The 72,089-nt window shown below is 47.5% G+C and overlaps 1 protein-coding gene and 1 long non-coding RNA gene across 3 annotated transcripts; one reads left to right on the forward strand and one right to left on the reverse strand.

Moving 5' to 3' along the window:
• Positions 1 to 41,657: 41,657 nt before the first annotated feature.
• On the forward strand, positions 41,658 to 51,573 carry LOC120707029 (RAB11-binding protein RELCH homolog). 2 transcript variants are annotated; one of them, XM_039991793.1, is made up of 20 exons: positions 41,658 to 42,025; positions 43,161 to 43,313; positions 43,816 to 43,994; positions 44,555 to 44,662; positions 45,380 to 45,550; positions 45,635 to 46,171; positions 46,262 to 46,336; positions 46,415 to 46,543; positions 46,623 to 46,697; positions 46,775 to 46,984; positions 47,168 to 47,320; positions 47,396 to 47,619; positions 47,743 to 47,860; positions 47,951 to 48,089; positions 48,168 to 48,369; positions 48,437 to 48,548; positions 48,623 to 48,763; positions 48,845 to 48,968; positions 49,089 to 49,205; positions 50,935 to 51,573. In XM_039991793.1, exons 1-20 carry the CDS (start codon positions 41,800 to 41,802, stop codon positions 51,297 to 51,299), a joined length of 3,558 nt encoding a protein of 1,185 aa, XP_039847727.1. In that variant the 5' UTR covers positions 41,658 to 41,799; the 3' UTR covers positions 51,300 to 51,573. The 2 variants fall into 2 exon arrangements, with proteins under 2 accessions (XP_039847727.1, XP_039847728.1); XM_039991794.1 differs by having other exon boundaries at positions 41,659 to 42,025; positions 48,443 to 48,548.
• Positions 51,574 to 54,469: 2,896 nt separating this feature from the next.
• Positions 54,470 to 55,645, reverse strand: LOC120707030. Its single transcript, XR_005688705.1, has 2 exons — positions 55,305 to 55,645; positions 54,470 to 54,850 (listed from the first exon to the last, which is right to left on the reverse strand). It is a non-coding gene; the product is annotated as an uncharacterized LOC120707030 (long non-coding RNA).
• Positions 55,646 to 72,089: the final 16,444 nt, after the last annotated feature.

The raw sequence follows: 72,089 nt of genomic DNA on the forward strand, positions 1-72,089 counted from the left end.
CACACCTTCTAGGGAACCTCAAAGGAGGTTGAACAATGCGATGAGGGAAATCGTTAAGAAGGAGGTCCTGAAACTCCTACACGCCTAAGTTATCTATCCCGTGTCGTATAATGAGTGGGTCAGTCCTGTTCAAGTAGTGCCTAAGAAGGGAGGGTTGACAATTGTCCCTAATGAGAAGAATGAGTTGATCGCTCAACGTCTCCCTACTGGATGGAGGATGTGCATAGATTATAGGAAACTCAACAAGGCTACAAAGAAGGATCATTTCCCGTTGCCCTTCATTGATGAAATGCTGGAGCGGCTTGCAAATCATTCCTTCTTCTGTTTCCTTGATGGTTATTCCGGTTATCATCAAATCCCCATCCATCCCGATGACCAAAGTAAGACCACATTCACATGCCCTTATGGAACGTACGCCTATCATAGGATGTCGTTCGGATTGTGTAATGCACCCGCTTCGTTCCAAAGGTGCATGATGTCTATTTTCTCGGACATGATTGAGCAGGTCATGGAAGTTTACATCGACGACTTCTCTGTCTATGGAAAAACCTTTGATCATTGCCTTGAGAATTTAGATAAGGTCTTACAACGATGCGCGGAGAAAGACTTGGTGCTTAATTGGGAAAAGTGCCATTTCATGGTCCGCAAGGGCATTATCTTGGGGCACCATATTTCTGAACGTGGGATAGAGGTGGACTGAGCTAAGATTGAAGTTATAGAAAAGCTTCCTCCTCCTGTCAATGTCAAGGGAGTCCGTAGCTTCCTAGGCCATGCTGGGTTCTACCGCCGTTTCATCAAAGACTTTTCTCACATCGCTAGACCCCTCACGAGCCTCTTAGCTAAGGATGCACCCTTTGACTTCAATGATGAGTGCCTCGCTGCCTTTCACATTCTCAAAAAGGCACTCATTTCAGCGCCAATCATCCAGCCTCCAGATTGGACGCTGCCCTTTGAGATCATGTGTGATGCTAGTGACGACGCCGTAGGGGCCGTCCTCGGCCAGACTAAGGATAGGAAGCATCATGCGATCGCTTATGCTAGCAAGACTTTGACAGGAGCTCAACTAAAATATGCTACCACAGAAAAAGAGCTCCTTGCCGTTGTCTTTGCTATCGACAAGTTTAGATCTTACTTAGTAGGAGCAAAGATTATTGTTTATACCGATCATGCTGCTTTGAAATACTTGCTTACTAAGAAAGATGCTAAACCATGCTTGATACGTTGGATCCTTCTACTCCAAGAATTTGACATTGAAATAAAGGATAAAAAGGGAGTAGAAAACTCTGTTGCAGATCATTTGTTGCGTATGCATTACACTAACATGCAGGAGCTACCGATAAATGACTTCCTCCGAGATGACATGCTCATGAAGGTAACGGACACCACACCCTGGTATGCAAATATTGTGAATTTTATGGTTGCAGGGTATGTACCACCAGGAGAAAACAAGAAGTTGATCTACGAAAGTAGACGTCACTTGTGGGATGATCCGTACCTCTACAGAGTTTGTGCTGATGGCCTGCTGAGAAGATGTGTACCCACAGCGGAAGGAATGAGAATCATTGAGAAATGTCATGTAGCACCTTATGGTGGACACTATGGTGTATACCGTACTCAGGCCAAGATCTGGCAAAGTGGATTCTTTTGGCCAACCATGTACGAGGACACCAAAGACTTCATTCGAAGATGCAGAAGATGCCAGCAGCATGGAGGAATTACTGCACGAGATGCAATGCCCCTACAAAATAACCTCCAGATAGAACTATTTGACGTATGGGGCATTGACTTCATCGGACCATTCCCAAAGTCTTATGACAGCGAATACATCCTGGTGGCAGTTGATTGTGTGTCCAAATGGATAGAAGCAATGCCATACCTTGCGGCCGACTCCAAGCATGCTCGATGGATGTTCCAAGAGATCATATTTCCTCGTTTTGGGACACCAAGGATGGTGATAAGTGACGGAGGGTCTCACTTCATTGATAAGACCTTCCGAAACTTTCTTAAAGAGCTTGGAGCAGAGCACAACATTGCAACTCCATATCACCCCCAAACTAATGGTCAAGCAGAAACATCAAATAAACAAATCAAGAACATTATGCAAAAGACCGTACAAGAGATGGGGAAATCATGGAAGAAAAAGCTACCCGATGCACTTTGGGCATATCGAACTGCCTACAAAACACCACTGGGCATGTCACCCTATCAGCTAGTGTATGGGAAGACATGCCACCTTCCTGTCGAGCTAGAACACAGGGCACACCGGGCAATCCGGAGATTCAACATGGACTTTAAGAAAGCCGAAATGCATAGAAAACAACAACTATCAAAGCTAGAAGAATGGAGGAACAAAGCATACCATAGTGCCAAGATCTATAAAGAGAAGACCAAGAAGTGGCACGACAAAAGGATCAAGCAAAAGGAGTTCAAGCCAGGAGATAAGGAATTACTCTTTAATTCCAGGGTTAAGTTATTTGGACATGGGAAGCTTCGGAGCAAATGGGAAGGACCGTACACCATCGTCGACGTCGCATCACACGGAGCAATCACTCTTCAAGATGACGAAGGTAAGACCTTCAAGGTAAACGGTCATCGTTTAAAAATCTTCCTAGAACCTGATAATAAAGAGTATGATGTGATCAACTTCATCGAAGAAACCTAGCCTTAAAATCAACTTCCAAAATAAAATAGGCTAGACAACCCTTATCTACCTAGGCTCCTTTTTGTTTTTTCTTTGTTCCCTAACAAATTAGAGGCAAAAGAATAAGTGTGGGGGGTCGCTTGACCCCCAGATCATTTACACACAGCGAAGGTATGCAATCCCAAGCTTCACTCTCCTTAGTTCTGAGTTTGAATGAGTTTTAAAACTGATCTTTTGAATCAAGCTCAAATAAAATGAATCATCATGCTCCACCCACTCTACATACTTTCTATGGTTGGCTTGCATAAGTTATATTCCATACTTATTATCTTGATGCTTGTGAACAAATTTCTCTAGGACAACATGCTCATCTAAGTAGTTGATGTGTGCGATATGGTTTGATGACATGATCTTCACTCCTAATGTTTAAGTACTTGGGCAAATTTATTTGAAAAAAAAACTTGCAAAGCTCCTCTTTGATTTGCCGAAGTCCTACCAAAGCCATATGACGAGTTTTCTTGAATCTTGAAAAGCCTTTCCACATATGCAACTTGCTTTCTCATTGAGCTCTGTCAAATTGTTGCAACCCATCATGAGATTCATTTCATACTCCTGTGATCAAGATCATGTACACATCCACTCACATGCTATACTTCCACACTGGAAGATAGCAAGCACATCCATCCATACACTCAATAAAACTCCATGCCATAACATGACTCTCTTTCTCTAAGTTACCATCAAGGATACGGGCTATGAAAAAAAAAGATGCATACCCAAAGAAGGTATGCCACATGCCCACAAGGCATGTAAAAAAAATGCATACCCGAAGAAGGTATGCCCCATGCCCACAAGGCATGCCAAAAAAAAGAAGAAGAAGAAAAAGATAGCCCATATCCAAGAAAAAAAGGGGGGAAAGAGGGATCGTGCAAATGAGTTCATCCACCAAACAAAAACTATCCACACACCTGCACATCTTGATCAAGGTTTATGACTTAGTTCTCCTTTGGATCCAGTTTTTGACTTAGCAAAATATGAGAAGCAAGTTTGCCTTCATATCCTCCATACCTACAGCTCCACAAAAAGATGCCATTAGGAGTAAGGTGAATAGGAAAGGTACATAAAAGGCCTTGGTGAGGAATGAAACATCTTGAGCAATCTAAGAGTATCAAATGAGGAGCTAAGCAAGGTTTGTTTTGAAAACTAAGAAAAAAATCCCAAGCTACTTGACATTAGGAGTTGAGGTGACTTGATTCAAGACTGTTCTACTCCTCAACTACCCGAGATGGCATGATAGACACTTCAAAGTTCACAAGTGCAAGGTGAGGTTTGGAATATCTCTTATGCTTGTTTCATACCTTTGGAAGTTATGTTTCACCTTAGTTCTTTCTCCTTCACTCGAGGACGAGCAAAGGCTAAGTGTGGGGGTGTTGTTGACGGCCCTTAAGTCCTAAAATCAGCCGTCAACTCCTGCAGCTTTTCATAACATTTCATCACCAAACTTAGTTGTAGGGCTTATATCTAATCAAGTTCCACGAGTTTTGGTGAATCATGGTCTGAAGGCACCCACAGTCGAAATGCAAGGGAAAAGACAAGTGAATGCAGAAGAAATGCACAGATGATCCAGTCCTGTGTTACACTTACAAAAAGGGACCACAAACCATAGGAAACAGGCGTTCCAAGCAAGATGCACCCAAGGGATAAGGTTAGGGCCCACCTGCCAGCTAGCCAGAGGAAGGAGGGCCAGGGGAGTGCCGTTTGGGGCCGGCCGACCCCTAGGGTCGCCCGAACCCAGACGGGCACCCGTCCAGGTGCGTCTTGGGGAGGAGTAGCGCCTACTCAACCTTGATTCCTTCCATATATGCATACGGCAGGAACCGACCTCCTCAGGCTATAAAAAGGGACCTCCATCACCCCTCAGTTCACATCACCATCATGTAGATCTTGTGCTCCATTGCAAAGGCGACGCGCTGCCTAGGCTAGTGCTTAGAGTAGCAGGAGCGTGAGGAGTAGTTCGGAGGGGCGCCGGCCTGTCGGCGCCCTTCTCCAACTTGTACCTCTTTGGATGCTGGCTTCCTCTGGTATGAGTAAGTTAGTATTTATGATTCTTGTATTGCATAATACTTTCGTATGGGTGAGATCAGTTCTCTTACTCGCGGGTTCATCGCTCCATATTTATATGGAGTGTTGTAGTTTGCTACGGGATATCAGACGTAGTTAGACTGCAGTAGTAATCAGTAGCAAAGACGTGGTGTCTAGGCTAAGGGTTACCTTCATTTGCCTTATATCCCACGGTCTGTGTGGTAGGCCGTAGGTGGTGACAGCCCTATTGGTCCTTAGTAGCCCTCCACATTTGGATATAGCGTAGAGCCGTTGGCCGGAGTCTCCTGACCATTTCAGGGGTAAGCCGGTGCCCGAAGCGAGTCTTACCTGAGAGATTGACCTTTAACTCATCTTTTGTGCTACCGCAGGAATCCTCTCCAGCCTTGCCACCTAATCTTGGTGTGTCCTTGGACCGACTGAGTTAGGAGTTAGTGCACACACGTTCCCTGTGGATATGATACCCTTGAATACTCATGGGTGAAAGCTATGACGGTATCTGTGCGCTTGCGGATCTAATTCGCATCGTTAAAATACCCAACACTAACCACATGCTAGTCGGCCGCTGATTAGTGCGTCCATGTGGTGGCCATGGTGGAACATGCAACAACACCCTAGTGACATCGCCGGCAAGAAAGAAGCATACCTACGGATTCAAAGTGGAAAGGAGGTCTTGGTGTCGCGGCCGTCGCAATGGGTGGGGTAAAGGTCTGGCCGGAATGCGACGAAGATCACCTTCGGTGTTCCTGGCGGCGCCAACTTGCCGTGGAGGACCAGCTCCGGCGGGTGGCGGCTCGAGATGATGGATGGTGATGGTTGTGTGCAGCTCGGCGAGATTCGCCCGGAGGAAAACAAACGACGACGTGACGCCGGGGAGCTTTCAATAAGCCCTGGCAGACCTTTCTTCTTTCTTTTTTCACAGTCGCCGCCGATCCTCGATCGGGACCAAATCGCCTTGGTATGCAGGTGCTCTCTTCGATCGCCGCATTCGCCTCCAGACCGTCGTCGCCCTGCATTCACCGTTACCTCACGCCGACGATCGCCGTCTCCTCACCAAACTTCATTCCCCGGCTTGTGGTTCTTTGCCGAAGGCCGTACGTGGTGAGCCCCGTCGTTCCCATCTTGCTGCTTGCGCAGCCGCATTGCAGTCCCTCCAAGCCACGCTAGCGCCGCGCCGTGCTGTTCGTAGTTTCGCGTCACCCTAGCCCTAGAGGCCTAGAGCCGCGTGCATGCTATTCATTTTCAAACAAGCAGTTACTAGTATTTAAACAAGCACATTGTCTGGATAATGCTTGCGGTCCTGTGCTATAGCTGTTTGATTGGTGCACTTATGGTAGTAAATCCCTCTTGCATGTGTCACTAGTTATCATGGATCCAGTTCGGAAGTCGTTGAACGAGGTAGAGGGGATGATGAGCACTTTGAAGGCAAACCGGGAGGACGCATCTATAGAGATAGATCTTGCATGTGGCAGAACCATCATTAGCAGGAGACAAGTGCGCCAGAGCATTGACCGGTACATTATCGACGAGCATGTCCGGCTGAACAAAAACAGCGACAAGGAGTACAAAGCCTTGTCCAGAGACTTGGAGCAAACTGTGGCAACCAGGCTGCACCAAGGGTTAACTGATGCGCATGGATTTATATGGAATAAGATCGAGACTGAGCGTTCTATCAGTAATACGGCCTATTTAAATGTCACTGAAAAATATGATGCGCACATAAAGCCCGAGGAAGAAACAATGACGTCCATTGTTAAGCAGCTTGAAGAACAGTTCGATTGGTTGATGTATGAGCACTCAAAGCTGAAGTCCCTGATGGAGTCCTGGATTGAACAAGAGGAGGGTCGCCGCAAGAATGAAGTTGAGGTAACTACGGTACTCTATTAAATGGACTCCGTTAAATCTTGCACTATTAAAGACAACCATCTGAACGCCTCTAATGTTTGCACTTTCAGGAACACGATATGATCTGTATGTCGCGTTGCAAGTTCAACATATTAATTGACACAGAGTGTTCCCTGGTAATTGAACTATTTTCATTATTTTTTATTGAAGATCGTATTGACAAATGATACTTACCTCATCCATAATACATGCAGGATGTGGTCATGAGATTTATAGTTCACAGTGTGAAGGAACTCTACCCTGATCTACAGGAGATCGACAGTCGAGACGAACTCAGTCAGATTACAATTTCAGCGCCGGCAAATAGTATTGTGCACGCCGAATTGGTGCAGGAATTCAGGGATCATGGATACACAGAAGACTCATGGCTATACTACCTCAACCCTGATCCTAGGAGTAAGCTACCGACTGGATTACATAAGATTGATGGACCCGATGATGTGACGCAAATGGTGAGTGCGCATGAAGAGAATATGACTAAGATTTGTCATATGTACTTAGTGAACGGTTCGTGCGGTTGAAGTGATCGTGAAGCACTTATTCCATAATTTGATAGATTATTATGCTTGATGAACTGGATGGCAATCTTCTATCCTACCTGGCGGGAGCTTTTGGATTTTATATTGGTTAGGGATGTCAGTGGTGTTGGTGATCCATCTGCATTGTAATGCAACTAATGCACATTTATTTCATGTTTGTGTTTGCTTATCTCAATTCAATCCTACTGCAATCCAATACTTCAAGTTTTTTGTGTACCATTTGTTGCAGTGAAATGTATCGTCAACCTCCCCAAGACCTAGAATAATCCTAGAGGTTTAGTGCAGCCCTAGTTTTGTGAAAGATTTTGAGTACGAACTTAAGAGTCTTGAAATTTGATGATAATTGATTTCACAGGATGATTTTTCTCTCGGTAGATTTCGTGAAGGAAGGAACTGTTATTTCAGGAACAAAACATGAAGTACACCAAGTTTACTAAACTCACCAAACTAACCATTAGCTACAAAGGTCAGCATCTACGGACGAATTGTTGTTTGTGTAGTATAAAGTACCAACACGTCTAGGCTGTGCGCGCCCCGCCACGGGTTCCATCGTTTGAGGATGAGACCGGTGCGCCATCGGTATAGGTCACCGGATTGTTTTTTGGAAACTTGATGGTCCCTAGCCACATGATGGTTAAGCACATTTGTTTTATTGGTGATCAGAGGTGACTACCACCGAACCACTATTCTTGACCTTGTCACTAAAACTGTTGGATTTGTTGTTTCCAAGAACGTGTCTGAGTGGTGTCCACAGGTCAGATGCATCGGTCACACCACTGTTGTCTCCGATGAACTGAATCATGTGTTGCTCTTTAACAGCACTCACCAATTAGACTATGGTCATAACTGGACAAGTTTTCATGCCCTTGGCATATTTCCTAATGGTTTCCACTCACCAGTTCGACCGGTGGCTACCGTGCCATATTATTATCGATCAAAATCTCAGTAGATCGGTCAACAATTGCATATTCTTGCTCATTAGCGTGGCAGCACCAGTCACACCGACAAGTTTTTCGATGAATGTATGCGGCCATCTGTGTCCCGCCGTCATGTTCATCCTCATTGTCCCGAACAATTCGCCAAGCCACGCATTCCGGAAGCCAGGCCCCACGCGCAGCGCCAGGCCCCACCGCGCAGCGGTGCCGCAGCCCCGCAAGTGGTCGAGCACCATATCCCGCCAATCACGCCCGGAACTTGTGTTGTGTTTGATATATTTGATTTACAAACTTGTGTTTATTTTGAACTTGTCATTTGGAGTTGGTACTAGACCAATTCACAACGCAAAATAGAAGACCTAGAAATTTGTTTTGTTATTTGCATAATGATGCAATCCCATTGTTAATCCAACCCTACAACGGAACAGAAGAGACGGTTCCTGTGACGTCCGTGACTTCCCCCCACGGACACCTGTCCACCTAATCAGACTCCACCACTGGAGCTAAATGCAATTTGTGGTACCCAGATGAGAGGCTTCAAAAAAAATGCAATTTATGGAGCGGCGCCGGATTTCGGTGATTCCCCCCACAGACGCGTCTCCTCCTCATCGGACTCCACCACTGCAGTTAAATGCAATTTGTGCGGCAGCACCCGATTCCGGTGATTTTCCATCTGCACTCTCCCCCACTTTCCTCCGCCATTGCCATCAGCCTGCCCTACCAGAAACTGCTATGGCCCCTACGAGATCCCTCCCCGTGCTTCCAGAAGAGATGCTTGTCGAGGTGGCCGCCCGCGTCGCGGCATCATCCAGCTCTCCCATGGCGGATCTCCGTCGCCTCCGTGGGGCTTGCGCTCCCGTGCGAGATAGGGTGTGCGGCGTGCCGCCGGTTCACTGCAGCCTCAACCTGAGCCGGGCACTGATGCAGTCAGAGGACGTGGGGCCTCGCGAGCGACTGATCGCGAACACCTACGCCGCGGGCAACCTGGAGGCGTGCTTCATCCAGGGGATGAGGGTTTTCTTCGGTCAGCACGGCGGGGCTCTTCATGCGCAGCTGGACGACCTCGATCAGGCTGCCAGCGGCGGCCACAAGCCGGCAGTGTTCATGCTCGCCATAATCCTTTGGCGAGCAAACAATGGCGCTGAGGTCGACTTCCGTGCCAAGCAGCTCCTGGCGGAGGTGGCGGATGACGACCCGACGATCGCCGCCTTCAGCGACCGCTGGGTTTTGCGTCCACGCCTGCACGCCTTCCAGGCGCTGTGGATGTTTGTGTGGCCTCCCAACAACCAGCAGCCAGGCCCCGTGCCTGGGCCACTGCCTCGCACCCACGTTCACCAGTGCGCATCCCCGCTTTGGGGATTGGTCCCAGGCTGGTGCGGCAAGACCGCCGGCCAAGATGGATGGATCGACTGGTCCTACTTTTGCAGCGAGAAATACAGGATCCAGAGCCTCTGTGAGGTCACCTTCCGCTGGCTCGAGGCTGATCCTTAGGATATAGAGCAACTCCAGTTGTGTTAGCAGGTGCATTGTGGCTTTTCCTTTGTTAACTCTTTTATAGTACTGAAGTACTCAACAATGCGACTTGTTCTGTTAGAGCCCGAGCTTTTGGTGCAACTTTTGTGTTAGTTCATGATCTTTTGATGTAAATGTTGGCTCATCTTGCAGCATATTTCAATGCAAATTAAACTTATTCAGGGTTCGATTTGCAAACTTACAATGCTAATTCGCAAAATGCAGTGCAAATTGCAATGCTGGACGTGCAAATTGTCTTTTGGAGTTGGATGCGTTTCCTGTGACGGTTCCTGTGAATTTGCTATATGATTTGGATTTGATTTGCAAACTTGAGTTGAATTTCCCACTACTCCTCGACCGTTCCCAATATATATAAGCCAAACTGCCGCCGCTTCTCCTTCCTTCCCTGTGTAGGGTCGAGATGGCAGACTAGAGGGGGGGTGAATAGTCCTTTCTAAAACTAATTGCGCCAGCTAACCGAAACTTATGCGGAATTGAAATTATTCGCTTAGCCAAGACTTCACCCCTCTAACTATGACTCTAAGGCACCTCCAAAAAGATCCTACACAAAGCAAATGGAGTGCCAAGCTAGTAAGAGCTCCCCTAACAATTCTAATGCCAAGTCACACAAGCCTAAGCACTAGTACTTCACAAACCGGGGGAGCTCCTACACAATTCTAATGAGCAAAAGCACAAAACTAAACCTAAGCTCACTAGATGCTCAAGGACAAGGATACACAATCCAAAACCAAGAGCTCAACTTGCTTAGCTACACAATCTAAGCACGAGCAACTAATTAAGCTACACAAGCTAACTAGTTACACTAGGATATCTACTTCTAGCTACACAAGCAAGAAGATGATTAGCAAGCTACACAAGCTAACTAATCACTAGAGAGCAACTACACAAACACAAGATATAGATGAATGTAAATACAAGGCTTATGATTTGGAGAATGCAAACCACCGAGAAGAGTAGACAAAATTGACACGGTGATTTTTATCCCGAGGTTCACTTGGTTGCCACCAAGCTAATCCCCGTTGAGACAAGCTCCAAGGTTGCCGCCGATCCTCTTGCTAGTGGTGACTCTCAAGTCACACTCTCCCACGTGGAGTGCTCACACTGAGCTCTAGCACATAATCCGGCCGCACCACTTGTTGCTCTTCACGTCTTGCTCAACTAGAGTTGCTCTTCGCGGCTCCCGCGGGGTGAGCACAATACCCCTCACAACCTCTTCTCCGGAGCACCGCACAATCTTCTTGCAGGCTTCAACGGAGCCTCTTGCCACCAAGCCGTCTAGGAGGTGGCAACCTCCAAGAGTAACAAGCACACCAGCTTGCAACACGATCACCTAGTGCCACTCGATGCAATCTCTCAAAGCAATCGCACTAGAATCGCTTTCTCACTCGATCGGATGATTACTATCAAGTTAGAGTGAGTAGAGGGCTCTCAAGCACTCTCACACATGGACACCAAGTCCCCAAGGTGCTCAGCAACCTCAAAAGGCCGGCCACACCCTCTATTTATAGAGGGAGGCCCCAAACTAGCCGTTACACTCAAATCCCGTGAAAACAGAGTTTTCGCGGACTGTCCGCCTCACAGAGACCGGACCGTCCGCCATTCAAAACCAACGGCTAGAACTGCAATGATTATGTGTCAGAGTCAACCGTTAGAGCCCCGGGCGGACTGTCCGCGCCCCTGGGGTGGACCGTTCGTGGTTCAAAACTTCGAACCAACCGATTTGCAAACGTCTCTGACTAAAACTGGAAGTGACCGGCGGACTGTCCGCTCCCCAGGGGCGGACTGTCCGTAGTTGTAACACCCTTGTTTAAATTCCAGCATTTATTAATAAATTTAATTGGCTTTATTTAAATTTCAAAGGTTTATTGTGTTAGACTTGCATTTAATCTAAATTTTTGTTCTATAAGTAATGAAAATTTATCATAGGGTTAAAAATGTTTGTTGCATTCATGCTGGAGCATCTCTTTTATTGGTTTGAGTGCTAGGGTTTGAATTCAAATTTGAATTTGAATTCAATTAGTTGAGTGATGTTTGAAAAAGAAAAGAAGAGAAAAACCCAGAGAAATAGAAAACCAACCCAGCCCAACAACCCAAGCCAGCCCAGGCCGTCCCCCCCTTCCTTCCCTCCCGCACGGCCCAGCACGGCCCAGCTCTTTCCCCTCTCTCCCCGCTCGGCCCAGTCCTGCGACCATTTCCCCTTAGCCTGCTCGCACGCGCTCGCTCCACCCGCGCAGCGCACCGGCCCGCTCCTCCCTCACGCGCGTCGCCCGCTCGCTGCGCTCCCGAGCCCGCATGCCAGCGCCACTCCCGCTAAGCGACGCACCCCGCACCCCGGCCGATCCCACCTGCCAGCGCCCCGCGCCAGCGCACCACGCGCCCCACTGACAGCCCTGGCCCACCCGCCAGCTCCGTCTCCCCCGCCTCTCCCGGCCGCGCAACAGCCAGGCGCGATCCCCAGCCCGGTGATCTCGCCGGCCTTCCTATTCGGGCGCGCACGCCGAGATCCCGGCGCCCCTTCTTAAACCACCCCGCAGCCCCCTAGAGACCTATCCCAGCCCATCGTCGCCCAAACCCTAACTCTGCCGCGCTCGCTCAGCCTCGCCGCGCAGAGCCCCTGCGCCGCCGTGCCAGCGCTGCTCCGCCGCCCCACAGCCAGCCCGAGCTGCCACGGAAGCCTCGCCTGTGCACCAGGGACCTCCCCGAGGCCGCCATCCCCGACATCGGACCCTGCACGCGCCGGAATTCCACCCGGACCCACCTCAGGTGAATCCCGTCCGCCGTGGCGATTTCTCACCGCCGGTGTACCTCAGGCCATCCTGACCCCCCTGAATCCATCACAGGAGCCCCACGCCTCGACCCGCGACGCCCAGAGGCCCGGAGGGCCCCTACATCAACCTCTCCCTCAAGCGTCGCCGCGACCTGCCGCAGTATCCCGCCGCCGGCACCGCTGCGTCACACCACAGCCCGTTTCCAAGCCTGGTGAGCATCCCCTCGGCCTCTCCTTTCTGTTGCGCTTGACGTCTTCGCAGCCCCGCAGCACCCCGTTGAGTGCCCCAGTGGATTACGCGTGAGGCGTACTACCTCCCAGGCCAAACCGCATGCCAAACCGAGCCCTGGAGTGCCAGATGGGCGAACTCCGGCGAGCTCCTAAACCGCGCCGCCGCGGGAAGTGGTCGCTGGCGTTGAGCGCCGCCGCCCCTGCGCAATAGCCGCCCAGATCCGTTCGATCCAAAACCAACGCCCAGGATAAGATCGTTGTTTGGTTAGATCTGAGCCGCGGGATCGTGATCCAACGGATCAGATCCGCGCGTACCCCTTCGGCCTGGCTCTTTTTCTAAAGAGACCCTCATCTTTTCACTAATCAACCCGCGGTCCAGCTTTATTCAAAACTATTTGCAGATCTGCCCAGAACTTTGCATGTACCCCCCTGAGTTTCTTTAAAATAGAACCCGCCGTCCTGATGAGGCCTTTTTGCACGTCAGACCCTAGAACTTTCCGGTTTTTGCACATAAACCTCTGGTTTTTGCACAGAACCCCCTGGAACCTAGTTTTAATCGCAGATAAGCCCCTAGAACTTGTTTTTAGCCTAGATTATGCATTTTAACTCCGTTTTAGGCGTTCTTTATGTCCACGCGATCGTTGTAACGCGTAGAATAGTTTTAGACTAGTTTAGTGTGCTGTTTCCATGTATTGATGTACTTTTTCTTAGTTTTTGTTAGTGTTTGCTTGTATGCTTATTGTTGTGCATTGTTTTGGCCATGTGTTTGTGAGTAGACGCTGAACCAGTTGAGGAGCCCCAGTACCAGTACCCGGAGCAGCCGTCTTCTAACCGCTTTGAGCAGCAGCAGGAGCAGTACGAGGAAGGCAAGTATAACATGAACACCACCTATCACTTTTAAATACATTTTCATACTGCATCTTAATACTGTATGCCCATAAGGATTTCCTAGCCACTTTATATCCTTTATATATATCCTTTGGGTTGCATTTTGGTTAGTTGTGCTAGGTGCCGCGCTATAACACATAAAGGTCCTTTTTAATTAATTTGATTAATGGTTTATGCAACTTAATTCTGGGAGTGGCTCTCTGTGCTTCGTGCTTGGGTGGCTCACGTCTCGTTAAAATATGTTTTGTTAGAAACATGGTTTAGGGGGCCAGCACGGTGCTTAGTGCTTGGTTGGCCACTCTCCATAAGGACTGGTTCATAGAGCGACAACCTGGGACAACAGCGCTACCACAAGACTGGAATGGCACGGTCTTGGCGTAATAATTAGGTCTTTTTGGTTTGGAGTAACTTACCTGTGGGGCAGGGGCGGTAAGCTTCTATGTCCCTCGTGCTGAGTGGCCTTGTCTGTGCTTCGTGTCTTGACGCCCACTAGACCTGCTCCATAGTCGCCGATCCACCCTCGCGGTTACTCCCTACCAACGAGATTCTTTGTAAAGGCCTCGTAGTGAGTTTGCTAGTCATCTCACCTAAGGAAGTGTGATGAACAACTGGCGTAGCTCATGACTTGTGGGTAAAGATGTGCAACCTCTGCAGAGTGTAAAACTGGTATACTAGCCGTGCTCACGGTCATGAGCGGCCCAGATCCTCCTTTTGATTAGTGGGGTTATCTTCCTTTGACGAGGCAGGTTTCCCCGGGTGGTTTGGTTTGGTTTGGTTCTCAGTAGTAACATGATTAATTTTGATTAATTACTATGAAACTGGGTTTATGGTAATTCATCAACTCGTAGTAAATAGCTTTAATAAAATTTTGCCAACACTTAAAATCTAATGCAGTTGAGTCAGCCAATCTTAGAACCTCATAGTTTGTGTTATACTTGTTGAGTACAAGTTGTGTACTCACTCTTGCCTCTTCTCTACTTTTTCCTCTTGGATACGCTACTGCTGCTCAGTTCCTGCCGACACGAGGGAGTTCGCTCAGCGCTACCAGGACTAGGAGGACTTCTAGGCGTTCGTCTCCCAGTCGACGTCCCTGTGGCGCCCTGCTCAGCTTCGGAGAGTTTTATCGTATTTGTACTTCGCTTCCGTTGTATCAGACATTTTGTTATTAATGTAATAAATAATATTCGTATTCGCTTTATTATGTCTTTTTACGTGATATGTGCTGTGATATACTGTTCATTCTGTTGTATATACGTGTGACTTGATCCTGGCACGTATATGATTGCTCGGTTTATGTTCTTTTATAAACCGGGTGTGTTACAGCTGTTCAAAAGGTGAGCACACACAGAAACCGCAGTGTTTCTGTTCCAGAATTTTCAGTAGGAGGCGGACCGTCCGCCCCCAAGGGCCGGACCGTCCGCAGTACAATTTGGACACCCAAGACAGAACTACCAAGTTTCTGCGCCCGTTTCAGCTTTTAAAGGCGGACCGTCCGCCCCCATGGACCGGACAGTCCGCAGTTCATTTTGGACCATCAACAGAGCCAAAAACTGTTCTGTTCGAGCTCATCCGAGATAACGGCGGACCGTCCGCCCCTAATGAGCAGACCGTCCGCAGGTCTATTTCCAGCAGAGATGTATCTCGGTAAAATGGCCATAACACTTAGCTCCAATGTCCAAATTTGGTGATCTTGGACTCTATGGAAAGCTTATTCAGAGGGCTACACAACCCAACTGAATATTTGATCCAAAACACAATGGATCAAAACAGTATTTCACTCCAAGAGCCAACCTAATCTCCGAAGAACACCGAAAAGCCTTTCTAGCTTCCCCAAGTTGATAAACATCAACTCCAACTCTTTCTCCTTTGCAAATGTGCCAACACCACCACGTGAACGACCATGTGCATGTGTGTTAGCATTTCACAATTATTTTCAAAGAACTTTCACTTGATCTTACCACTCCACTCGATCCTAGCAACATTGCAATGTTAGATCGCTCAAGTGGCACTAGATGACCAATATGCAAACAAGTTTGCCCCTCTTGATAGTACGGCCATCTATCCTAAATCCGGTCATACACTTCTCTACACAACCTTTGACCGGTGAAATGAAATGCCCTACAAGTCATACCTTTTCCTTGCGCATTCCATTTCATCTTCCCAAATATTGATGCCACACAAGCACCAAACTCCATCAAGCCTTTTGATCATCATTATGAGTCAACATTTGGCTTGATCTTTCTTAAATGATATGATCCACTCCATATCATCACATGACCTCTTTGGTCCATCGATCTTGACCTTGCTCGCTCTTCACCGTTGCCTCGGTCCATCGGCGCCAAATCTTGCCCAAGCTTCACCGCCTCGCGGTCCCTCGCTTCAAAGCCTTGACTTGCCCTTCTCCATTACAACCGGTCCATCAAGCCAAGCCTTGTCTTGATCTTCTCCACTTTAGTCACATAACTCCATGTCATGTCTCATATGCAATGAGCTCCTCGATCACACTATATAAGCATAGCATCAACCCTTAGCAATTTCTCCTCCATGGCACATGTTGCTCATACTAGTGTCTTTGTGTGGACTAATCTCCTGTGTATCTCAACATAAACACTTATTAATCCACCTAAGTTGTCACTCAATTACCAAAACCAAACAAGAGCCTTTCAATCTCCCCCTTTTTGGTAATTGATGACAACTCTACAAAGATATGGAAATTAAGCATATTCCAAGCTAGCACTTCACACATATGTAAATAGCTAACTTGGTTTGGATTTTTTATTTCTTATCCACCATTAAGAACACTTGTAAAAGATTGGATAAGCACCATAAAAATCCGACTTGGTAGTGATAACTCCCCCGACATGTGTGCTCAAGAGATTTGGTTTTAAACTCACACACATGCATAAATATGAAATTTGTGGGATTGTTATCACTACTAAGTGATGCTAAGGTATATAGGATAAACCTTTGAAGCGTGATACCAATTTGAGTTACATCCTTGAAGTTCATTCCTTAGCATCAATGAGTAACTAGACATTCATCAAAAACTCAAGATACCTCATGAGATCAACAAAATTAGCAAGATTCTTGATTCACTTGTAAAAAAAATGTCTAGCTACAATCTATGCATGCTAGTTATCAAATCATCAATCAAGTTCTATGACTAGCATACATCATACACAAGCAATGCATATATAAATTTTAAAACTTATGCAAATGCAAGCAAGCACATGAATATGCACATATCAAATGCAAACAACCAAGTTCATGAGCTTGCTCCCCCTACTTGTGTGCTCCTCTTGTCCAAGAATATTGATCCTCCTCAGTATTGCTTCTCTTGATCCATGTCCATGATCGCACTCTCATCTCATCTCCCCCTTTGTCATCCAAGGATAATTCATATCTTTGTTCATTTCTCTCCCCCTTTGTCATCAATGACCATAAAAAGGGCTGAAACCACATGAAATTTGCCATGTGAAGATCACTGACCACCACTTGAAGTTGTACCTCTTGTACTTGTAGGGTTACCACTTGAATACCCCTTGTAGGCAATCATATGAAGCACTTGTGGTTTGATACAAAGAGTTGGACTTGGGTAGATGGTTGAGTCTTGAATCTTCATTTTTGATGGACACTTTCAAGTTGATTGGAATTGACACCACTTGTGACAACAACATGTGGAAGCATAAAGACCACCTTGAAATGCCACATGTAGGATACTAGTAGGATTCTTGACCTTGATACCTTGTAGTGGGGCTCCTCCCCTTATGCCAAAGTGTTTGTCAATCTACTTGAATCTTGAGCTCTTCTTGATGAGGGTAGCTTTCTTGATTTGAATTGATCACATAAAGTTGAGGATCTTGTGGAACCACCATTGTTGCACTAGATCTACTTGAATGAATACCACTTGTATGACCATGTATATCACTTGTAGAGATACAATGATATACCTTTTGTTGAATCTAGTATCACTTGTAAAATCATGATGGATCACTTTGTTGAATTTGACATTGATAATCAATTCTTGAACTAGATTGTTTCCATGAGCTTCTTTCTCTTTGACTTGATCTAGACTACTTGCCCAAATAATTCAACTCGGTTTGAACCAATGACAAGCTTCTTCACACCTCATTCTAAGGGTTATCTTGACAATGTTGAGTTAAACAATTGAAAGCTCATTTTCTAGATCAACTACTTGGGTTTACTAGCTCATGAACATGTCATATGTTACCACTAGATTATATCAAGCATAGAAGCAATAGTGGCATCATAAAACATTAAAATTATTTTATTTTTCATGAATGATCACTATATATGACTATATGCACTAAACATGTCCTTAGCGTAGTATGAATGCATATGTCAAGCAATTTCACCTTTCTATGTTGGAGTAGAGGATAGTCATTGGATTCCAATTTAGCTCTCCAACTAGCATCATGAAGTCCAATTATAATAGCTAGGTGAAGATAATGAATACCAATATGAAAACCATTCTTCACCCATATGAAATGAATACCACTTATCATCAAATACACTATCTTGTTGTGGTTGGCTTGCTTCATCTCTTTGATCCATGCTTGCATGAGAGAATACCATTTGAATATTACTTGAATTTTCATGAATCTCTCTACTTTGGGTGTTGCTTGCTTTTCTTGATCAACCCATTTGATATCTTCAACTAAGCATCTCCAATGACTCTAGATCACCACTTCCATGTTGGCCTTCCAAGCACCTTGCTTGTCAATCCCACTCTTGGGCGGCTCGCCCCTCTTCAGAGAGAAGTGATCTCTCCAAGAACCATTCTTGACACTCACTTGAGATGAATTTAGTTGATTGATCAAACAATGGACTTGTCATGATGAGTAATTTTGGAGTCTGTTCTAAGTCCTTTTCTTTCTACTTGAGGTTGGTCTTGATTCTCAACTTGAGTACCAAATGTGTTCCAAAAAAACTTCTCAATCAAATGGTCTTGTACCCAATACTCGTCATGCTTCTAGATTATTTCAAAACCAAACCTAGGTTCCTCAACCACTTGTAAAGATGATTTCAACTTGAGGACCTTTCAATTTAAGTGACTCAAGATCAATCCAATATTTGTCACTTTTCTGGCAGATTTTGTACCTCGGTACATCTGGCGGACCATCCGCGGTCCTTGGGCGGACTGTCCGCGCTGCAATTTTCTGCTGATCAGGGCCTCTGGTGAAAAACTCCATGAATGGCGGATCGTCCGCCTCTTACACGCGGACCGTCCGCGCTACCAAATTTCAGATAGCCGAGCATTTTTCCAACTTTCACAATTTCAACTTTGAATTGGGATCATTCCTCAAATAAAATTCCAAAAATCTCAAAACTAGCATGAACACCATCCAAAGACTCATATGAGTGAGTAAGAACGAGAAATCAAAAATAAATCATGTAAAATCAAGGAAACTCATAAATAGCCCATAAAAGCTTTGAAAAATCAAAAATTTGAAGCAAAGAGTGCACATAAGAACCAAATGTCATATGTACTAGCTTGGACAAGGGCCGGACCGTCCGCAGTACAATTTGGACACCCAAGACAGAACTACCAAGTTTCTGCGCCCGTTTCAGCTTTTAAAGGCGGACCGTCCGCCCCCATGGACCGGACGGTCCGCAGTTCATTTTGGACCATCAACAGAGCCAAAAATAGTTCTGTTCGAGCTCATCCGAGATAACGGCGGACCGTCCGCCCCCGAGGAGCGGACCGTCCGCCCCCGAGGAGCGGACCGTCCGCAGGTCTATTTCCAGCAGAGATGTATCTCGGTAAAATGGTCATAACTCTTAGCTCCAATGTCCAAATTTGGTGATCTTGGACTCTATGGAAAGCTTATTCAGAGGGCTACACAACCCAACTGAATATTTGATCCAAAACACAATGGATCAAAACAGTATTTCACTCCAAGAGCCAACCTAATCTCCGAAGAACACCGAAAAGCCTTTCTAGCTTCCCCAAGTTGATAAACATCAACTCCAACTCTTTCTCCTTTGTAAATGTGCCAACACCACCACGTGAACCACCATGTGCATGTGTGTTAGCATTTCACAATTATTTTCAAAGAACTTTCACTTGATCTCACCATGCCACTCGATCCTAGCAACATCGGAATGTTAGATCGCTCAAGTGGCACTAGATGACCGATATGCAAACAAGTTTGCCCCTCTTGATAGTACGGCCATCTATCCTAAATCCGGTCATACACTTCTCTACACAACCTTTGACCAGTGAAATGAAATGCCCTACAAGTCATACCTTTGCCTTGCGCATTCCATTTCCTCTTCCCAAATATTGATGCCACACAAGCACCAAACTCCATCAAGCCTTTTGATCATCATTATGAGTCAACACTTGGCTTGATCTTTCTTAAATGATATGATCCACTCCATATCATCACATGACCTCTTTGGTCCATCGATCTTGACCTTGCTCGCTCTTCACCGTTGCCTCGATCCATCGGCGCCAAATCTTGCCCAAGCTTCACCGCCTCGCGGTCCCTCGCTTCAAAGCCTTGACTTGCCCTTCTCCATTACAACCGGTCCATCAAGCCAAGCCTTGTCTTGATCTTCTCCACTTTAGTCACATAACTCCATGTCATGTCTCACATGCAATGAGCTCCTCGATCACACTATATAAGCATAGCATCAACCCTTAGCAATTTCTCCTCCATGGCACATGTTGCTCATACTAGTGTCTTTGTGTGGACTAATCTCCTGTGTATCTCAACATAAACACTTATTAGTCCACCTAAGTTGTCACTCAATTACCAAAACCAAACAAGGGACTTTCACCCTGCCCTTTCTCGTCGTTCATCACTTCATCTCCTCTCAAGTCCCAAACCGTCCCATCGCCAGAAAACCCCACTCCATCTCCGACCATTGGTGAGGATGCACCCATCAAAGATGCAGGCACTAGACGCCCAATGCCATTTCATGGGGAGCGCAGCCACCCCTGCGGCGGCGGAGGCGCCGACGCGTAGCTCCACCTCGGTGGAGTCTTCGAACCGTGCGGCCATGGCGAGGCGTGCGCTGACGGCAAGACATATGGAGCAACTCCAGTATTTTTAGCAAGTGCATTGTGGCTTTTCTTTTGTTAGATCTGTTTGTAGTACTGAATAATGCGACTTGTTCTGTTAGAGCCCGAGCTTTTGGTGCAAGTTTTCTGTTAGTTCCTGATCATTTGATGTAAATGTTGGCTCATCTTGCAGCCTATTTCAATGCAAATCGAACTAATTTGCAAAATTCAGTGCAACTTGAAAAATGGATGGCATATAGCAATATCAGTTCACAGCTCACAGCACTAACTAGACCCTGAGTTCATACGAGAAGCATCAATTCAAAGAATTTAGTGCATGTGACTCCGACCCTGATTGGTTACGTTCCAAAATTTGCCTTACCTTACCCTAGTTATGGCAAGTCAAAATTTGGAATCAAACCAATCACTCCCTTCAATTGATGATAGGATCAGTGCGACACCGGAATCGTTCACCAGATTGATTTACTGAAACCTGAAGCTCACACCATGGTTAACCGCATATGTTTGACCGGTGATCAGAGGTGACTACCACCGGAGCATTATTCTTGAGCTTGTCACTAAAGCTGATGGATTTGTTGATTCCACGCATGTGTCTAACTAGTGTACACAGGTCAGTTGCAAAACCCCTTTTGTTTCCGGTGAATTGAATCACGTGTTGCTCTAACTGCACTCACCAGCTAGACCGTTGTCGTCCCCCCGGACATGTTACCATGCCCTCGGCCAATTTCCTGGTGTTTCCCCTCACATATTCGACCGGTGATCAGTCGACCAAACAACGACTGCATATTCTTGCTCATTATCGTGGCAGCACCAGTCAGACCGTAGTCTCCCCAATGTTCTCCGATGAATACGGTCTTGAGCTCTGTCGTTCTACGTGGGTTCTCCTACTAGAATTTTTTCCATTTGGCTGAATAGTGTGAATGGTGTTGGATTTTCAAGTAAAGTTTGTACTGCTGCAAACTATTTGTGACCAATTTTGCCAAGTCATTAAAAATGCAAATAGGTTATTATTGCCACTCAGTCATGACATAAGACTTACAACTGACTCATGCCACATCATTGTTACTAGCATTCCAAACACAACAATTTCAGTTACAGCAACTAATACTGGAGATCGATCTGGACATTCGCTATGCAACACCTATAGTTAAAGCAATTAACACACTGGACATCTGGACATTCCAAACACAACACCTACGGTTACAGCTCCTCCTTAATAAATCTATAGCCGTGCCTAATCTCTAGTTGATTCGCAATCTTGTAGGAAAGGTACGCATCTATGGCGGCATACTCCACCTGAGATGGTCGCAAATAGAACGCGTCCCAGGTATCGTGGTCGGCGATTGGCTTGCTAAGACGAGGCAGGCGTAGTACCTCTGATGCGATCTTCTCAAGCGACGAACGCCTTACTTTGTACACAGGATGAGCTCCGCTGAGGTACTCGTAACTCGGATCAGCTCTGGGGACTGCCAATTGGAGGTCAACCAGATGGCTTATTGTGATGCCAAAATCCTCCTGTAGCCGGTACACGTCGTTGCCGATGTGTGCACCGGTGAAGATGTGGTCCTCCTCTGTCAGGAAGCTCTTCAGGACTGCAGGGAGGTCGGCACTGGTGGCATAGAGGACCTGAAACACAAGGACACGTAATCCGACGCACAACTGCAAGAGTGCCGTCGTGAAGTTGCCACCATCGAGCTTTTTCCACTCGGTGTCCAATCCAACTATGGCTGGGCAGATTACCCGATACCCGAAGCCCGAACCCGAGAAACCCGAACCCGAACCCGAAAAAACCAAACCCGAAAAACCCGAACACTACTTCGGGTAGTAAGTCACGGTACCCGAAATTATTTCGGGTAAATCGGGTTTAGAAGGCCGGTACCCGAACACCCGAACAAACCCGAAATTATTTACTCGGCTTCGTCAATCGTGATTCAATCCATCCGCTCTCTCGTCTCTCCGTCCCACCCATCTCCCGACCCTTCCCCTCGCGCGCCCCGCCCTCTCCCCCTTCTCTCTCTCGATCCCTGCCTCCGGCGCCGCTCCCGGCGGCCGCGCTCTCGAGCGCCGTCCCCCACGGCCCCCGCCACCCCCTACCACCACCCGCACAGAGGTTGCGAGGCCGCCGCTGGTGGCCACGGCGCGCAGCCCTCTCTCCCCCCCATGTCGGCGCGGCGGAGCGGAGCGGCCGCGGCGGGGCGGCCCGCGCGCGTGCGGAGGCGTGGCGGCGAGGGGCGAGCGGCCGGCGGGCAGGACCAGGGGAGCGGAGCCGCGCGCGGCCGCACACGGCGGCTGCGGCACGCGGCGGCGCACATGGCGGGGAGCTCGATTCCGGCCTCCTCGTGCGGATTCGCGGGCGGTGGCGGCCGGATCCGTGCGGATCCGCTCCGGGGTCAAGCTCCTCGGCGTGGAGGCCATAGCTGCGGGCCACCGGCGCCGCCCCCGGTCTCTCTCTCTCTCCGGCCGCACCACCGCCCAGCGCCCCAAGCACCGCCGGCCGCCCCATCCCCAGTCCCCTCGAGCTCCACACCTCCAGCCTCCAAGCTCCAGTCCTCCCCTCACCGTGGTCCGTGGAGCTCGACGCCAACGCCCCACCGCGCATCTCATCCTCGTCTCGAGGCGGAGGTGGCCGAGGTGCCCACCGCGCCACCGCCCAGGGGCCCGCCGGCCGCTGCCGCGGCGCCCTCCGCCCAGGCGCTCCCCGGCCCGGCGCCCTCCTCCCAGGCCCTCCGCCCAGGCGCTCCAGGCTTCTTCTTTTTCGGGTATTTCGGGTATACCCGAACCCGAACCCGAATTTTCGGGTACCCGAATTGTCGGGTTCTTCTTTTTTCAAACAAATTTCGGGTAGTAATTTCGAAAACCCGAAATTTCTAAAACCCGAATTACCCGACCCGAAATTTTCGGGTTACCCGAATGCCCAGGCCTAAATCCAACAATCATGCGGCGTTGTGGTGGGCTACCTCGGATTTGTTCGAGAAAATGCGCCGCCACCGACGCGTCACAAGTTACTGTCGTGTCTAGCAACGCCCTCTCGAATGGCAACCAATAATGACTCATCGACGGTGGATAGTTCGGCGTGGGGCACCAGTGCTTCCTCTCCGGAGATTTCGGCCACTCACCCCATGAACTGCTCGGCGTGGCCTTCGGTGCCAGCGGCCAATCATTGTTGCTGCAATCTTCGCAGACGTCCTCAAGGCGACGACGTTGTCCATCGCCTCCTCCTCTGGCGTCCTTGCAAGCAACTTCGCTCGTGCACCATGCAGGAGCAGGAGACGGCGGATCGACGAACGCCAGGGAGGATGGTGGTGCAGGCGTCGGCGACGGGGCAGCCGTGGAGGATGATGGATCCATCGGGGATGGGGCAGCCGTGGAGGTTGACGGATGCGCTGCAGGAACCGGAGCACCAACCGGTTCAGTAGAGCGGGAGCGGGTCCAAGAGCGAGAGCGAGGGTGAGGGCGAGGGCGAGGGCCGACCATGGGTGCGAGAGAGAGTGTTTCAATGGGTGGAGAGAACACCTTAATGGTCGAGCGACTAGGCAAACGTGCCTCAGGAATCGCAAATGACGCGTCCGGAACTAAACTGTCACGGCGTTAGATGATATTTCTGAAGGACGCGTCCGGAACTGAACCGTCACGGCGTTAGACGACGGTTCTGATTGCGGCTAACCGCGCGTGTTCTAGTTGCGTTATAGGGCAATTAGTGGGGCAACCCTCGACAACAACAGTTTCCAAACCGTTCGAACTACGCCTGTTCACCTTCTCCATCCCACCCTCGCCCTCTTTCCGCCACCCTTGTCATCGACAACCCACTCTCGTCGCCGGGCGGCCTATGGCGCCTACAAGATCCCTCCCTATGCTTCCAGAAGAGATGCTCGTCGAGGTAGCCGCCCACGTCGCGGCATCATCGAGCTCTCCCATGGCGGATCTACGTCGCCTCCGGGGGGCATGCGCACTCGTGCGAGACAGGGTGTGCGGCGTGGCCCTGGTTCGCCGCAGCCTCAACCTGAGCCGGGCGCTGCAGCAAACGGACGACGCATAGACTCGTGAGTGACTGATCGCGAACACCTACGCCGCGGGCAACCTGGAGGCACGCTTCATCCAGGGGATGAGGGTGTTCTTCCGATAGCACGGCGGGGCTCTGCACGCACTGCTCGACGACCTATTCCATGCTGCACACGGTGGCCACAAGCCGGCGGCGTACATGCTCGCCATGATCTTGTGGCGAGCAAACAGTGGAACCGAGGCCGACGCCGGGCCAAGCAGCTCCTGGCGGAGGTGGCGCATTACGACCAGGCGCTCGGCGTCTGCAGTGACCGCGGGGTTTCGCGTCCAAGCGTGCACACCTACAACACGCTCTGGATGTACGTGTGGCCCGACTTTCATCAGCCTCCCCCCGTGCCTGGCCCAGTGCCTCGCGCCGACCTTCACCAGTGCGCGTCCCCGCGCTGGGGATGGGTCCCAGGCTGGTGTGGCGCGCCAGCCGGCCACGAAGGATGGCTCGAATGGTCCTACTTCTGCAGCGAGGAATGCAGCGTCAGGAGCCTCTGCGATGATGCCTTCCGCTAGCTCGGGGCTGATAATTAGGATATAGCTTCCTCATCGTGCAGGCCGTCGCATCTTGATCTGAAGCAGAAGAGCAACCCCAACTATGGTTTTTCTTTGTTATGACTGTTATGTGTCCTCAAGTACTCAACAATGTGACTTGTTATGTTACATACTGAGCTTTTGTTCCTACTTTTGTATTAGAGCCTCATGTTTTGTTTATTCTGTTACAATTTGCTCTTCAGAACTAAGTTCCATTGTCAGTATAGTTTTTCCACCATCGGGCCAAGATCATTTTCATGGACTTAGCAGATATGCGGTTGCCATTGTTTATAACTTTATATCATTCACACAATCGACCGGTGATTACCGGACACGATCACCGGACTTCGAGTCACCAGACAGACCTGAGTATCTATCTGGTGATCCCAGCGGTCTCTCCGGTGTAATCTATCATGATCCACTGCCATGGCACCATGAATTCTAGGATTGCAGCAACAAGTACACCGGCCGATGCAAAGACTCGCATTACAGCTTTTTTTCGTTAAGGACTGGATATTCAAGTTTTCGCATACTATGGCTATAAGTGAATTTTTTATGCTCCGGACACCACCTAGGCACCAAAGTAATTTCCTTATTATTGCACACAAATAAGTTTAGAAAAACAGGCAACTTGGGCTTCAGAACTAAGTTATGTTACATGTCTAGTTGTTCCACCTCACCAGTCAATAAGGGCCACACAATTTTATGGACTTGGCAGATATGCGGTTCCAACTATTTTTACCACTCACAAGTTCGACCGGTGAACATCAGACATTCTCACCGGACAGGGCGTCACCGGACATACCTGAGTTTCTATCCTGTGACATCAACAGTCTCTCCGGTGTAGGCTATCATGATCCACTGCGATGGCACCATGAATGCTAGGAATGCAACAATAAGCACAGCAGCCGATGCAAAGTAACACTAGCATTAGAGCGTTTCCATTAAGCACTGTTGGTTAAAGTATTCGCATACTATGGCTATAAGTGAGTTTTGCTGCTCATGACATGTCCCAAACATCACAAGCCACCTAGCAACCGAAGGAGTTTGCTTTTTGGTGCTCACAAATAAGTTCAGAAAAACAGGCAGCTTGGTCTTCAGAACTATGTTATGTTATAAGTCGAGTTGTTCCTACACACCATTCAATAAGGGCCAAACAATTTTAAGAACTTGGCCGATATGCGGTTCCAACTGTTTTTACCACGCACAATTTCGACCGGTGATCACCGGACGTTCTCGACGGACAGTTCTTCACCGGACATACCTGAGTCATTTGCCATTGATAGCAACGGTCTCTCCGGTGTAGTCTATCAGGATCCACTTCTTCGGACTCCACCACTGAAGTTAAATGCAGCTTAACGGCAGGCGCCTGATTTCGGCGAATCTATAAAATCAAGGGTACCCCAAAATCAATGACACAGTTTCCATCTACACTCTCCCCAATTTCCTCCGCCATTGCCATCGACCTCCCTCCCAGCATCTTCTATGGTGACCATGAGTTCCCTCCCCCATGCTTCCAGAAGAGATGCTCGTCGAGGTCGCCGCCCGCGTCGTGGCATCATCGTGCTCTCCCGTGGCGGATCTCCGTCGCCTCCGGGGGGCTTGCACTCTCGTGCGCGACAGGGTGTGCAGCACGCCGCTGGTGCGCCGCTACCTCGACCTGTTCCGGGTGCTGTGGCAGTCATAGGACGCGGAGACTCGCGAGCGACTGATCACGAACACTTACGCTGCGGGCAACCTGGAGGCGATCTTCATCCAGGGGATGAGGGTTTTCTTTGCACACCACGACGGGGCTCTCCAGGCGCCAGTGGACGACCGCGATCAGGCTATCCGCGGCGGCCACAAGCCTTCGGCGTACATGCTCTCCATGGTCCTGTGGCGAGCAAACAGTGGCGCCGAGGCCGACCTCCGGGCGAAGTAGCTCCTAGCGGAGGTGGCGGATGACGACCCGGCGATCGTCGTCTGCAGCGACCGCTGGGTTTCGGATCTACGCCTGCACGCTTTCGGGATGCTGTGGATGTTCGTGTGGCCTCCCAACTCCCCGCAGCCGGCCCCCGTGCCTGGGCCAGTGCCTCGCGACGACGATCACCAGTGCGTGTCCCACCTGGGCTAGTGCAGCGCTCCCGCCGGCCACGATAGATTGTTCCACTGGTCCTACTTCTGCAGCGACAAATGCAGGATCCGGAGCCTCTGCGATAACACCTTCCAAAGGCTCGGGATTATTCGTTAGGATCTGGAGCAACTTCAGTATTTTTAGCAGGTGCATTGTGGCTTTTCTTTTGATAGATCTGTTTGTAGTTCTGAACAATGCAACTTGTTCTGTTAGAGCCCGAGCTTTTGGTGCAAGTTTTCTGTTAGTTCCTGATCTTTTGATGTAAATGTTGGCTCATCTTGCAGCCTATTTCAATGCAAATCGAACTAATTTGCAAAATTCAGTGCAAATTGAAAATGGATGCCAGATAGCAATATCAGTTCACAGCTCACAGCACTAACTTGACCCTGAGTTCATACGAGAAGCAACAATTCAAAGCATTTAGTGCGTGTGACTTCGACCCTGATTGGTTATGTTCCAAAATTTGGAATCAAAATTTGGAATCAAACCAATCACTCCCTTCAATTGATGATGGGACCGGTGCAACACCGGAATCGTTCACTTGATTGATTTACTGAAACTCGAAGCTCACACCATGGTTAACCGCATGTGTTTGACCGGTGATCAGAGGTGACTACCACCGGAGCATTATTCTTGAGCTTTTCACCTCGCAAAGCCCAAACACGCGCCGACAGATTTTCCGGTATCCGGTATCTACACAAAGCTCATAAACAACAATCATCATATAATAAACTACCACAAGTCATTAAGATAGCAAAGTAATATTAGCATGGCTTGCCATTTATCCCACACGATTGAAGTTGCCATGACTTCCCTTAGACAAAATGATGTTCAACAGATAACCACTAGCAGGACATCCAAAAGGCCACACAAAAAAGGAACAACAAAATAAGGCCGCGGGCTTGAACGGATCACCGTTATCGCTCCGGAGCCTTCAGGGGATGGCCTCGTCCGGGTTGGCCCCCTTCTCGAGCAGGTTGTTGATACTGACGTCGACAGCGATGAAGCCCGCAGCTCCGGTGAAGTCATCGGCAAGCCTTTCCCGCTCCCAAAGCGTCGTCCCCTCTGGGAAACCAGGCTCTAGCCGGTGCAGATCCTAGCCGGAGCGAAGCTGAGCCGCGGCGAACGCAAACATTGCACCCCGGCGGATGCCGAGCTCCACCGCGCGCTCCACCTGGTCGGGAATACCCCGGAGACGGTCGAGCAATAGCAACCCTCCCGTCCCCAGAATCCCCACTGCGACGAGCGCGGCGCGGGATAGGGCTTCATAGCACTCCTCCAGGTCGTCCAGCCGCCGGCGCAGTCCCTCCGTCTCCTCGCAAGAAACAGCCAAATCCTCCTCTAGGCCTGAAACTGAGTAGAGTCACGTTCGGCGAAGTCGGGCAAGAAGCGAAACAAAGACAGGGTCTAAGGAGATCCGGTATAGCGGCCAACCTGCTGCGTGGACATGGGCGGCCCTGGCCTCCGCACGGACCGTCAACGTTTCACCCTCTGAGGCATGGAGGGCGGTCACTTGGACAGCAGCGAGGCCAGACCTCTGATGCTCCTCCTCCTGCGTCGCAGTGGAATACTGGCCTCCGGCATCGGACGCCTCCCAAATCAACTCCCACATCTCCTGGCGTCGGGCGTGATCTGACGCCGTCCACGGCGGGGACTCCAGCAAGTCCTCCGACGCGACGGACACACCAGGAGGCACCCTGACAACATTCTCCGCAGAGTGGGGCAAAGAAGAGCCCATACTGACCGCCCTGCCAGAAGAAGACATCGCAACCTCAATCGCAACCACGGCGGGGAAGAACCAGGCAACAGCCAACAGGCCAACAGCGAAACTCACCCCTGACGATGAAGAATCCCGCGAAGGCGCGTCGGCCCCCGTGGCGCCATGCTCGCCGCCGCGTCATCAGCGGAGCGCTTCTGGCCGGCCATGGGAGCAAGGGACGACGCACTGGAAAAAAAACCCTCTCCTCTTCCTCTCCGGTACTGCGGTACAGGTAGGCGGACTGTGCGAGAGCAAGGAGTTCTCGGCCAACCCGACTAAGCATTTATAGCCACATCTCAGAACCTCACCGACCACCGCTCGTGGCACCTTGACTCCCGCAACACGCGACCCTTCCGATCCCCGCTGTCCTCGACGACCACGTAGCAAATAAGCGCAGGGATCGCGAGCTGGGTCCGGTGCTCGCCCCCATCCGGCACAACAATCTCGCGGGCTGCTTCGGTTGATTCACGTGTTCACGTGTTATCACCGGGAAGGCCGTGGATATCACCGGACAATTATCGCATGTTCTTGATTTGTTCCGACTACTTCCTGTTTCCCCTTGCAACAACAATCTAATCCCATCGACCAGCCAGACCGTTGCTATCACCGGATTCACAAATTGGATCAGTGATCAACACTGCATGTACCAGTCAATATTTCAGGTTGAGCCCCACTTCGTGGGCGCCAGTGGAGTTTGCGTGTGTATGGCCCACACCTAATTGACCAAATGTAAATGTTGGCTCATTTGCAACCTATTTCAATGCCAATTGATCTGATTCGCCAATTTGAGTGCAAATGGATGGCAGTTAGCAATGTCAGTTCACAACTCACAGCACAACGTGACCCTGGGTTCATAGCAATAATATAAATTCATAGCATGGAGTGCATGTGACTTCGTTTGAGGATGATATCGATACGACACCGGGATAAATCACCTAATTTCTTTTTAGAATCTCGATGGTCCCTAGCCAGACGTGTTGAGCTTAAGGATCCATCAAACGACAGCTTTTGGTGGCGAGCTTTGCCTAACTTGTGGCATGGCGAGCAGTTGCATGAATCCAAACATGCGGCGTGGTTTTCGCTGATGAATTTGTTGTTTCCACTCAAATGTGGGACTGGTGTCCACCAGTCAGATGCACCGGTCCAACATTGTCTCCGGTGAAATGAATCACGTGTTACTCTTTTACTGCACTCACCAGTAAGGCCGTGGGTATCACCGTACATGTGTTCATGCCCTCGGCAGATTTTCTGGTGGTTTACACTCACCAATTCGACCGGTGGTCACGTTCCATATTACTTCATGCTCCTTCCTTAGCATGGCAGCACCATTCGGACCGGTGATCTCACCAAAGGTGTCTGGTGAATGCAGTGTTGAGCTGTGCTGTACTGCGATGGTTCTACTAATGAATTTTGTTCCATTTGGGTGAACCTCCATTTCACATTTGTGAGTGGTGTTGGATTTTCAAGATAAGTTCATGGTGCTGCTATGTTGAGTCTGTGACCAATTTTGCCTAAGTCACTAGAAATGCAAACAGACTATTATTGCTCCAAAGGACGCATCGGGAACTTAACCGGCACCGCGCACGCTCCCACCCCTCCCTCCATTGGCTTCTGGAATACCAACCACCCACCCCCATCCGGCCCGTTTACTTCGCGGGCTGCTTCTGTTGCTTCACGTGTTAGGGCTTACGGCCCATCTGCCTCGCGGCCTGCTTGGGCTGCTTGACGTGTGCCTCTTTTATTGCACTCACTAGTCACACCGTTGGTATCACCGGACATGTTTTAATTTAGTAGGCAGATTTCCTGATGGTTTGCTCTCACACCTTGGACCGGTGATCACTGTTCCATAGCATGCTTACCATGCTGTCTCGGAACATACGCGGCCTTGGCAATAAGGAAAAGTTCTCCAACGTCCGGCTACCGCTCCCCTCTCCGTCGCCCACAATCATTTGCCTCCAGGAATCCAAGATCGATGAAAAAAACTATGGAAGTGAAAAACTCGGAAGGCAATTTGCGATTTGATATTGCCTAGACTCATTAAGGACATCGATAAAATGTGCTGCAACATCTTCCATGTTTCCAGTGAAATGTGCTTCAACCCCCCGCCCCCCAAGACCTTGCACGACCAAGGTTTAGTGTGGCGCCAACTTGTGAAAGACTTTGAGTACGTACTCAAAAGACATGAATTTGGACGTGATCCTCTTTTACTGCACTCACCGGTTGGACTCGTGGACAAATAGTACATTTTCTAAAGGATTCATCAGAAAAGCTGATGAAGTTGTTCTTTACGAACACCATTTGGACCCATGTTCACCATTCTAAAGCAGTGGACCATATTTTAGGCATCTATGAGCCTACCGATTCGAAATTGACCCTCCTACTCTACCAGAAAGATCATACGGTGTGGCTGTAGTCTAACCGGTGAGTGCATTTAACTTGGAATGTTACATTACACTCCAGAAACCGGTGAATGATGCACGGTGCCGCAACAGATCTAACCGGTGAATGCTGTAAACATGGATTGCACTGCACTCACCCGGTTGCACCGGTGGTCACCGTTATAATACTTGTCAATATTTCGGGATGAGCCCCACTTCGTGGGCCGCCAGTTGGGCAGTGCATGTACATGGCAGCAACAGTCCGACTGGTGCTCCTTCCAAAGTTATCCGTTGATTGTGGTGTCCAGCTATGCTGGTGAATGCCAATGATCTGAGCTCCGTTGATGAACAACAATGCCTGCTTTGTGAAGTTAGGTGGATTAATGCAATGTTGTATTGCCATTGCAGGCCTTGTATGAACAATGATTGTAGTCCTCTGTTTAACATGTAGCCTGTCCTTCTCATGCTCAATCACAAATTTAGCAAGTTGATTATCAAGCAACAAAATATCACACATTTTACCATAGCCATATTCAATTACAGCAATCATTGAACCTCAAAAGAGACACAGCTACTTCAGTTCACACAAAGATGGCTCCATTATCACTAGACCATGCATAGTCCAGACCTGCATCTACTTCAGTTCACACACCCATGCGTTCACTACAACCTCCCTCTGAACAAGTCATTGTTCATGCAAAATGAGCATGAACAGTGCTACACCAACCTACTTCTTCAGGAATGTGCCAAATAGTATGGCAACCATCATCCTCCAAACATGCACATGATGAACCCATAGATTTGACTAATTGTCATACATCTCATGGCTGATCCTATTATGAAAGCAAAGCTTCCTTCTCTTCAACGGCATCATTCCTCAGCTGGATTGCCTCCAGACGATACAGATGCCAAATGCCACATGCAACTTGCTGGAACTCTGGGGGCCACTGGTCATCCACCCAAGAAATGAACTCACAAATGTTGGATTCCCCCCTACCAAACAAAAATGACACTGATCAGTAGGGAAACAAAGGATACAGATCATAGCATTGGCAAGATGAAGTAATGCTGTAGGAATCCGATGAGGGATTATCCGATTCACTAGAGTTGGCACCAAATCCCTGCACCATCCTCTAGGGTTGTCTTGAGGTCGGCAGGCCACTCAAGACGCCCTCGAACGCCGTATAGACGCAAGAAGAACAGCAAAGGGTTGGAAAAACTAGAGTTTGATAAAAGAGTAAAGGATAAATGTGTTGATTCGATTGGGATACTCTCAATCGGATGTAACATTTCAAATTTATAGGGTGGGGTGGTCTGTACTCTTTAGGAGTCGAAATCCTAATAAATCTCGTATCAAAATACAACTCCTAACTCGGATTGGGTGTTTCGGATTGGTCTGACAGCCCTGGACCGGTCTGACCAGTTAGACTGGGGTGCAGATCTTCCGGGAGGCATAACTTCCTCATCCGGACCCCAAATTGGACGTTCCATATATGCATTTCGATCATCTCGATGAGATCTACGCAATGGTTCAGTCTAATTGGCAATTTGACAATGTTATCTAGACCGGTCTGACCGGTTTTCTACAACCGGACTGACTGGTTCGCCTAGACTGTCTAGCGAACCTCAGTATTTGCCAATTTTGGGTATCAACACCATTCTTCTTTGTTACAGTGATTAGGGATAGAGAAATATATTCGGTGCACCCTTGCCGATTCATCGTCGTCGCACTCACCTATCCGCTTTTCGTTCGTCACCCAAGTCCCCTGCTCCTTGTTGGTACATTGTAACATTACGAATAAAATCCGTAAACGCACGGATACCGCTATAGCTTTCACCCAAGAGTATTCCAGGGTATCGTATCCACTGAGAAACGTGAGTACACTATCTACGAGTTTAGGCTCATCCAAGGACACACACTGATGTAAGGGAGATAGGACAGAGAGGACTTTCTAAGATTTAGAATCTATGTTTAGAAGAAGAGATCCCTCACCTTATACTTCGAGCAACTGGTTTCGACTGGCTTATACAAGCCAGTAGCTCCGATAATAATGCTCTATCCGATATCCGAACATGGAGGGTTACCAGGGCTCGAATAGGGCTATCACCACCTGCTGGCTACCTCTCAATCTGTGGGGGTATAAGACAACTAAGTGGTAAAGTCTAGCTTAGACACCACGTATACGCTATTTCATGCTAACTCTAGAGGCGATCAGGATTATCTATCTCTATCAGGAGTCCAACTCTATAGTCAAATGCTACTCTAAGCATACACTCAATTAATAAAAGGCAGAAGAAATAACTTGAAACTAAACTCTAATTTTAAATAAGAAAGTCTCAAACACTTACAACCGAATAAGCATCCGTCGAGGTACAAGCGGAGAAGAGTGCCGACAAGCCCGGCACTTCCCCCGACTCCCCCCTCACTCTCTTGTAGAGGTACAAATTGGAAAAGAGCGCCATCACCGGCGCCCCTCCTGAGTACCTCTACTCCTCTCTTCTACACTAAATACAAGCTAAAGAAGCTCTACTCTTGGTGGTGAGTGATGTGGTGTGTCCCTATTCTGACCCCCTCCCCTCACCCTCATATATATATATATAGGGGAACCACCAGCCTCTTGCCCGGGAATTGAGCCAAACCGCCATGGAGCACCAACCACACACTGCCACGTGTCATTTGACAGGTGGTGGGGCCCATGGGCCGCCGACACATGGTCGGCTGACCGTGGGCTGAGCCCGTTCGGGCCGGTTCTTGGTCAGAAGGCTGTTAGGTGGGCCCTCATGCCATGTACATGGGTAAGGGCTTGTCTTGAGTCGGTTTGGTAGCTCTGGTGGTCCTGTAGATCCTCGTAAACGCGCCTGAATCGTCGAGAAGATGTTGCCTCGGATTGATGACATGTCACCTTGCTTTGTGGGTTGCTTTCCTTCTCATGTGAGACTATCTAGTGGGCCATTTGATCCTTATACATAGTTGAGCATTTATACCTTCGATCATACTTGCTATTTTCTTGAGTTTTTAGCCTAAATTCACCTGCACACCATTCTCAGACCAGCATCTGTGAAATTTGTCAATAAATAACTCTATGCTAATATTTATTCTTTCTGATGCTCAACTTTTGCACTATAGTTGACAGTCAAAATGGGTCAATAGCAACCGTCAACACTCCTCTTTGTTGCCGCTACCTCCGCGACCTCATCCGTCCTCCACAGACTGAGCTCGTGGTCAGATTGAGAAAGGAGTTAATTCTCATGGAAAAAGAAGACACACATAAATCAAATTATTTCTTGTGGTCAGATTAATTAGCAAGGAATTAATCTGGAGAGACGAACAATAGGATCATAATTTATGCATGATTTCAAAGAGTGCTCGAGATCGAGAAGTTGATTGGGTTAACGAGTCAGCTGCGTTCGAGGTAGGATCGACCGGGTTCGGGTTAGAGTTAGAGCCGGATTAGGGCTAGGGCTAGGTAGAGGCCCGCGGGTTAGGGTAGTTAACTTTTGAAATTAAATTCAGAGGCACACCTCAATTAAATTTCCACAAAATTTCAAACAACAAAAAATAAATCCAACTCAAATTTGAATAAATAAGGCAGAGCCAAATAAAATTCAAATAACTCCAAATATTTCACACTAGCAAAATAATTCTCTTAATTCAAAACAAAATTTTAATTTACCAGAAATTATTTGCAGCACTACCACAAAAAATTTTGAAATCCATATTTTTAGATTTTTTAACATTCCGAAAAAAACGGGATGTTACAGCTTTCATCCAAGAGTATTTCAGGGTATCCACAGGGGAACGTGAGTATACTATCTTAGGCTCTAACTCGTCCAAGGACACCACACTACTGAAGAGGAAAGGGGCTGAGAGGATTCCTAAGGCTCAGAACCCAGCATAAGACAAGATCTAGAGTTGTCGTTTACTTCAGACTACTGGCTTCCCCAAGCTTAATTAAGCCAGATGCTCTAGAATCTGTGCATTGTTTCGTAACCGAATGTGGAGGATTACTGGGCAACGGACAGGGCGGTCACCACCTGCCGGCTACCTCTACAACCCGTGGGCGTACAAAACAACCAAGCGGTAAAAGCTAGCCTAGACATCACGTCTACGCTATCTCTTACTAACTCTAGAGGTGATCAGGATTATCCATCTCTATCAGGAGTCTAAGTCTAGAGTCATCCACTACTCATAGTGAACACTCAATTCAGTAAATGATAGAAACTATTACTTGAACTTACACTCTAATTTTAAGAAACATAAAGAAGTCACCAATACTTACTATGATTGATAAGCATTCAGCCAAATAGAGTGCCGACTGACCCGGCACTTCCCCTGACTCTCCCTCACTCTCATAGAGGTACAATTTGGAGGAGAGCGCCGTTACTAGCGCCCCTCCTGAGTACCTCTACCCCTATTCTCCTACACTCCTAGGCTGCCTAAAGCACCTAAGATGAGCTCTCAAGCTCCAAAAGTGAGAAGAGAGTTGATGTGTCGGATGTGGAGTGTTTCATTTTGGAGCCCCCCTCTACTATTTATAGAGGAGTGCCATGGCCTCCTCTACCGTGAATTCAGCCCGAACCCTCTTGAAACCGCCATTGCCATCGAATGGAGAGCTGACACATGGAAGTTGAGCATCGGGCGAACCGACCTATAGTCGGCCAACCATGTTGGTCGGCCGACCATAGACTGTGGCCAAATAGCCCAATCTTTGGCCTGGACACTGCTAGGTGGGCCCCATGTCATGTATGGGTGGCATGGCTTGTCTTAAAGTGGCTTGGATGCTCTGGTGGGCCCATGGATCCTCGTGAACCCGCCTGATTCGTCGAGAAGGTTTTGTCTCGGATCAATGATGTGTCACCTTTCTTATGAGCTGCATTCTCTTCTCATTTCCAATCATAAACAACCTGCACACAAATGTACACCAACACTTTTTGGAATTCGTTAGCAATAACACATACCACTAATGTTGACGCTCGCCTTTTATGCACTCATGCAGGAGCTGATAGCTTGCTCTGATGGTAGGATTTGTGTCTTGATGCTTGAAGCCTGTTTTACCTGCATTTCTGCATGAATTCCAATATAGCAATATTGTCAAGAGAAAATATGGAATTGGCTCTTCATGGATAACATAAGCAGGCGTGAGACTTTATTCTCATGATTTTAGGCTCAAGATGACGCTTGAAATGGGTCGTTATCGAGTGTCAACAAGATCCCCCACACTTAGTTCTTTGCTCGTCCTCGAGTAAAGGCTAGAACTAAGATGGACCCCACTTCATATGATATGACACTTTCGTACAGATTATTCTAAGTTTTACCCTTACCTGTAAATTTTGGTGTGTCTACCATGAATGTTTGGAAAGTTGAAGAATGGAACAGTGTTAAGTTCAGTCTCCTCCACTTTCCTGCTATATGACTGGAGCTTTGAAAGTATTTTTGCAAAAACCAATCATAGTTTTACTTCTCTATAGGATCTCTAATGCTGCTCAGTGTGTATATATATCCTCACCAAGACATTATACCTGCCAAGGTTGGATGCGACCAAGTGACAGGGAGAGAGGCACCAAAACCTTGAAAACTTTGACTCGATCTTCGAAATATCACAGAATCACAAACCAGGACTAATCCATACGAAACGGTGCTGCCAAATTGAAAACTGTAGAGCACGAAGTAGGGGACCTCAAAGAGACCTTCCTCACAAGTCCAAAAATAATTCACAAGAACAAAGGTGTGTAAGACACTCAGTAGCACGGCTGCAATACCATATCGGTTTATCAAATGATCAAAAATTATTTTCTAGTAGCATATGGGTGATATTTATACTAGGAACAAACCTCCTAGTTATGAACTGAAGTCTCCATGTTGGCAGGTGGAAGGAAAAGTGGTGAAGCATTTACGAAGTGGTCTTCAAGTCGCGCGCACGTCTTCTGGGCTTCTGTGCAGTCTTCAGTAAAATGGCCATAACTCTCTGCTGGGAAGTTGAAATCACGAGTTTCTTGCTGGGTGTGAAACTAGACTTGAAGAGCTTTCCAAGCATGTGTAGCATGCCCCACACAACGCTATAGAATGATACAGTTTTGCATGAGAATTTGGACACACCAATCCCGAGAGGGCACTTGACATTCTGACTAGACTTCAATGTTTTATTCATAACTTCTTATTGGTAAGTCCAAATGGCGTGAGGTTTGTTGGGTTGGAAAGTAAACTTGATAACCTTTCCAACCATGTGTATTATGCATGTTGAATCCTGAAAATTTGGTGCGCGTGGCTCTTGCAACTTGGTTTTGATGTTAGCAAGCAGTGGAGTGGTTTAGCTCATTTGTATCTCGCCTCCTTTGGTCTAGAAGCGATATGCACTTGAACAAACATTAGGAAGATATATGTAGAGTATTTAGGTGGTATAAAATTCTCATCTATAGTTGCATCAAACATAGTAAGGAGTGAGTTCACCTGCGGTTGTAGTTTCTTCGCACGACTTTGCGTAATCAGTCCCTCCTTTACTTGGTCACATGTAATAGTGATTGAACTTAGTGAAGTCATGACCGGGATGTTCTCATCATGGAGAAGGACATTACATTCTTCCAAAGAAGCTTATTGGCAAAAATATTTTAGCTGAGAAAAGAAATATTAAGGTCAAAGTTAATCTGCAACAGTCCAAAGACGAATAATTGAGATTGACCTTGATCTCGCCCTTCACACAAGGCCCGGAAAATAGCCCATCACCGCCACCGTTCGCCGCGCCCCCTTGGATTGCCAGGGTTAGGGTTCCAGAGCTGCTAAGGTTAGGGTCTAGGGTTATTGGGGCTGCTACGCTTCCAGGCTACAAAGGGGTGGTGGGAGGTCGCCTGACTGGCGATGGGGCTGGTCGAGATGGTGGCGAGGCAGGGCTGCAGGGGTGCTGCCCGCTGGGTCATTTGGGGATGGCAACCGGCAGGTCTAGGATGGTGCCATGGAAGGCAGCCCGAGTTGGAGAAGGAGGGAGCTTCTAGCAGTGGTGTTAGAGGGTGGCGGCGGAGGCGCCGGGACGGCGCTAGAGTCGGCGGGTGGCAGAGGAGCTCAGTTAGTGTCGAGGATGAGGACCGAGTAGGCGGAGGCGAAGGTGAAGGCGCCGGGGCGACGCTGGAGCCAACGGCGACAGGGGAGGTAGGGGAGCAGCGTCGGCCCGGTATGGCCAACTGCCAGTGGAGCCTTCTCCAAAGCTCCTATTCCTAGTCGCACTTGCTACTGGGAATTGCCCCCAGCCAAAGATAAACGGATGGAAAAGTTGCACCTATGAAGTCGATGAAAGATGTTGTTGACGATCAAAATTGGCAATAACCGGGAGAGACCGGTCTGACTGGTGTGCTCAAGCGATCTGACCGGTCGAAGCGTCTGTAGCCGGTCTAGCACGACCGACCGGTCTGACCCAATAACCGGGAGAGACCGGTCTGACCAGTGTGCTCAAGCGGTCTGACTGGTCGAAGTGTCTGTAGCCGGTCTGGCACGACCGACCGGTCTTACCGGTGGGTCTGACCGGTCTAACCAGTCCAAGCAGAGTACAAGTACAATTAGTGATTTTCATAGATTGAAGATCTATAATAGGATTTCTTGCGGGGCAAGTCCATCCCACCCTATAAATATAAAGGGTCACGGCCGATTGAGGTATCGAATCGATCAAAAACACAACAATACATTACTTTCCTTTATCTTTTTATTGCCTTTACTTTTATCTCCAAACACTAGCTATTCCAACCCCGTATCTGTTATTCTTCCTTCTTCTCCATGACATCTGAAGGCGTTCTAGGTGGCCTGCCGATCCTAGAACAGCCCTACGTGTGCCTGCCCTGACGGGGTCCCTCTCGGGCGAGCATTCGTCGGACTTCGCCGATTCACCCCGGCGACCGGTCTAACCGGTCCCCCTGATTGCTCTGTCCGCTCCACACAGGAGGCGCTGCATCGAGCTCTTCCTCGCACTGCATGCTCGTGCGCGTTCGTGTGTTGGCCCAGATCGTGCGCCAACAGATGTTTAGATAATGTATTCCTCTGCATATGCTGGCTGATTCTGAAGTGGATATTTGAGAAGTGAGATAAATTGTTATTTGCTGGTCGCGGAAGTTGATGGTTTTAAGACACACTATAGTCTCTAAGGGTAAGTACAAACAGGCAGCTTAAATACACAGCTTGTACAATAAGTTGTCTATTTAGTTGTCTGCAAGGTGTTTAATTGATCCATTGACACAGAAATGGTGATCTAGTGCACAGTTGATCCTTGTTGCTATTTTGTTGCATACATTGAAATAATTCGCATGGAAGCCTAAAATCATATTTATTTTCTCAATGTACTTATGGAAGCCTAAAATCATATGAACAAGTTAAGTAGAAGTAAAGAGTTCTAAACTTTTTCTATGGCATCTCTGGGATCATATAACCCTACTATAAAAATTTCATCACTAGCCTAAACATACAACATCATGAACAAATAGACCTATGCAACTAAAGCCTAGAACAAGATTTAGCAAGAACTATAGCTAGGGGTGTTATCTGACCATACAATTTTTACGCAGAGCTCAACATTCATAGTCAAGATTAAGTTCTCAAAATCACCTTTTTTACTGCTCTAGAACATGAGGTACAATTTAATGCTCTTTTTAATAATCTTAAATCTAGAGAAAAATTGAATTAGAATTTAAATATGTGCATGTAAGAAAAATTGTAGGTTTTGTTCCAAGGATTTCAAAACATTTTATTTTGCATTTTTTATTTTTATGTGATTTTATACGATTTTGCACGTTCCCTAATTTGAGTTTGAGAAACAAAGTTTTAGTTTACAACTAGGTCCCTGAGTTATTGCGTGCAGACCCTTAGAAAGATCTCGGCGATTGCAATGTGGCCCCTGGTTGAAGCTGGGCAGTTCCTGCCAAAATCCGACGAGGGGAGGGGTTGGCCGGGGAGCACCAGATGGTCGTTGCGCACCTGAGGAGAGGCTTGGTGAGGTCTGGTGCGAGTCGGAGGCGGGGGAGCAGCGCGAGCAGGGCTCTGCGGCACTATCGGGCTTGGATTTCGGCGAGGGGAGGGGTTGGCCGGTGGTGAGGTCTGGCCAGGGAGAACCAATAGGATGAGGGGAAGCGGCTCTGGGGATTACCTTGGTCGGAATGGGCTCAGGTGGCGGCTCGACGGCGACATGGTGGCCAGCTGCAACAGTGGCCGCCGTGAGCTGCTCGGGCGCGAGCAGAGGGGAGGCCGTGGCCTTTTCGCGGGTGAGGAAGGCGCGAACCTCCCGACACGTGCGGCAAGTCCTCGCCTCCGTCGCCGAGCCGCAACTCTTCGTATAGTGGTAGCGTTCCTCGTTGCTTGGCCTTGGAGCATGCACCGAAGCCGGCGACGGACGAGACGACAACTGCTCTCTCTCTCCCCCGTCTTGAAGGCGCTCGGTGAAGACATATTTTGATCCTCCCGACGCAAATCAACAACCTCGTCCATCCGTTGTACTTGCCCTAAGGGTTGTTCTTGTTCCAAAATGAGGACGCTTAATGAGCGTCAGATCGAGCTTACGTGCGGGATTCGTGCCGGTTTTCCTTAATATATGTATTAATTATTACTAGAGTTGTTAAAGGTCTTAAAATTTAGTTCAGATAGTTTGAGGATAAGACTAAAAATATCAAACTTATATTTTCTATAATTTTGAGCAGAGTTATACTGTAAAATTAGTATTAAAGTAATTTTTACCATCGTAATACTCCATTCGTTCCAAAACGTAATACTCCCTTCGTTCCACAATGTATATTTTGACTTTTCATATTTATAAATTTCTGCTTTTTTTAGGAGAAAATTTCTGCTATACATATCGATATATATTGAATTTAATTTAGATACATAATAAATACTATAAATTAAAAATATAAATAACCTATATATTAGATGGAACATCAGGTGTAAACCAACTTCTTCGTGTAAACTATAGAAACGTCAATCTGGGCCATCAGATCAATATCCAAGGGGAGGAGCGCAGAGAGCTAGGAGTGGGATTTGTAAAAGTGTTATTACCCAATCCAACGGCGGGTCCAGATTGAAGTTTGTACCTGATACATATCAGGTGAAGTATTAAATATTTATCCGAGCCTCCATCCACATCAGATCATGCTGTAGTGACGAGGCAGGCCGTCTGGTGCCCGCGCAGGCCACATGGCATCCGAATCAGGCGTTTGCGCGCGCCTCGATCCCCTCCGTCCGTTCCCTTCACGACGCTTCTCCCCAAATCACCGTCTCCTTCCCTCCCCATTCCTTCCCACCGGCCTCGAGTCGCCCGCGCGAGATCTGCCTCCCACCGCGGCCACATGCCACGCCACGACGCCCGGCGAGCTCTCCCGCGATCGAGGTAGGCCCCGCCGGATACTGAGTAGGATGGAGGCGGCGGGCGGCGGCGCGGCGGACGAGCGGTGGGCGTCGCTGTGCAACTGCGTGGTGAACTTCCTGCTGGAGGAGCGGTACCATCTTACGGCGCTCGAGCTGCTGCAGGAGCTGCAGGAGGATGGACGCCACGCGCACGCGCTCCGCCTGCGCGCCTTCTTCTCCGACCTGGCGCTCTTCCCGCCGGACCTCGTCGCGCGCGCATCCTCCGCCCCGCCCGGTAGGTTCCAGGCACACCATTTCCCCGTCTCGCACGGCGTTTGGCCTCACGCTGCGGCGCTCACACGATGGTCCGGTGGCTCGCTGGCTGGATCTCGAGGGATCGTGCCCGCCAGTGCTTCCTACCGTGTAATTGCGCCCTTCTTTCTCTCTGACGTGCGGATCCACGCAGCTTCGCCTCTCCGTAGCCCGATTCGAAATCGAACTCTGTTCCACTCTGCCCCTTTTCCTTTGCGCGTTGTTGCATTAGTGATGGTACAGCTCTGCTCAGTTGGTGTATGTATTGTGGACTTGTGGTGCTCAACTGGCATTTTGAGGTCTCCTTTTTGAGGGACTTTTGGTTGGCATATCCACGGCTGTTATCCGCGGTGCTGTATGTATTCGTATTACAACTTCTATCAGATGGAGGAGTACAAAAAATGAACCTTCAAGGGAACGAAGGCTGTTCAACGAAAACATTGGGGGCAGGAACTGGTGTTAAGGGCTCAATAATTTAGGCTACAAATTTTAAGGACCGGGCTCAATAAGGGCCATGTCAAAAACTACATATTTTTGAACTAAAACTAATTAAGGCCAAGCTGGATTGTGAAGGTGCCATGATCCATTACCACCCCTAGGAATATATATGTCAACATTCTAACTTTTATGATGGCTTCTCTAGTGTTCTTTTGTTCTTTTTAAACCAATCCGCATTCACTCAATTGCAAACACAGATAAGGCCATGCCATCTGTAGAACAGCAGTCCATATGCTTTTTATTGTGTTAGCTCTGATGACAGGCAGATCCTACTTAGTAGGTATGAGAAAGGAGACAACGCCACAAAAATATATGGGGTGTGTGTTTTGAGTGGCATTTTGTCAAATGGATAAAATCCAGTTACTTTGATAGTGAATAAAAAATATATTCGTGGTTCTAGTCTTTCAGTAAAATAATCAGTTGGCTAGAAATTAGATGAGTGTAAGTTGTAACTAGTTGCTTGACTGGGCTCTTAGTAAAATTCAACTATCCTATTTACTTGGCTTAATTAGTTAAGTTTTTTGGGCTTCCAGGCACCTAATTTTTCTTTTCGGTTGCTTGCAAAGTATCTGCTTTATTATAGAGGCATTCAATGATTCAGTATATGTTTACGTTGACAGGTGCTGATCCACAGAGTTTGTTAGAAGAGAAAGTAGCAGCACAAGAAAAATTGGCGCTCGCAGAGTATGATATGCGACTAGCCAAAGAAGACCTTTCACTGTTGAAGCTTGAGTTACGAAAGCAAAACGAATCATCCTCTGAATATTCAAACGGTTTGTGAGCTTCAAATTATGGCTAAAGTGATAGATGACATTGCAATATTCTGTACCTTTTTATGCTGTAGTGCTGAACAAAAGCAACCAGTTTTGGGATTAGTATTTTTGGGTTAAGATTTCCTTTCTTTTTTCTGTGTCTTTACCTCACTTTGAGTGGAATGCGACACCCCTGCACAAAATAGACTTCACTTGTTGATGGAAATATGGAAGCTATAGGGTTCAGGGTGAAAATTCCATGGAAACGGATTGAAGGCTTGCATTTTATGCACCTTGTGCTTAAGGTGTCTGTTTGAGTGTTGTCAATAAACAAAACTAAACTGAGCGATATTTGATATCTTATCAGAGGACCCCCAATATAAAAATTTTTAATATAAAGAAAGTTAATATTGAATATTCCAACTTATAAGATGCTCTTATATTCATTTGTGTTATGAGGTTCATAAGCAGGTCAGTGATCATTTTGAGTTTGCTTGACATGATTCAAAAATTCGACATACAGGGCTCCTTTTTGGTGCTTCTACACGGGAAGGATCCATTAGCGAACAAGACAAACGGGATGTGAAAATTTCAGCATTGGGCCCTCTAAAGGATAATGAACGAAAAGATCTTAACTGTGCTGTAAAAGAATACTTGCTTTTGGCAGGGTATCGACTTGCAGCCATGACATTCATTGAGGAGGTCTGTATTATCTATGTAGTGCATTTTTTTCCTTATACTCCCTCCATATAGGATTTAGATGTCGTTTTGGACAAGGTTTGAGTCAAACATTGGGGATATAAATCATGAATAACTTTTAAGTTATTGAGTTTGAAAAAGTGAAAATTATATGAATAGATTTGTCTTAAAAAACACTTTCTTAAAAATATACATATATCACTTTTCAACAAATATTTTTATAAAAATAAGCAATCAAAGTTATGTTTTGAAGACGTGACGCTGTCCTAAACGTCGTCTATTTCCTATATGGAGGGAGTACTATTGTAACTTACGTCAATGTTTATCAGCTTGTTATTTTGTTTTCTTAAATCTTTCATGGACGTTGATATTTTGCACTGTTATACTTGTATCTTTTATAAAAATTTAGCGAGTAAGGATGGTATTTTTTATGTGACCAATGACAATAGTTCTATGTATATTGGAGGTGGAACTTAATGAAATTTGATTTGATCACTCTAATTAAAAATTAAAATATTTCTGATCAGAGGGAGTTTTTCCTTATCAATGACTTGTACTCTCAGGTTCCTGATCAAGACCTTGATGTCTGGCCAAACAGTTCAGCTTGTGTTCCTGATGCGCTTCGCCGTTATTACTATCAGTATCTTTCATCTACTGCAGAGGCTGCAGAGGTAATTTTTTACATCAATTTGAATCTTATTTCAGACTACAGATTGATGCATTACAGTGTCATATACAGCACCAAAGGGCCTCTAGCTGAATTGGTTAGAGGAACCCGGCGGTACTCCTCAGGTCCTGGGTTCGACTCCCCGTGGGAGCGAATTTCAGGCTGAGGTTAAAAAAATCCCCTCGCTGGCCCCGGTGCCAATGCACTGGTGTGGACGGCCCAGGTCGGCCCAGGTCGGCCTGAGGACCTTTACATGGCCCAGGCAGGGTTCCCCATGGGCTACGGCCCCCAGTGTCAGGGCGGGGCCAGGGTTCGGGGATTTTCTCGGTCGGGGAAGCCGAGGCTTCTTCTAGAAAGTCAATACCGGTGGGGCGGTCTTTCCCCACCCGGCCGAGTTTTTTTTTAGTGTCATATACAGCCACGGAAAAATATAAATAATGCACTGGATATTTTCTTTTTCCTGTTTCATGAAACCTCCTGCTATTGATAGGAAACCTTGATGCCTTATTACAGATTCTGAATAAAACATTTAAGAATCGATCAGCAAAAACCTTTACCATTTATTACTTTGGGCTAGGACAAAGTTCATGGCATAGTTCTGTACTTCTGTTCCACCTTTTTCTTTGTCACTTCAAAAGTTCAAGCTTTACTTTATCTTATGCTTTCACTTGGAAATCTAGAACTTCTAAACAGGGTCGTTCAATTCTGTAACGTATTGCAGGAAAAAATATCCATACTTCGGGAAAATGAAACATTACGTAAGGACAATGAGCGACTCAATGCTGAAAAGGACTCCTTAATGAAGAGCATGGAATCAGCTAATAATCAGGTTGCTGCTATGAGGAAGTCTTTGGAAGCTGCACACAAGGATATAAAAGAGAAGGACAAAATGGTAATATTCTCTTAGAAATGATGATCCAGATGATCCATAGTATAAGTTTTCTGAACTTTCCTAACCTTCATATATTGATTAAAGGTTCAAGACTTGAGGCAGTCACTGGATGTCCAGAGGAAAGAGCTGAACGACTGCAGAGCTGAAATTACATCCCTTAAGATGTACATTGAAGGGGCTCAATCAAACAAACAATTATTTGTTGGAAATAGTGATGGTCTGGAGTCTCATTCCATTGCTAATTCTATGGGAGAATCAGCATCATTGAATACTAAAGATGGAGACTCAAAAGGATCAGAATCCATAACAAATAAGCTAGCATCAGCAGTGAATCTAACTGACGATACACAGAAAGATCGCCAAGTGATAGAAAATAGTGCTGAAGTTTTCTCAGTTTCAGAAGCTCCAGTTTCTTTCTCAACTGATGAGAATGGTGGCTATCGCACTTCAGAAGAAGATAACTCTGCGTTGAATATCTCATCGAAAAATGTAACTTCTAATTGTGATCTGCATGGAGCTTCCATGATTGGTAAAAGTCAGGGGAATTCAGACGGCATATCTGTGTATTTATCTACTGATAAACTAGACAGCCCAAGCAAACAAAAATCTTCAGATAAGATGGTTAGTATCCCAGTAATTTTGCTTTGTCTATAAAGCACGCTCGCTTACTTCTATTGGTACTCATTGCGATGTTCTTATTCATTCCTGTAGGTTTTGGAGACTATAAAGATAGTTTCAGATGCACTTCCGAAGATTGTTCCTTATGTGCTCATAAACCATCGTGAGGTTTATTTGTAACCTTTGTAGTTTGAATCCATCTTCATTTAAGTACAACTAATGTTACTTAATTCTGCATGGTTACAGGAACTTCTTCCATTGATCATATGTTCTATAGAAAAGCATCCAGACAGTGATGTACGGGATTCCTTGACTCATACATTATTCAACCTGATAAAACGGCCTGATGGAAAACAAAGACGCATCATAATGGATGTATGCTGCCATAAGTGTATAAATTGTAGCATCATTTTTTTTTGTATTTATACCTATTTTCCTTGTCATGTGGCTTCAGGCTTGTGTAGAGTTGGCTAAGAGCGTTGGTGAGATGAGGACAGAAACTGAGCTACTTCCACAATGTTGGGAACAGGTATTTTACATTTTGTGATAGATTTTCTTGCTTTCTTTAGCGCATGATCTTACATTTATTAATCTATTGGTGTTTAGATAAATCACCAATATGAGGAACGTAGATTGCTTGTTGCTCAATCGTGTGGAGAACTTGCTGTTTATGTTCGCCCAGAGATACGAGATTCCCTCATTTTATCTATTGTGCAACAACTCGTTGAAGATGCTGCAATGGTTGTAAGGGAAGCTGCAACACATAACCTTGCATTGCTTCTTCCTCTTTTTCCAAACCTGGACAAGTATTACAAGGTTAGCCTCACTTATGGTTGTAATCAGTAATTTAGTGCAAATTTGATTTCACAGAATTATTAAGCTGTGGAGCAGGATAGGACATTTGTTTAGTTCAGAATTGAGAGCTTGGAGAGTTGCACATTACTGAAGGCAATATTAGTGTTCATAAATTCTCTGGTTCCCTTTGCTTTCTTTTGCTAGGTTGAGGAGCTAATGTTCCAATTGGTCTGCGACCCCTCTGGGGCTGTTGTGGAAGTCACACTCAAGGAACTTGTTCCTGCTTTAGTAAGGTGGGGAGGTAAACTGGATCAGATATCAAGAGTGCTATTGGCTCATATCCTGGCATCTGCTCAGGTATGCTCATGAATATTGGGAACTTTCTATTTTCCATTAATGCTATGTATCCTTATAACCTGTTACCTTTTTCAGCGGTGTCCACCTATTTCGGGGGTTGAAGGTACAATAGACTCTCATCTTCGTGTTTTAGGAGAACAAGAGCGCTGGAACATTGATGTCCTCCTTCGAATGTTGACTGAGTTGCTACCATTTATTCATCAGAAAGCTATACAGACTTGTCCCTTTGCATCAGTTGATCCAACAAGCTCTACACCAGAAAACTGCTTCTCAGCATCCTGCCTAAAACTATATTCAATGTAAGTTCTCCATTTTGATCTTATCTTTTAACTACTTTCTATATAAGAATTATGCAATAGACCATATGGTGAACAATAAAAAAATTCGTTCACTGATTTACCACATCTTGGGAAACTTGCCAGAGGTGATTCTGAGTGGTCAACATTTGAGTGGATGCACACTGATTGCCTGCCCGATTTGATCAAGCTTACCTGCTTGTTGCCCGTGAAAGAGGATAACTTAAGGACCATTATCACGAAGGTAAAATCTAGCAAGTAGCAACCACACCTCCCATACACATGGGATCATCATCAGGTTTCGTTCTGATCAATCATTTCCCGATAATTTTAGTACCTCTTGGAAGTATCTGGGCGCTACGGCAAAGATTATTTGGAGCACATTATGCTACCAGTATTTCTTGTAGCAGCTGGTGATATTGATAGTGGTGATTTTACTTATTTTCCTCTGTCAATCCAGCCAAAAATTCGTGGTAAGAACGCATCTATTATAAGGTGAGGCAGTTTAATGTAGTTGCTTTGGTCATACCTTAGTATTGATTGTACTACAGGCTTGCGTCCAAAAACATCGACTGCTGAAAAACTTGCAATCATGTGTGTCTTCCCATTGTTGCTGTCTGGTATTTTGGGTTCGCCTACCAGTCGTCAACAGTTAGAAGAATATCTAAGAAAAGTACTTATCAAAAACACCAAGGATGGTTCATTTTCTATGCATCATACTACAGAGATCATTAACGCAGTTCGGTTTCTTTGGTGAGTAATTAGATTAATCAAAAACACGTTGCTGCACATGTTTTTTCATGGATCTGACGACTTATAGTTGTAGCTTATTTGTGGAGCACCATGGAGTCATCTTCAATATATTGTGGGAGATGGTTGTGAGCTCAGATACCAGTCTGAAAATAAATGCTACAGCTCTACTGAAAGCACTTGTAAGTTTCCTGTACATGAATGATTCAATGATCTTCACTGTTGTTTACCATATTCTATTTTCTTTAAAACACAGGTACCCTATGTTGATGTAAAAATTGCATCAACTCATATTTTGCCAGCACTTATTACTCTTGGCTCTGATCAAAACTTGACAGTAAAATATGCTAGTATAGATGCATTTGGAGCTGTTGCTCAGCACTTCAAAAATGACATGGTAAAGAATGGTTCTTATTTTCTTTTGTTAAAACTTTGCATACTTTGTGTATGTCCATTGTCCTTAACTATGCTTTGTCAGGTTGTTGACAAGATACGGATTCAAATGGATGCTTTTCTTGAAGATGGATCACATGAAGCTACTATTTCTGTTATTCGTGCACTTGCAGTGGCCGTGCCTCATTCAACAGATAGGCTACGTGAATATATCCTTCTCTGAATTCCATGTTTACATCTTGACTCAAGTTTTGCATGATCTTTAGCTTTCCTCTGTGTTCAGACATCCTTTTGTCCATTTTCTTTATGTTTTCTTTGACATAACCTACATCTTTTAACCAAGATATTTAAGCTGACGAGCATCACGCCTTCCGGTGATGATATTGAATGGCGTCGTGAAAGAGCAAATGTATACTGTGAAGCGCTGCGGGCTCTGGATGCTACAGGTTGGTCTGACCTAGTGACCTGAATATAGCATTCCTTCCCCTTAGTATACATACCAAAACTGTGTTTCAAGTCTGCCCGAATCATCTTTGGCATTGTTAATTCCAAGGTTTAGATACTGTTTGAGGGCTAGAAACTAGAGTCTGCTCAGTTCCAGTTTTCAGCCTCGATATTACACATAACTCAGAAAAAACTCTTCCGTTGGAAAACTGGGTTGGTTTCTGGCACAAAAAGAAGTCGGTTGGTCTCAAATTTCAATTATCAAATTCTTTTGCATAATGGAAGTTAGGAATATAAGCAAAAAGTTTTCCTTAACCTTGAAAACTGCATGTTAGAAAATTGTAACCCTGCAGTTCCCTAACCTCTGGTTAGTTCCTTATGTGTTCAGTTCAATAATATTTTGGTCAAATATCGCCATCTTTCACAAATTGAATAGCACTGTAAGAAACTATGCTTGGTTTCTTTTTTTTCTCGAACACGTAGGAGAGCTGTGTTTCTTTGTATTAAAAGAATAAAAGAGTGGTCCAATTACAATGAACAGCACCTCACCTTGGACCAGAGTGGTCCAATTACAGAAAATAGAAAAACAAGGACCTGACCACATTGATAGTGAATCACGCAAGATTGATTCCATTCATCTGAGAGACTCAGGTTACAATATATACGCCTGACCAAGGAGATCTCAACCACCTGATTTATAGAAACAGAATCAGGGAGAGGCGCCAGGTCAGGCCAGGTGCGTGGCGATCCACCAGGCCAATGCCGTGGTGTGCGCAGGAAGAAAAGGAAGGACTAGATCCTATCCAACAATTCTAACACATAACCAGCCAAACCTAAGCCTGAGCTATCGCCCTGCCTGGGTCCAAGGCAGCAAGCCCCTTAGCCCCAGAGAACTTCCATAGCTGAGATTCATCTTTGTAAGCATGAAGTGCTTGCTGCAGATTTGGGGCTGCCCCATCACGCAAGCATTCCTGTGTTTCCATAGAGTCCAAGCTCCAAGGATGCACAGAGAGTTGAAATCTTTTCTATGTTGCTTCTATACTTTCTTCCAAGATCTTCTTCACCATTCTGCAAAAGAGCTGATGCTACGGTTCAGCATTAGGTGGGCTAGATTCGGGGGCTGTAGGACAGAGAACCAGAACTGTCATGCGAACACACAAGAAGTAAGAATGTGCTGAACTGTCTCATCACCTTGGTTGCAGAGAGGACATCGTTCCGGGTGAGGGAGGCTTTGCTTGGTTTCATTTGCATGGATTAAAATATGCAGTAGCGTGCTAAAGGTAGCAGTTTGGAATAACAAAACTCATTTGTTGTCTAACAATAATAACACATTTCTACATCAGAGGGGAAAATAAGCCATGATCCTAAAAATAGATTTACATATATATGCTGTCGCTGTAGACTATTTTTATTCATCGTGTTAAACATTTGATGATAAGTGCAGGTGGACAATATGGTAACATATTTCATGGAAATGGTAACACTTTGGTTTCTTTTAATACAATTCAAATCAGTTTCCGGTAACTACCACTATAGTTGAGGATTTTCCAGCTTTGTTACTACCACTCAGATCATACACGAGGACGAGGGCAATTTAGCCATACAGTCAGATTACACTCTGACTTTGCCATGCCCTGGATTATTTTGGAAGCAAAGAAGGAAGAAAACGACTCTATTAACCATTTAAGTTCTGCCGGTTTTTATTGTATTTTTTTGCCTTGGTAATTGCAGATCTTCCTTCTACCAGTGTCCGTGATCTGCTTCTGCCATCAATACAGAACTTGTTAAAAGATCCGGATGCTCTAGACCCTGCACACAAGGAGGCAATAGAAATCATAGGCCGTGAACGGTCGGGAGGCACACTGGATAGCCTCAGCAAGGCAATGGGGGCGCATCTTGGGATTGCATCCTCCGTCAGCAGTTTCTTTGGCGAGAACAGCCTGCTTGGCAAGAAAGAAGGTGGCGAGCAACATGACCCTGCTACCACCTCTGGCCCTGATCCTAGCCCACAGGCTCAGCCGGAGAGCACTAGGTTCGGTCGCATAATGAGGGGCGGCTTTGGAGATATTTTGCGAGGGCAAAGCAAGGGACAGTGACGCACCCAATTTGAAACGAGCTGGTACATAAATAGCTGTCAACACGACATTCTTTGTTCGTTGTAGTAAGGTAAGGTGACAGGATGCAATTTCCATGTGGAGTGAAAAGTGATGTGACGTTACTGCAGTAATCTAGCACCAAAATTCCTGTATAGAGCAAAGATATAGCATTTTGCATGTATTTAATTAATTGCGTAGTTATAGGACTCGTACTGTTGTATTCTCTTCCATTTGTTCATATCAATAAAAGATAAAAACACCTCGATATCAGCAACTGCCAATCTTGCCTGAATTTGGAATGTCATAGTCAGCTGACGTCATGCAATTAACCTGGAGCGGTTGTAGGAACGGTGGGGGTCTCAGCGCCGAGCGCCTATGCAAACTATGATCCGGTTTCTCCTCTAAGTGGATAGAGTTGATGATGATCTTCTTAAGTAGTTTTATACTTTAAGGGTGAATCATCAGTAAGTTCACCTGCTATCAGCCTTAAGCACTCCCAACGAGGTCTTTGATGCAGTTGACAGCTACAGAAAGAAGTTCCTTGGGGCGGGCGATGAAAACCTCGCTGGGGGAAGTGCAAGATTAACTGGCCCGCTAGGCCGTTGGCTGGCATCCTTGACCTCGGGAGACTTACAAGTAGGGGTGATAATGAGATGGCCCAGGTGGTCTCTTTACAGTCTAAGACTTTTAAATTTTTAACTTAAAATTATATAAAATTAGAGTCCAACTCTTAGATTTTCTAGACCAAAATCTAGGGCCCTTTACCACCTCTACTTGCAAGAGTTGTACATTTAAGGTGGCTATAGCAAGAATGGACAATGGGGCACACCTTGTAAACTGGTTTTTGGGGCATCCACGGAAATTTCGATTGGTGATGGCAAGAAAATCTCCTTATGGCACTTTGCTTAGACGGCAGGACATCGCGCCGGATATTTTCTCCATGTCAAGAAAGAAGAACGAACCTCCATGATGGCCCGTCTGACAACCAATGTATCCGGAATATCACGATACGTCCAAATTTCAACACCCATCACCTGCAGCAGTTCTATGGATCATTGTGCGGGAGGCCAGCCTCAACCCGGAGATCGCGGACACAATAAGGTGGAAGTGGACGGCCAGTGGAGAATACTTTGCCCAATAAGGTGGAAGTGGACGGCCAGTGGAGAATACTTTGCAGCTCGACTTATCGCGCTCAATTCTTTGGCTCCGTTACTACCAAGCTACAATCGTTGATTTGGAAACCGTAGGCACAACAAAAATGCAATTTTTTCACCTGGCTTATCATCACGAATAGAGTTTGGATGTCCGACCGCTTGGCGGTCAGGGATTGGCCGAGAAATAACGTTTGCCCTCTATGTCGGATTGAGCCTGAATCCGCGCAGCACCTGCTAGTTACACTCCATTTTCACTAGGTGTGTGTGGACCCAAATTGCGGAGTGGGTCCATTACCACCAGCTCATCCCAAGTCATTGGGACATCACACACTCTGTCAAGTACTAGTGGCATATTATGGGGAGCTTTCGGGGCGTCCCGCCAAGGGCGCTCAATCCCTCCTCCTACTAGTCAATTGGGAGATCTAGAAGGAGAAAAATACGAGAATTTTTAACCAGTAAGAATGCTCGACAACAACTTTTCTCAACAAAATCAAAGATGAGGCGTAGGCGTGGGAAACTGTGGAAGCTCGGCACCTAGCTGATCTCATCGAAGCCTAGTGGTTGATGAGTAGCCACACTTGTAAAGTTTTTTATCTCTATTTTTCCCTTTTTCTGAGTGACTGTTTTTCCCTTTTGTCTTTTTTTAGAGTGTTGACGCAAAAATCAATACACTGGAATCCGATAGTAAGTGTTCGCCAAGCTTCGGAAAGTCAACCAAGCGTGTCAGTCAATTTGACTTGTAATTGACAAGAGATAAAACAAAGTTAAATTCAAGAGCGTATCGGCTGGGATTCCGAACATCTCTCACACAGTCATATCGGTAGGTTCTGCCGATAGTGAAAACGACAAAAGAATATTAAATACGGGTGCGTAGTAAACGAGTGTGTCCGCAGGTTCAGCTAATGCAGAAAACGATAAAATCATCTTAGAATAGCCGATTGTACGTATGTGACAAAATCTAAGCTACGAATGTGTAACTCAAATGATGCAGCTCGAAACAGATCTAAACCGGCTTTTAAGATAACAAGGTGTTACTGTAACTTCTAGAGCCGATCTAATATGCTTCTAAGCAGATAGATGTGATAATGGCCAAAAACTTAGAAAAAAACCCACAAATCTAGCCGATATCGATAAATTGTGAATAAATCTAGACGAGAAAACAGCGATACGCCCGAGATCAAAGACTAGATAAACTCAATAACTTTTGAATAGATCTGAATGAAGCTACAATGATACGCCCGGTAGCTAAAGCTCAAATATACTCGGTAAAATAAAAACTCACTAGCAAATCAAGTCGCTCGAATGTGAGACGTCCTTGATCAACTTGAAAGAACTCGCCAAAAAAAAAGAAAAGTGGCGAAGTCGCAGAAAAATAAAGTGCAAAGGAATTGTAAAGAGTTATTGTATTGGATGTGTATCAACTTTTTCTGGCCCCGTACAACTGATATTTATAGTTTACGCTACCAAGTCCTAGCCGATTACGGCAAACACATTACTAGATTAAAAAGTAAAGACTTTCTAAAAATAAACTATCTAAAGATTACAACCAAATCATCAGAATCCTTATAAAGTTCGGGCTCCCTTTTTTTCTTCCTGACTCATCGGCAACTCCCATCGGCCGATCACCAAACCGCGCGGATCAGCATCTTCACAGAATATTCTCCTGGCCAACCGGCTGCACCTCATCGGCCGGTTCTGATCCTGTGCATCTTTTGGTTTTTTTCAAATCGGCAACATTTTCTTCACAACATCACCTTTCTTGACACGTGTCAAAAAAACGGTGTAAACACCTTTCTTCAAAAAAGAAGTAAAAATAGTCCCCATTTATTACAAATTACATCTACATAGAGCAAATCTTGGCTAGATCGGTTAGCTATGTATGTACCTCAGTACTCACAGTCTCCTATGCTGCCAGCACGGGTGGAGATGTACACCAATCCAAGATATCAAAGTGACGAACCCGAAGCACATACTTGAACATAAACTATTTATACACGGCAATATGGTCCAAAAATATCATTAAGATTAGATAGTGCATTTATGAATGTGTTTGCTTATTTGTAACAAGGACAGATTTACGAAGGTTTTGTAACATATCTTACATATGAGAGTGATCTCGTATATATAAACAGCAGTGGCAAATTTTCACAGATTACACAAAAAGATTTTGAGATCTGTTTCATTAGAAAATAAATAAATCCACACTGCATTATTTTAGATCCTATGCTGTAGGTAGAACAAACCTATGCAGTTCTCCCGAGTAAGCTAATCAAAAAATACCGGAAGGACTGCTGAAAGGCCTCTGACTGAATGTTCAGCAAATCTGACGCCCTGCACATAACCATTTTAGTAGAAAGGCATGGCACCTGCTCTGGTCTCATCGGCATCTCACCTGCTCTGGTGTAAAAACAAGTGTCAAAGAACCTGAATGAATCGTCCACTGTAATCATGAGAAAATAATTATTATAGCACGATAACAATCATGAGAAACCTTCACTCTTGATCACCAAAAAAAGTTCTATAGCATGAACAAAATATTAGATTTCTCCATTTGCTGACGCATTATCAATTTATACTTCAAGAGCATTTGGTCAGGCAAGTGTTGCGGAAAAAGATGGTAGAAAAACAACAACATGCTGGTTCATACTGGATCTAACAAATATCGCACTGGATTTCTTCCCTTTCCAAATTAAATCGTATTTCCACCATCAGATCTAACACCTTGGAGCAAAAGAAGAAGCAGGCTTGAGTAGATCTGTGACGACAAAGATATGAAACCCGAATCCTAGAAACGGAAGGGAGAGGAGGATGGATTGGGAGCAAAGGAGATTGGGAGGATGAGGATGTTCACCAAAGGACTGCAACGCAAGCTGCTGTTGCGGTGCCTGCAGCCATCGACCGCCCCAAAGGGCCATCCCGCGCGCGTCTGGCCCCCTCGCCTCTTTGCGGCGGCAACACCCAGAGGCCGACTCCAGCCACGGCGAAGCGGGCCGCTCAGCAGCCCGGGGAGCCGCACGCCGGTGTAGAGGCGCCGTCGCCGACCACCTCATCCGGCTCGCGCCTAGCCCCCTCGCCTCCTTGCCACTGCAACCCCCAGAGGGCCGACGCCAGCCACGGCGAAGCGGGCCCACCGCTCAGCTGCACGGGGTGCCGCACGTCGGTGTACAGGCGCAGGCGCCGCCGCCGCCGGCCCCTCGCCAGAATCCAAGGAAGGGCAACCCATCGACCGCCCTGCCGTCCTCTCCTGCTCGCTGGCTCCACATGCACCCGCACAACCCACTGACAAGCGGGCCAACCGGAGGACGCGGCCCCACTGATCAGCTTATGGGGTGCCTCAGGACGGGTCAGCAGCTGCCGCCCACCCCAGACCCCACCCGCGCGAGCCCACCCCACCCCTGGACAGCAGAGCACCAAGCAGTCGCCTAGCTACTGAAGCTGATAGCGGGCCATGGCTGGCAACATGACCCACCGTTCAGCAACGTGGAGGTAAGAGCGCTGGACGCGGGCGCTGGACGAAAGACACCCACCGCCGCTGCCGTGCACGCGCTGAGCGACACGCGTCCCATTCCGCGCATGGGATGCGGGGAACACAGCGCACAGCAGTAGATTTTAACCGATTAGATATGGTATGAATCTGAACATCTAGAAACGTAGCTAGAAATGCTTATATTATAAGATGGAAGTAGTACTAAAGATTGGATAATGGAGGTACTAGTAGGCACAATGAGGTTTACACAAATGGAAACAAATATGGTCGCTGTCAGTTTCTCGACTTAATTGTTTATTGTGGAGATGCTTTACGTCGGTGTCGTCTAATAGGTAGTCTCATACATGACACATAATTTTGAGATGACTTATTAGATAAATAGATTGTCTCATAAAAACTCTTTAATTTCTTAATTTGTGTAAATAAAAAAAGGAATGTTGTATATTGCATAACAACTAAAACTCGTACAATGATGGTCTAGTTGTCTCATAGTCCTAAAATTTAATTTATGAGACGATTGTCTCGTGAAACAACGACCTTTTTCTCTCACCTTGCTCTCTCTTCTCTACAACACTAAAAATTCTATGTGACATTACATGAGACGAGCTATGAGATCGCTGACGTGTAACAATATACAGCCTTGTTGTTTGCGAGAAGTGGCGCTACACCCAAATCCTGTTGTAAGGATCGATGGACCAAGAGGGGGGGTGAATTGGGCCTTTTTCAAATTTCTAAAACAAGGTAAAGCAACCTTAACCTATGCAATACTAGTAAGGCTCAATTCACCAACCGGCTAGCTAAGCAAACTACACAAGCTTATAAAGATACAACTAGATTTGAAACTAAGCAAGGTAGAGCTAAGCTATGATCTCTAAGGTCAAGCACATGAATAATTGCATGAAAGTAAGTGCTTGAAAGTAAGGAGTGGGCAAGAGACAACCGGATTTTTTCCCGTGGTGTCGATGTGTTGGCACACACCCCTAATCCGCGTTGTGACACTCACTAAGAGTCTTGTCACCTCCCAAGTCACAGAGACGAGGGCGCTCACTAAGAGTCTCCGTTCACCATACTGGCGTGGTGTGGAGCTCAAGCCACGTACAAACTTCTTCGGGCTCCCACAATCGTTGGCAAGCTCCGGAAGAAACACCTTCAATCACCAAGATCGCCTAGGTGCTGCCAATCACCAAGAGTAACAAGCTAGGGCCTTCACTTGAGCAAGAACCGATCACCAAGAACGGATGCACACAAGCTTCTCTCTACTCAAGTCCTTAGTCTTGCTTCTTGATTGATTGAATGAACAAGTATGTGAAAGATGAAGCTCAAGGTGGCTCTCAACAATGTATGAGTGTATGAATGTTGCCTGGTGTTAAGAGTGTGCAAAATGACCCATTGGATGTGTATATATAGGCAGCTCACACGAATAGAGCCGTTGGAGAAAAGCTGCCAAAAAACTGCGTAGCGCCGGTTAATCCGACGTACCTCCAATAGTCAGCGTCGGTTTAACCAATGAGTGTAAACTGCCCATTCCGAAAACTAGCCGTTACAACTTGGGCAGATTTACCGACGTATCATCAGTTTAACCGGTGAGTGTAGTTGTCCACTGATCAACTGAAAAACCAAGTCTCTGGACAACTGCACAGACGTTAACTCAAAACTATTGTCGGTTTAACCGGTGAGTACAACTTCTGAAATCCTTTGGATAAACCATCTCACTGGTCAATTGCACCGACGTCTTAATTCAAACAGCGTCGGTTTAACCGGTGTATAGAACCTTGAAACACCCTGGAAAAACCAACTCTGGACTAATGCACCGACGTTAAATTCAAATACGTCGGTTTAACCGGTGTATTGACTTGTCCAGACTCTGCTGACTTCGTTTAACCGACGTATAGAAAAATGAAAGCGTCGGTTAAACTGGTGTTAAAGACTTTTTCTGATTTTGTCTTTTCTGATTTGAGTCTTGAATGAAATCCAAATATTCTTGAGATATAAGTTGAGAACCACTTATTTGAACTTCTAGGGACCTGAGTGACCATAGTGTGCATCCATTTTTGATTGACCATGTCCAAGCTCAAGTCACTTGGCCTTAACCCCTCTTAATAGCGCGATCACTACAAAACTATAAAACCTATACTAACCTAAGTGTCCTTCTCATCCTTATGACACTTAGGACTAGAAAGATCCTTAGTCTTGACATATAATTGAGTTGAATACCGAGATCGCCTTTTTGAATAATGAAATAGAGGGGCCTCTTTTGACATATGACCAAATGAGCGATAATGATCTATTAAGCTGCACAAACTCATTAGTCACAATAATGGTTGTCATTAATCACCGAAACATATCTTGAGGGCCTAGATGCTTACAATCTCCCCCTTTTTGGTGATTGATGACAACACAAACGTAAATAACGAGAGAGCGAGAAAGATAAAACAGGATAAACACAAGCAAACTCAAAAAAGGACCAAAGAGCTAAACGGCTCAAACGAAATCCATAGATATGTCTCAAACCACAGTATATCACAGCACATATCACGTAAAAAGATATAATAAAGCGAGTATGAATGTTATTTATTACATTAATGACAAAAATATTTGATACAGCAGAAGCGAAGTACAAATACGGTAAAAACTCTCCGAAGCTGAGCAGGGCGCCACAGGGATGTCGACTGGGAGACGAACGCCTAGAAGTCCTCGTAGTCCTGGTAGCGCTGAGCGAACTCCCTCGTGTCGGCAGGAACTGAGCAGCAGTAGAGTATCCAAGAGGAAAAAGTAGAGAAGAGGCAAGAGTGAGTACACAACTTGTACTCAACAAGTATAACACAAACTATGAGGCTCTAAGGTTGGCTGACTCAACTGCATTAGCTTTTAAGTGTTGGCAAAATTTTATTAAAGCTATTTACTACGAGTTGATGAATTACCATAAACCCAGTTACATAATAATTAATCAAAATTAATTAAGAACTACTGGGAAACATACCAAACCAAACCAAGCCACCCGGGGAAACCTGCCTCGTCAAAGGAAGATAACCCCACTAATCAAAAGGAGGATCTGGGCCGCTTATGACCGTGAGCACGGCTAGTATACCAGTTTTACACTCTGCAGAGGTTGCACATCTTTACCCACAAATCGTGAGCTACGCTAGTTGTTCATCACACTTCCTTAGGTGAGATGACTAGCAAACTCACTACGAGGCCTTTACAAAGAGTCTCGTTGGTAGGGAGTAACCGCGAGGGTGGATCGGCGACTATGGAGCAGGTCTAGTGGGCGTCAAGACACGAAGCACAGACGAGGCCACTCAGCACGAGGGCCATAGAAGCTTACCGCCCCTGCCCCGCAGGTAAGTTACTCCAAACCAAAAAGACCTAATTATTACGCCAAGACCGTCCCATTCCAGTCTTGTGGTAGCGCTGTTGTCCCAGGTTGTCGCTCTATGAACCGGTCCTTATGGAGATGTGCCAACCAAGCACTAAGCACCGTGCTGGCCCCCTAAACCATGTTTCTAACAAAACATATTTTAACAAGACGTGAGCCACCCAAGCACGAAGCACAGAGGGCCACTCCCAGAATTAAGTTGCATAGACCATTAATCATATTAATTAAAAAGGACCAAGTGTGTTATAGCGCGGCACCTAACACAACTAACCAAAATGCAACCCAAAGGATATATATATATATATATATATATATATATATATATATATATATATATATATATATATATATATATATATATATATATATATATATATATATATATAAAGGATATAAAGTGGCTAGGAAAGTCCTTATAGGCATACAGTATTAAAATGCAGTATGAAAGTGTATTTAAAGTGATAGGTGGTGTTCATGTTATACTTGCCTTCCTCGTACTGCTCCTGCTGCTGCTCAAATTGGTCGAAAGACGGCTGCTCCGGGTACTGGTATTCGGGCTCCTCCGGTAGCTCAACGTCTACTCACGAATACATGGCCAAAAACAAGGCACAACATAAACATACATGCAAACAAATGCTAACACTAAGAAACAGTACATCAATACATAAAAACAGCACACTAAAGTAGTCTAAAGCTATTCTACGCGTTACAACGATCGCGTGGACATAAAGAACGCCTAAAACGGAGCTAAAACGCATAAACTAGAGCTAAAACAAGATCTAGGGGCTTATCTGCGAGAAAAACTAAGTTCCAGGGGGTTTCTGGGCAGAACCGAGGACTAAAACGTAATTAAACTAAAACTCTGGGGTCTAACTCGCAAAAAGACTAAACCTGGACGGTGGGTTCTATTCTGAGAAAAGCCAGGGTGCTTCGTGCAAGTTTATGGGCCAAACTGCAATTTCTTTTGACTTGTGATGGACTGCGGGTTGAATAGCAAAGAGTCCAGGGACTCTTTAACAAAAGTGACAGGCCGAAACCGGTACGCGCGATTCTCGGCCGTCGGATCTGGATCTGGCGGATCAGATCAAAGTGGCCTACGATCTAATCTGGGCCGCTGCTTCCGAATCGGGCGGCTCAGGGGGAAAAGGGGTGCGGGCGGCGGCGCGACTCGTCGGCGGCGCGTTCCCGCGGCGGCGCACGACCGGAGAAAGTGTTCTGGGGGCTGCAGGGCTCCGCTTGGGCTGGGGTTTGGCCGTGGAGGATGCTCGTGGCACGTGTAGTCCACCTGGGGTGCGGGTTGGGTTTGGGGAGGTCCGGAGCACGGAGTTCGGTGGCCATGGCGGCTCTGGACGGCGAGGCCTCGCCGGAGCAGGCGGTTCGGTGACTTCAGGGGGCTACGGCTACCAAATTTAGCGCTTAAAGATAGAGCGGACCGGGATGTGGCTCACCGAGGGCGCGGGGCGGTCGTGTTCGCAGCGCAGAGGGTTGACGACGACGACTGGCAGCGGAGCGGAGGCCGTGCTCGCAGAAGGAGATGATGCAGCGGTGCTCCAAGCTTTTGGTCCCCTCGGGTCGGCTCTTGATGTTGCTGCGAGGGTGCAAACGGGGTTAGGGCGGCCGGAGCATTGACGGCGGTGTGGAATCGTGGAGGCGGTAGAGCTCACCTGCGGAGGGATTCGGGACGCAATTCGGCGCGCACACGGGTTGGGGTCGGAGGTGAGTGCTTCGGGGTGCTCCCTGGTGCTAAGGCGAAACCATAGCGGGGATCGGCAGGGTTCGGGGTGCGGCGGAGCAGCGGCGGCATGGCGGCTCGGCACGGCGGAGAAGGGCGAGCGGCGCTAGGGTTTGATGCGGAGGGGAAAGATGTGTGCGCAGAGGTGGGGGTTGGGCGTTTAAAGTAGGGAGGCCGGGGATCTCAGCTGCTGCTCGGAAAGGTAGGTGCGGCGCGGAGATTTCGGGCGGAAGGTACGGCCGGTTGCGCGTGCGCGGGGGAGGCAGAGGAGGGAGACGGGGCTGCCAGGTGGGGCCGGTGTGCCAGCGAGAGGAGGCTGAGACGCGGGCGACGCGCGCTGAGCTGCAGGATGGCGTGGACTGACACGCGGGGCCACATAGCCAGAGAAAGGAGCACGCGGGCGAGCGGGCTAAGGAGCGCAGCTTGAACTGGGCCGTGAGTGCTTGCGTGGGCCGGTGCGGGCGAAGGGGTAAGTCGGGCCGCTGCAGCAGGCTGGCTGGGTTTCCTGAGAGAGAAACGGGCCGGTTGGGGCTAAGTTGCTGGGCCGCGGGGAGAGAGGGAGCGGGCTGGGCTGGGAAGTTAGGTTTGGGCTGGGTTCTAGTTTTTCTTTTCTATTTCTAAATCTATTTCCTATTTCTATTTCTAACTCAAACTCAAGCCAAATGAATTCAAATTTGAATTTGAATTCACTCAAGCACTCAAACAAATAAAACAATGCCCCAGCATGATGCAACAACAAAATTAAACCTTTGATAAAATTTTAATTACTTGAGGAACAAAATTGGGTAAATGCAAGACTAAACACAATAACCTTAGAAAATTAAATAAAACCAATTAAATTTATTAATAAAGCTGAAATTTAAATTAGGGTGTTACACACTGCCTAGGAGAGGATCCGTAGAAGTCGTAACAAGGTCAGCAGAAGAAGTGTCAACGTCTGAAGTCATGACTGCTGAGGCTGCCGGCTGCGTTGACTGTGGAAGCAGGGACTCCTCTCGTGCTCTTCCCCCTAAAGGTGCTGTCTGAGGTACAATGGGATGGGCGACTGACTAGACTGCCGAAGGAGACTCCTGGAAGAGTGAAGTCGCTGGCAGTGGTGAGAAGAGTGGACGACCGGCAGACCCAAGTAGTGCGGACATCGAGAACGTGGTCTCCGGTGTCGCTGAGGTAGCTGGAGCTGCAGTAGGGGCTGGAGCTGGAGTGACTGCAAGCTGAGGTGCTCCAACACCCTGAAGGCCTGGCTGTCCTGGCTGCTGCGGGACGAGTCCGGTGTGAGTGTATAGCTGAGTAATCATCCCGAACATCGCCATCATGCCCTGCTGCATCTGCTGGAACTGAGCGTCTGTCCTCTGTGAAACTCTGTCAATGAGCCCGACAAAGCGCTCCTCCGCTGCAGCAAGCTCTCGGGTGGCCTCCCTCTGTATGGCTGCGAGCTGGGCCTCATGGGCTCTCCTGGCCTCCTCCTGTGCTATCCGGTCCTCTCGCTGCTGAGTAACAAGCTGCTGAAGAAGAGAGGTGAGCTCTGACGGCTGAGTCACCTGTGACTCTGTGACTGTTGCAGCAGCGGGTGACTCTGGGGCTGGCTCTCTGGACCCCCCTGCCTCGTGGTCGTGACTAGCTGGGGCTGCTGCAGGAAAGTACTCGGCATCCTCGGAGGAGTCTGACTCAAGCTCAGACCAGTGTATCTCATCATCTCCTCCGGCAAGCTGGGCCTCGGCAGCTAGCAGTGCCTCATCCTCCTGTGCCACTCGGGCCTGTGCCTCAGGCGACAACTGTGCCATGGCAGCTCTCTCTGCCTGTCTGCCCCTCCTCCGGTCCTGTGGTGCTGTCGGACGGTAAACTGGGAACCGGGGAGCCTCATCCTGACAGTACACACTGCTGACAGGTGACTCTGCTGGTACAATCATAGAGCAAATATAGCTAATCCAGTGCGCATAGGGGAACTGTCTCATGACCCCCATCCCGTCAGTGATCACATCCTCGATCTCAGCCAAAATGAAGTCAACTATATCAAACGGCTCGTGAGTGAGGATGTGAAGTAGTAGCAGCTGCTGCAAACCTGTAAACCCCTCTGGGTGGCCACTCCTCGGTAGCAAAGTCCTCCGGAGGGCCATGTGAACAGCGTACGCCTCAGGGGTCAGCAGGCTGGGGACTCTGGCGTACGAAGCTAGGAACGGCTGGCGGAAGCACTGAGAGATCGCCTCGTGAGAAGGTGCAATCCCGCCAATCATGGCTCTGCGCGGTGGATCTGCATCTCCGTATACCATCTCGTGCAGGGAGACGTCAACCAAGTCAACTCCGAGAATCCCTGCTATAGTCGCCCTAGACAGACCAAACACCTGGCCTCCAAACACGAAGTGTACTGCTCTGCGCTCGGGAGCGATCCAGGCTGTGGCATAGAAAACTCTGACCCAGTCCTCGATATATCTGTTCTGCTCTATCTGAAGTAACCTGGGTAGGCCTTTGAAGTGAGCGAAGTGCTCTCTGACGTCTGCTCCCCCTGCGGCTGTCCTCAGTGACACCCAGTCAAGCACTCTGTGCGGGAAGATCCTGTGGCCCCGCCTCTGGTAGGTCTCGTAGAAATTGGACTGAAGAAGCATCCAGAACCTACGGTCGACCCTGCTGTCATGGGTCACGGGGAACCAGTCCTCCTCCCCAACACTCCACCTGAGCTTCTTGACCTTCGCCGCATTGGCCTTGGTCAAGTTCTGGAGCAGCACACCTGGCTCCAGACGCACAACAGTGTCCATACGGAACACTGCACGCTCGGCCTCTAGGGCCTCAACTCTGCGGGCTACTGCGGACCTGCGAGGCTCCTGTGGCTGGTGACCTCCTCGCGTCCTCGGTCCAGGGTGACGCTCGGTCGCCGGAGAAGACTCTATTGCTGGGGATGTCTGCCGAGTGCGGCCAGAACGTCGTAGAGTCGGTGACCCCTGTGTGCTCTACCCCTGAGTCTGCTCGGACTGTGCTGCATCTGAATCTGCATCTGAAACTGAATGATCTGACTCTGCAGCTGTCAGCTCCCCCTCAGACGTATCACCCTCGGTCTGCTGTGTAGTGGCCCTGGTCGCCCTGGTACCTCTGACTCGGCCCATACCTCGGCCTCTGCCCCTGCTCCTAGCTGGCGGATCCCTGATCGCGAACGGACGAGCACGGCCTGACGCCTGCTCCTCGGCGGCCTTGGCCACCATCTCGGCCCTCTTGGCCTCTCTCTCTGCGTGAGTCCGCATGCGGACGGGCTTCTCGACCACGACCTCCTTCCCCTTCCTCTTCTCGCGATCCATCTCGAATAGCCAAAAGATCGAGCACTTGGTATGCGAGGCGTGAGTGTGTACTGCGGCTGTGGAGTGTGGCGAGGAGACGCGGCTGCGGCATGTGGCGCGGAGGCTCGGCTTCGTGGACGTCGGCGTGGGCGGCGCAGGCGGCGGAGGCGCGCGCGCAGGCGGCGCAGGTGGGTGGCGCAGGATGCGCTGTGGTGGATGCACGGCGGCGGCGGCTCGGGCCGGCGTCGTGCAGGCGAGTGGCGGCGCAAGTGTGGGCGAGTGGTGGCGCGGCGGCGTGATCGAGCGGCGGCGCGGGATCAGCGAGTTAGGGTGCGGCAGCGGCTCGAGACGGGTGGAGACGGGCGAAACAGAGAAGGAAGAGAGGCGGCGGCATGTGTAAGACACATATATGACAAGTGGGCCCCGCGAATTTCCTTAACGCCGGTTAAACCGATGACTAGGTTTAGAACACCGGTCGATTGCATCCTTTTGAACGCCGGTTGATCCGACGATTAGCATTTTGGACTCGCCGGTTGATTGCTGGTATCACCGGTTGATTGCTGGGACAGAACTTCATTACATTCACCGGTTGATCCGATGTCCTGACTTTTGTATACGCCGGTTGAACGCCTGAAACTGACTGAGCTGAGACACAACTTAGTAACGCCAGTTAAACCGATGGGTGTAGATCCATTGAACGTCGGTTTAATCGGTGAACCCGAAAACCCCTCTCTCAGCTCACTCTTCTATGCTGAGTCCAATAAACTTATAAAATTCAACTAAACTCAAGTTAATGGACTTGCATAGGCGACTTTACCCCTCAAAATAAATAGGATAGCACACTAGCTTAAATAATTTTCCTTTTTGAATGCAAGGAAAAGCCGCAAAGTAAGACAAAGCGCCAAATAAAATGTATGAGCCATGTCATAGGAATATTGAAGATAGAAAGCTTCAAACTCATCATGACATTGCCCACTAGGCAATAACGCACCTAACACTTTGCTCTTTTCACTTTTCATGAATTAAGATCTTGTATATAAAACAAGTCTCATTTTCATCAAGTGATCTCCTTTGTGACCCTTACGCATGCTATGATAATGCAAACTACAACCACATGCGATAGTAAAGTAAACATGAAATGCACATCTATATGACAAGAAATGCATAATAAGAATTTAAGATCTACTTGTCAAGTTTGAACCCATGGGAAGCTTCTTCATGATGAGCCTTTCTTCAAGCCTAGAGGAAAACAAGTGGACCACCACCTCTATCTAAACTCTTGCTCATCACTATCTTATCATGGTTAGACAAGTGTCCTATATGTATGCATTTTTCTATATGACATGACAACTTACATGACGTTTGCCGCATCTAACACATTTAATTCATTCCTTAGCCTTACAAAAGTACTCTCGTCTAATGGTTTTGTGAAAATATCCGCCAATTGCTCTTCGGATCTCACACCTTGAAGAGATATGTCTCCTTTGGCTTCATGATCACGCAAGAAGTGATGGCGAATATCAATGTGCTTTGTGCGAGAGTGTTGAACCGGATTCTTGGCAATTTTTATGGCACTTTCATTGTCACAAAGGAGTGGGATCCTATCTAGTTTCACACCAAAGTCCAAAAGGGTTTGCTTCATATATAGGATTTGGGCACAACATGCACCGGCCACTATATATTCCGCTTCCGCGGTGGACAAAGCCACGGAATTGTGCTTCTTACTCGACCAAGAAACTAGAAAATGCCCAAGCAAGTGGCAACCCCCGGAGGTACTCTTGCGATCCACACGGCTTCCGGCAAAATCCGAATCCGAGTATCCCAAGAGATCTAAGCTAGCGTCCTTTGGGGTACCACAAGCCTATGCTAAGGGTGTGCTTGAGATACCGAAGAATCCTATTCACAGCCGAGAGGTGTGGTTCCTTTGGGTTTGCTTGAAAGCGGGCACACAAGCACACACTAAACATTATATCGGGCCTAGATGCAGTAAGGTAAAGCAAAGACCCTATCATAGAACGATAGAGGGATTGATCAACCGGTTTACCATCCACATCCAAGTCGAGATGCCCATTTGTTGCCATGGGTGTCTTGATTGGCTTGCACTCATCCATCTTGAACTTCTTCAAGATATCTTTAGTATATTTTTCTTGATGGATGAATGTTCCTTCCTTTATTTGTTTGACTTGAAAACCAAGGAAGAAGGTCAATTCGCCAATCATGGACATCTCGAATTCCCTAGACATCATGGTAGCAAACTCATGGCTTAGTGAATCATTAGTTGAGCCAAAGATAATATCGTCAACATAAATTTGACAAATGAAAAAAGATCCCCGTTGACGTCTTTTGTGAACAATGTGGTGTCCACCCTCCCAATCTTGAAGCCTTGCATGATTAGGAAGTCACGAAGCCTCTCATACCAAGCCTTTGGAGCTTGTTTGAGCCCATAGAGTGCCTTGTGCAACCTATAAACATGGTTAGGATTCCTCGGATCTTCAAATCCGGGAGGTTGCTCAACATAAACAAGTTCATTAATAACGCCATTTAAGAAAGCACTTTTCACATCCATTTGATATAACTTAATGTTGTGATGTGAAGAGTAAGCAAGAACGATGCGGATAGCTTCAAGTCTTGCGACCGGAGCAAAAGTTTCACCAAAATCCAAACCTTCGACTTGAGAGAACCCTTTTGCCACAAGTCTTGCTTTGTTGCGTATCACCACCCCATGTTCATCTTGTTTGTTCCGAAAGACCCACTTAGTACCGATGATGTTCTTATCTTTTGGAGGAGCTTCGAGGACCCAAACTTCGTTGCGGGTGAAGTTGTTTAATTCTTCTTGCATGGCCATCACCCAATCCGAGTCCTCAAGCGCTTCCTCTATGCTAGTGGGTTCAATACAAGAAACAAACGAGTAATATTCGCAAAATGAAGCATGCTTAGAGCGAGTTCTTACTCCCTTGGAAGGACTACCAATGATTTGACCAATTGGATGATCCTTGGAGATGCGATCATGCTTCACTAGCGGTACTTGCGTGGATGCTTGTTGGGGTGGATCATGGGTGACTTGTGCTTGTGGTGGAACACTTTGCTCTTCTTGTTCTTGGACTTGGGGTGTTGGTGTTGGCACATTCTCTTGAGGTTGTGTATCATCTTTGTCTTGATCTTCATCCACTTGGGGTGCCGTGGAGGTGCTTGGTGTAGATGAGGAAGGTCCTCCCCCTTGATCATTGCCTTCATGCACCTCTTCCGGCTTGATATCTGAAGCGTCCCCTCATAAGAGAAGACTTAAATGTGATACAAAACACCAATCCCAGGAGGCTGATGCCACATTTATTACATCAGATGGTTCAAAACCGTACAAACCTTGGAGGACACTCGATACAGATGATAATAATAATTAACCAGGCTACGACATAACACCAGACCGCGAACCACATAGGGTCTACTACGGGCTCAGAGTACTGCGACAGCGGAGGCATCTCAACAGGGCCGGTTCCACAGGCAAGGTTGAGTGTAGAACGATAACCCTACTCGGCGTCGTCTGGTACGAAGTCCGGGTCTTCTTCTGTAAAAAGTAAGAGTGGGGTGAGTACAAACGTACTCAGCAAGTCCAACCACACCCACGGAGGGGGTTATAACAGAATAATATGCATAGATAAATCAAGGATAAGGTTACGGTTTAATTTGAAGAAAAACAACATTTTATGCAGGGGTTTATTTTACGAAAAACCTTTTAGAAATCAGTTTTTGCAGTAACATAGAGTTCAGGTTTTAAAACTGCTACCGGACTCCCCGTCCGTCGTAGCACACGGCACAACTGCCGGAACCAATTCCAAAACAACTCACACCAGCCCATCCCAAAGAAACACTGGTTATGTGACCACACCATAACTCGCCCAATACCGTGGGCACGGACTATTCGAATAGATTCTTAACTCTGCAGAGGTGTGCAACTTTACCCACAAGTAGGATACCACAACTCGAACACCGTCGTGTCGGTGTAGATCCCAACATAGCCATTACCCACCATGCTAAGCCTGACTAGCCATCACGGGATGCACCAAGGGGTCATTGACCATCCACTTAGGTATAACCGGGCATAAGCCACTCGGGGCTTATCCCTTTTCCTTAGTTACCCGTTGCTCTCAGCTCTCCTGATGGCTACCACACCAACTAGTGGGATTTATGCTACGCCGTTGCCCATTCAACGGTCGAGTGGTTTGCACGATAGTGGAGTTAGGTGAGATGACACACCAACTCGGTCCTTAGACACGACAAGATGGATATCTCCCTTCTTTGCCCTGCCACACAGGCATAAGCACACCAGTCGGCAATTCACACAGAAATGCCATCCATCCCGTCCATACTCATCTTTCGAAAATCCACGTTTTATCCCTTCCCACACGCACACATTTTCTTTATCAAATAAATTATGTTATGAGTAAAGTCCTAAGCGTTCTAATATCGATTAACGTCCAAGCAAAATCAGACATTAATCTAGGTGGTCAAGGAATGGTCATCACAAATCAAGGGGTGGCTATCCAACCATATTTTCATGCAAGTAAAACATATGCAACTTTTTAAAACAGGCCATTGGGTTGCGTTTATAGAAAACTAGGACAGAAACATGCATCAAAGGATGGGATTGAACTTGCCGTCTTCGTAGCCATCGGGGAAGTCCTGTCCTTCGGGCTCGGGGTCGCGGAACTGGTCCTCGTTCTCCTGCTCACAGTACGGCTCGTTGACGGGTTCTCCTTCGTTCACTCCGTGGTCTACAGCGCACACAAACAAGCACACAATCAAAATAAAAATTTGTCGTCGAGCTCAAAACGGGGACACATGAAATATAGAGTATAGAGTATTATTTTTGAATGGTTTCTGAATGGTATGGCCAAAACTGAGTTAAGAGGGGCGTGGTAAAATTTTAGGTTAATCCGAGGTCGTTTGGCGCATGAGATGATAGGTTAAACAAAGGATTAGGGGTTAAACAATGGTCCAGGGACTTAGTTGTAATTAATGAAAAAGCTTATTTAGAATTTCTGGAAAGGTTTGGGTTATTCGGGAAGAGGATAGGGTCTTATTTCTAATCAAAGTTACATAGTGGAGGCTTTGTTTGTGATTACCATAAAGGACAGGGTTTTATTTGAAAGAAAACAAAGGGTGGGAGGGCTCTTAAATAAATAGAAAGGAATGGAGGGGGGTTATGGGCAAAAACGCCCTTTCTTCCTCTTCCTCCCCCGCGCTGGAAACAGGGGAGGGGGCCGGCGGCTCGCCGGCGTTGCCGAATCCGGCGGCCAAGGGCTCGAGGCGGCTCTGGGGTAAGGGGAAAAGGGCCAAGGAAGCTCGCGGGGTTGATTCCCGGCCGCGGCTTGGCCCGAGGCGGCCTGAGGCGGCCTAGCCATGGCGGCCGGTGGCAACGGGCGGCGGTGGCATTCGGCTGGCGGCCCTAGGCCACGATAGCGGACGGGAAGGGGGAGAAAAGGAGCAGGGAGGTGCGGGGGTCCGATCCCCGGCCTCACCTTGAGTTGGGGCGGCGGGCAGGAGCGGGTCGACGGGAGCGGCGGCGGGTGGAGGAGCTATGGCGACGGTGGCGGTGCTGGGGTTCAGGAGGAGGCGGCACGGGGTTGCGAGCTTGCTGAGGAGCTCGGGGGTGCCCCTCGGCCCTATTTATGGGCGGCTAAGGCGGTGGATGGGGTGAGAGCGGGGCGGCGGTCGGCGAAGCGGCCCTGAGCGGCGTTAATGGTGTGGGGGCGGCGAGGCTCTGTGCGGGCATCAACGGGGGCGGGCGCGTACGGCGATGGGACACGACGCTGCGGCCGCGGCCGGGCGGCGACCAGCGCAGGCGACGCTGTGCCGAAGTCGCCGTCGCTGTGCAGCGTCAACGGCAGTCGCTTCGTGTCGCGGCGTCGCGTCGCGGCGTGCCGTGCGCGCGCACGCGGGAACAAGGGGGGGCAGCAGGCGGCCGGCTGGGCACGCGTTCGCGTGGGCCGGTGCAGGGCAGGCGAGCATGCGGAGCAGCGCGGCCGGGAGCAGGGGGAGGTGGCGCGGCCCGGCGCGTCGTGTGCGCGTGTGCGCGTGCTTCGAGGACGGGTGGGCCGAGGGCAGCGCGCGCGGCCTGGGCAGCCGAGGTGGTGGCGAGCGGCTTGCACCGTAGGGGGGGGCAGGCGTGGTGGCGAGCTGGGGCAAGCCGGGCCGAGCGGCGTGCGGGAGGAGGGCGGGGTCGGCCCTGGGTGCGCGCGGCAGGGGAAGAGAGAAAGAGGGAAGGGAAAAAGGAAGAAAATAGAAAAAGAGAAAGAGAGAGAAAAGAGAGAGGGAGAAAGCGGATTCGCGCCGTAATCGCGGCGCCCGGTCGACCACGCGCAGCGCCCGGGCGCGCGTGAGCGCGATGCGCGGGTCGAGGGGAAAACAGGGTGCGGGGATACGGGTGTCGGGTCTTTGGGGAATCGGAAGATCTGGCGGAACAGGGGAGTTCCCGAAAAGCTGAGGTTAGGGTTTTAAGGAGGGATCGAGCTCAACGACGAGAAACAATTTAGTGCACGATTTAATTTGGCGAGTTTTCGGGACGTTACAAACCTACCCCACTTAAAATGAATCTCGTCCTTGAGATTCGGCTGGTTCCTAAACAGGTGGGGAAATTCCTTCTTCAGAGCGTCTTCGCGTTCCCACGTAGCTTCTTTTACTCCGTGTCTGCTCCACTGAACTCTGCAAATCCGTACTTCGGAGTTTCTGGTCCTCCTAGTTACAGTGTCTAGAATCTTGACCGGTACTTCCTGGTATCGCAGGTCTGGCTGTAGATCTATCGGTTCTACTGGCACATGCTCTGCTTCGGGCACCCTCAAACATTTTCTTAATTGTGAGATATGAAATACTGGATGTATATCTGACATTTCTTCTAGTAGCTCCAAACGGTATGCTACCGCTCCAACTTTCTTCAGAACTCGGTATGGTCCAATATACCGAGGGGCCAATTTTTCTTGTACCTGAAATCTTCGGGTTCCTCGAATGGGTGATACCTTGAGATACACAAAATCTCCTGGGCTGAAACTTATTTCGCGTCTCTTCTTGTCGGCGTAGCTCTTTTGTCGGGACTGGGCTGCTTTCAGCTTTTCTCTAATCTCGGCAACTCTTTCTTCTGCTTCTTTTATGAGTGCGGGGCCGACTAGGGCACGTTCCCCAACTTCTGACCACATCAGAGGGGTTCTGCATTTTCTTCCGTAGAGGGCTTCAAACGGTGACATGCCCAAGCTTGCTTGGTACCCGTTGTTGTATGAGAACTCGGCATAGGGTAAGCTTTGTTCCCAATCCTTGCCATAAGTGAGGACACACGCTCTCAGCATATCTTCCATAATCTGATTCACCCTTTCTGTCTGACCATCTGTCTGTGGGTGATAAGCGGAGCTAAAGTCCAGCTTGGTGCCCATAGCTTTATGCAAACTTTTCCAAAATCTAGAGGTGAACTGGGTCCCTCTATCTGAAACAATTCGACTGGGCACACCATGCAACTTCACTATGTTTTCCACATAGAGCTTGGCTAGCTTCTCTCCGCCGTAATTGGTCCGTACGGGTATGAAGTGAGCTGATTTAGTAAGCCGATCCACTATTACCCATATGGAATCGTGTCCTTTCTGGGTTCTGGGCAAGCCCACTACAAAATCCATTCCTACTTCATCCCATTTCCAAACCGGAATGGGTAGGGGTTGCAACAATCCTGCCGGCTTCTGGTGTTCAGCTTTGATTCTCTGGCAAGTATCGCAATGGGCAACGAATCGTGCAATATCTGC

This window comes from Panicum virgatum, chromosome 5K (genome assembly GCF_016808335.1).
Source record: "Panicum virgatum strain AP13 chromosome 5K, P.virgatum_v5, whole genome shotgun sequence".
Taxonomy (NCBI): Eukaryota; Viridiplantae; Streptophyta; class Magnoliopsida; order Poales; family Poaceae; genus Panicum; species Panicum virgatum.

What these genes read in the sequence shown, in the direction of transcription:
- LOC120707029 (XM_039991793.1), top strand. Translation starts at nt 41,800, where the DNA reads ATGGAGGCGGCGGGCGGCGGCGCGGCGGACGAGCGGTGGGCGTCGCTG. An exon ending in CTACTGCAGAGGCTGCAGAG is followed by an intron (nt 44,663 to 45,379) that starts GTAATTTTTTAC and finishes AACGTATTGCAG; the next exon opens with GAAAAAATATCCATACTTCG. An exon ending in ATATCCTGGCATCTGCTCAG is followed by an intron (nt 47,321 to 47,395) that starts GTATGCTCATGA and finishes TACCTTTTTCAG; the next exon opens with CGGTGTCCACCTATTTCGGG.